The sequence below is a fragment of the Rhipicephalus microplus genome, chromosome X (genome assembly GCF_043290135.1).
Source record: "Rhipicephalus microplus isolate Deutch F79 chromosome X, USDA_Rmic, whole genome shotgun sequence".
Taxonomy (NCBI): Eukaryota; Metazoa; Arthropoda; class Arachnida; order Ixodida; family Ixodidae; genus Rhipicephalus; species Rhipicephalus microplus.
This window is the reverse complement of record NC_134710.1, coordinates 155,501,430-155,573,518: the sequence shown is the minus strand read 5'-3', so window position 1 is coordinate 155,573,518 and position 72,089 is coordinate 155,501,430. Positions and strand designations below refer to the sequence as shown.

Genomic DNA, 72,089 nt, shown 5'->3' with positions numbered 1-72,089 from the left:
AAGTAAACACAGCCCGACACAAATGATAAAGTCATAAATTAACAAAACCGCGCAATGTCTCAATTTGCCACCTCCATTCCCGCAAAGTTACTCTAAATAAGGTGCATAAAGTCCGTCTCACGAAAGGTCCATGTTGACGGGGGCCTCGGAGCTGGTTGTTCAAGTCGGGGTCGAAGGTTGGTTCTTTCCGTCGCGGTCTGATCTGTCTCCTTCCGTCGCCGTCTTCATCGTCTTCGTCATCGTCGCCTACGTCGTCCCTCTTAGTGGTTTCCATCTTAGCTTCTCTACCATTTCGAGCTCATCGCATCATCTCTCTGACTCCCTTCGACTCTTCACATCGTATCTCTCCGACTCCTCACACTCGTCTCGTAGTCCCCTTTTTGTAGTACCCGACTCCGCCCTACCGGGGCACCAAACCAGTCCGCCACTCCACGCGGCATATCTTTTCTTCTCCGTCCGAGTGTATCCTCTTCGGCGGCCGCCCCCGCGGCTTACACCAGTAGAAAACCCTCTCCCAAACAAAGCCGAGCAAGTAATGTGTATAAACTCAAGCTTCAGGGAGAGTGATGGGTGCGCCGTCCGAAGACACTTTAATTACGGGCGAACAATGGTCTCGATGTTTTCGGTACTTGGTGAGCCGATGTCCAGACCAAGTCTCAACGTCTCCACGCAGCTCGGTGTCTCTCGCGAAATTCTCCGTAGCCGCCGCTTCTTTGTCATTCGCCGCCGCGGGCGGCCATCCGCGCGGAACGCAGTAATGAGCCATGGAGCCACGGAGTCTGACGGAGAGACATACTGGACACGGCACAGGCGCTTGCCGCGAAAGTCGCATTCCCCGAACCAACAAAAGGTGTTCCGCTGCTCCCCCCATGCCACAGATCTGAAGGGTGTGTGCCGATTATCTCCATCGTACATTGTCAGACTGTCGGTCGACGACAAGGCGCCACCCGGTCCTCATGTTTGCGCGGGGGAGCCCGCGAGGATAGTAGAAATAATCCTTCTGGTACTTAACTCCGGAATGCCCTTTATGCGTGGGTTTGAGAAACCAGCGCACACATCTTGAAAGGAGCGGGGTTCGGTCCGTACTTGCGGGGACGTCACACTATAGTAATCAGACATGCAGAAATCCCTGAGGTATTGCACGTTCAGACGCAGGCGGGGTTTATATTTCCAGCACAGTTCTTGTATAGACTTGCTACAGACGTTGCTTGCTCTAGGTCATTTTGGGTCGTTTTATTACACCTCTCAGAGTGTTTCTCACAATAATCGTCGACCGCCAATGCTGAATAGTGTGATTTTTGTGTCATTGACTTCTTTGCTAAAAATTGGTGCCAGGACACTGGTTTCTTGAACTTTTTTCCCCGCTCTAAATCTTTGCGCCGCATTTTCAAAACAGGCAGAGCGTTGGGCTTTTGCATTTCAAACCGGACTTTCCTTCTTGTGCGTTCTTCCGGTGTACCTTCTGAGCTTTTGTGGCGTCTGCCATTCAAGAAGCCATCCAGTATAGCACCTCGCTCCCGGAGCATTATAAATGCTCCCAGACATAAGATGAATTGCGTGACTATCTAGCTTTCTGACCTCAAAGGCGGAAAGATCGTTTTTCTTTGCATGCATTCACCATGTGAGACGCGTATTCTTCAAAGCAGTCCATTTTGACACCATTCGAATAAAATAAAAGCTGTATAAAAGAAAACAACTGGCCCAGCACCTTTAACGTTATTCTTTCTTTTTGTTAATTTTCTTGCATGAAAACAACAGAATATCCCACCGACTGGACACTTATGCCATCTCAGAAGCTTCGCGTAGCGCAAGGCAGCCTCGTCGCGTGCTACTCGGGGAGCAGTGGCGGGGGCTACACGGCATTCCTTGGAAGAAGTCGTTCGCATCACAAATTCGTTGCATTTCGGAGCATGACGCGCACTCCTGGCCCAGCGCCTGCTCTAAATCGCGTCCCGTTGACCCACCACGAAGCACCCGTCTCAGTTTTCCCCACCGTTTGTCCGAATGTGGCGAGTAAGGGGAGTGGATTGGGGCTCTTATTTCGTGATTTAGTTCCGAATGCAGGCATCAGGACCTCCTCGCGTGCGTCGATATTTCACGGCTCTCGGACGGTGTCGCATGGCGCCTTTCTCCGGCGACTTTGTTCCCACTTTTCCGCTACGCTACCAGGAAGGCTGGATGCTCGAACAGAGAGTTTCATGCGAGCCGCGCGACCGTCGCGGCTGACTAGAAATGCGAGTATCGCCAAGCATCGAAAGGTTGAAGAGGACTCCAGTTACCAGGCAGGGAGTGTGATTCTCAGGAACAGAGCTGGAGGAGACGACCGTGGAACCGTAGTGTTGACGTTTCGAAGCAACATGCCTCTTATAAGGCACGCCGAAAAGATGGACGTTAATTACGGCGCTAACTGACCACTGCGATCGTGGTGCACAAATGCATCAGATTCTCGGTATCGACGTGAGGCCTGTGTTGAGTAGTGTTGCGAAATATTTAATGCGTATCATTTTTCTTCTATATTTAGGCAGAAGAACCTTCTTTATTTTATTAGCGTCAATATCGCTATAACGATCTCCGGTGCAACCTTGGACATTTTGGCAACCATTAATAAACGAGCACAGTGAGATAAAAAAATGGAGACAAATGAGAATAACACCGGCATCTGCGCGGACATAACAGCAGTTTGGTATTGATGAAAGGAAGAAGTAGGTACCCTACTGCACTCAGATGCGCCATACGATAATGAAAAAAAAGCATGATCTACTTCAGAATATCCTCATTAAAAGCCAGTTATTAGCGACATGTAAAGAATCATTTTGTTACAGCATGACAAGAACTAGAAAAATACTAAGGCACACATACGACAGGACACACATTCGACAGATCCTGCCGTATGCGTGCCTTTTTTATTTTGTTCTCGTTCTTGTCGTGCTGTAACATAATGTATCAGTATTAACTAGCCCCACACATCGCACTACATAGGGTAAAAAATGTTTGCCCTTCACAGTAGATCTAGATATGTAATCTCTTGAGGTGCAAATGCAACAAACTGCGAGCGGACGCATGAGCTGTCAGACTTCGGGATGAAATGTGTTTTTACTATCTCACGTGTTATTTGCGATCTGTGCTCAGCTACAGGCTCACTTCACTACTGAACCTAAATTACCTGAAGAGACAGGTAAGACCCATCGGAAAGCGCTTTACAACCTCTGAAAAAGCTTCCATACAAGTCACTATGAGTGAGTTAAAATGGCACAGCCTGTACTGCATGCACTGCTAAGAACTGCACTAACGACAGGTCTACGCAGGATAGGACGAAGTCCAGGAAAGGTTATTTCTGAAAGTAGTAAACATTAGTTGCGTGCCATTGGTTTTGCTGTTATGTTGCCCATGTGTTGATGGATCATCTTGTTTGTAGTGGCCGTCACTGAGACATCACTTAAAGCCGGCACATCATATCATAGAGCAACATGATCCTTTGAACAGAGACATGGTAACACCAGTCTTGAACGAGACATCGTTTAAAAGAATACAGCTCAATTTTCTACTGTTCCGGTCATTCAGTATTTTCGCTGAGAATGCTTTAAATGAAATTGCTTTCTCTATGAAGAGTTTATTTCTTGTGTACCTTCTGTTTGGCTGCTGTAGCTACAGTCTCATTCCTCTTTATCATCTCTCTCACCCCCCCCCCCCCTTTTTTTCTATTTATGCCTTATGTCTCGCTATTCAGTAGTGGCCTGCTTACAGATCTTGTTATCCTCTTCCCAATATATTAGTATTGGTTAACAAGGTAGCCCCGGAAAGCATCACAAAGCACGCAGCGTTCAATGGAAAGAAAAAAATATGCGGCGGAAAACATTGTATGAGGGAAAAAACAAGGATGAGTGATGATCTAGTTGATATTAAGCAAAAAAATTTGACTTTGTGAGCCGTGTTATGGCTAGGACTAACAAAGGGGGACCAGTAAGAACTAGTGAGTTTCTATATTGCAACAACCCAACTTTTTCTCTGCCGGCCTTTAGTAGGGTGATGGAAGTTCAGTAGGGTGATGAAATGAAAAATTTCACAGAAGTAAAATGAAATCGTCTCGCTCTCCCTACGGTGAATTCGACATCGTTTGGAAAGACCTTCATCCTGTAGGGGGACAGAGATTAGGCTAAAGATGATGACATGGAAGATCTGGCTTTGTAAGGTACCAAATGAGTTCCCATTTTTTTTAAATACAGCAATATTGTTATCTTCGCAACTACCATACCGCTTGTTAGGCATTTATGTTAACCATAATTATTATTCGATTATTTTCGTCTGACAGTGACGATGTTTTCGCTGTATTGATGCTTATTTGTCTATTAGCAAGTGAAAAGCGGGGCCTAGTGTTCTTCTCTGATCGCTGACGTTGTATGTTCCTTCTCAATATTTTCTTTGCTGATCCAAATTTTTTTGGTGGAGCAGTGCAACTTACGCGTATGCTGTGTTGTCACCATACGCTTTTCGGCCAGTGGCCATAGTATTGAGCCCAACTTCTCTTTTTTTCTTGTTTTTTTTTCCTTGTAACAGACTGCGTGCGATGCATGCATGTAATTTCCGAGTCCCAAACTTCATTCAGAAACTACACTTTCGTTTCCCACTACAGAACCTACGTGTGTTAACCATTATTTTGCTGTACCAATGTTGCCAGCGCCTAGAGGCACATAGCCTTAACCGGAATGTTTGTCCAAAACTTTTGAAGCCAGCCGTGGCTTCAAAAGTAGCCGCGACTGGCTAGGCTGGGTCTATTTTATTCTAATCTATAACAAAAGCATGCCATGAACACAAACAGACAGCATAAACACAAATTGACAGCCTGACCTATTAAGCATATCGCCAAGGAACTTGGTTGCTTTTGAATGTGAAAACCTGTATCTCTTCTCTATGGTACTTGTGGTTAAGTAGTGGGAGAATCACGAAAGAGGTTGAGGTTCAGTACACTTAAAGATGTATATTAGCAACGTTGTGGGCGTCATTTTCTTTGACCGATTGAAAGTAAAAACATTGCAAAACACATTGCTTTATTTATTTATTTATTTATTTAATTTTTTATTTAAAATTACTTACAAGCCTGATGACCTTGTGTAAGGGGGGGGGGGCTCTAAAACAACGTCAATGATCAGAAAGATATGAAGAAATCAAGCACCACTAGGAAACGACACAGAAACAAAATTGAACAATTCATGCATAACATGTACATAATGCAAATATATTGGGAATAAATACATGACGTATACATATTAGTGGCACAATACACATATATACATATGTACATATACTATGACGACTCGGTTGTAGCGAGGTTTATTGGCCGTGAACTCGGGAACAAACAAGCGCAACGGACCCGACAAAGAAGCGCTCGTGCCAAGCAGATGATGATTGTCAGCCAGAACATATGATGATGATTGACTGTTGTTCAGATGAGGATGAAGCGTATAATAGATGCCTACACTGATTCCCCCCTCGTGGAAGCGGCCAGCCTGGCCGCTGCGGGCGGGTAGTCAAGGTGACGAGGAACGTCGTGTGAAAAGCTTCATGCGGGAAACGTGTACAATTTCGGTGCTGCGGTAACGACGGTCAGTTGGCACGACAAGAGGCGTCACACGATAGTTGACAGGTGAAGTCTGCTCTAAAACAACATATGGGCCGATGAATCGAGGCTGGAACTTGTCGCAGAGACCAGGTGTGCGCATTGGTGTCAATAGCAGCACCTCGTCACCCGGTCGGAATGATACCACACGATGAGAGGTGTCGTAGACGGCCTTCTTTGCTTGTTGCGTAGCTTCCGTGTTCATACGAGCGCGCTGGCGGCACTGGGCAAGGCGAGAAATATATTCTTCGCAAGAAGATGGTGATGTAGGGCCGTTGCTGGTGAAGAAGGAAACATCGATAAAGAAAGTAGGTGAACGTCCGTAAACGAGATAAAATGGTGAGTAGCCTGTTGTGCGCTGAACAGCGGTGTTGTAGGCGAAAGTGAGGAACGGTAGAAGTTTATCCCAGTTTCTGTAATCCGGTTGAATGTATACGGCTATCATGTCGGCAAGGGTTCGATGAAATCTCTCGGTCAGACCATTTGTTTGAGGATGGTAGCTAGACGCCATCTTGTGTGTGGTACCAGAAACGCGAAGAACTTCACCTAAAAGCTGTGATAAGAACACCTTTCCACGGTCACTCAGAAGTACACGAGGTGCACCATGACGTAGTATTATGGCCTGAAGGACGAAGTCAGCAACTTCCGATGCTGAACCAGTAGCTACTGAAGTTGTCTCGGCGTAGCGTGTCATATGGTCTACGGCGGTGACTATCCATCTATTTCCAGCACCAGTAACAGGAAGGGGTCCATAAAGATCGACACCGACGACCTCGAAAGGTGTTGTAGGGCACGTCATTGGCTGTAACTGACCAGCTGGGGGAGATGTCGGAAGTTTGCGAAGTTGGCATGGAGAGCAGGAACCCACGTACTTTGCTACGCTGGTAGAAATCCCAGGCCAATAAAAGCGGCTTCGAATGCGGTCGTAGGTTTTGTGAAAGCCTAGGTGGCCAGCAGTCAAATCGTCATGAAAGGCGTTAAGTACATGATGTTGAAGAGCGCGTGGCAGAACAGGTACCCAGCGTGTGCCGTCAGGATGATATATGTGACGATACAGCACACCGTCCTGAAACTTGAAGTGCTCGAGTTGTCGACGAAGGCGTGCATTGGGTGGACGCGTAGCTCCTGAAAGGTGGTCTATAATGCGCCGACAATACGGGTCAGCCTGCTGGTGAGAACTGAAGGGTTGTTCATCGTCGATTGGCGGTTGGTACAGCGAGGCGAGCAAGGCAACAGAAGTGGGAGTCACGTCCGCACTGGTGTCGTTGGAGGTTGCAGCTGGAGTGTCGAACGACGCTGTAGGTAGTGGGCAACGAGAAAGAGCGTCGGCGTCTTGATGTTTTTTGCCCGATTTATAAATAATCTCAAACTGATACTCCTGTAGGCGTAAAATCCAACGACCCAAGCGTCCGGACAAGTTCTTCATTGTAGAAAGCCAGCATAAGGCGTGGTGGTCCGTTACGATGGTGAATTGACGGCCGTACAGATAAGGACGGAACTTTTGTATGGACCAAACCACAGCGAGGCACTCCTGCTCAGTGATGGTATAGTTTTTTTCGGTAGAAGTTAGCACTCGGCTAGCATATGCGATGACCCTTTCCCGTCCAGAGTTATCGCGTTGGAGGAGAACAGCACCTATACCGCAGCCGCTGGCGTCGGTATGCAGGAGTGTTGGGGCGGTGTCATCAAAATGGCAGAGTACAGGTTCTGATGTCAAAGCTTTCTTCAATAGGTGAAACGCCGACTGACATTCCTCGGACCACACAAAGGGTGCATTAGATGCAAGTAGTTTGTGAAGTGGCGCAGCTATTGAAGCGAAATTTTGTATGAAGCGACGAAAATATGATGCGAGGCCAAGAAAACTTCGCAAATCCTTAAGTCTTGTGGGGCATGGAAATCGAAGGATGGCAGCGATCTTTTCGGGGTCAGGGCGAATACCGTCCTTGCTGACGACATGACCGAGAACCTTGATGGATTTGGTGGCGAAACGGCACTTCTTGGTGTTGAGCTGCAGACCCGCACCGGCGAGGCATGTTAGGACGTCATCCAAGCGGCTCAGGTGCTGAGAAAACGTTGATGAAAAGATGATAATGTCATCAAGGTAGCAGAGACACGTCTTCCATTTCAGACCACGCAGGACGGTGTCGATCATGCGTTCAAACGTCGCGGGCGCATTGCAGAGCCCGAAGGGCATCACGTTAAATTCGTATAGGCCATCGGGGGTTGCAAATGCCGTTTTTTCTTTGTCGTCATCGTGCATGGGAATTTGCCAATATCCCGAACGCAAATCAAGGCTTGAAAAGTATTCGGCGCCTTGCAGTGAATCAAGGGCGTCGTCGATGCGTGGCATGGGGTATACGTCCTTGCGTGTGATGTTGTTAAGTGCCCGGTAATCAACGCAAAAGCGCACGGAGCCATCTTTTTTCCGTACCAAAACAACAGGGGATGACCAAGGGCTAGTTGATGGACGAATTATTTCTCGTTGGAGCATGTCAGCGACGTTTTCCTCGATGATTTTTCGCTCAGCGAGAGACACGCGGTACGGGCGGCGATGTACAATAGATGTTCCCTCCGTCTGAATGCGATGCGCTGCAGTGGTAGTTCGGCCCAACGTTGAAGAGCAGGTGTCGAAAGAATCGGCGTGTTTTGTTAATAACGCAAGCAACTGCTCCGCCTGCATAGCTGTTAAGTCATCACTGATAAGAGCGGTGAAGGGAGAGGATGAGGCAGGCTTACTCATAGAACGGTCGTTGGTAGAGGCAGGGTTAAGTGGCGTGACGATGACAGGCTCAGCATCCACAACACAGGCTACTGCAGTGCCCTCTGGCAGGAGAACTTTCTCTGGCGTTTCATTCGTAGCAATGACGAGCGCGGAGCCATGGTGAAAGCGTACGACACCTGATGCCAGGGCTATGCCTTTTGCGACGCAAGTCGACGAAGGGGACACCAAGACGTCACCGTGGTCGATGTCTTTAGAGATCAGGGTCACAATTCGTTCTTGGTGTGGCGGTAGTTCGAGATCTTCGCGAGCGAACAGGCGTAGAGGCTTGTAGACGCCTTCGTCGAACATGGAGTCCGTATTAGTTAGGTGCAGAATCCGTTCACCACAACATATAGCGGCTGAAGAAGAAGATAGGAAGTCCCACCCTAGAATTAGCTGGTGAGAGCACCGGGTAAGCACAGTGAACTCGATGTAATGCAAAATGTCATCAATAAACACACGAGCAGTACAAAGAGCAAAAGGGCGGATAGCGTTCCCCTGGGCTTCGACTAGACTGGGTCCATTATAAGGTGTCATTACTTTCTTCAGGCGTTTGCACAAATCATACCTAATCACAGAAACTGTAGCACCGGTGTCCACCAAAGCGTCCACGAGAACTCCTTCCACCGTAAAAGAAACCATGTTGAACGGGCGTGCTGGAGGAATATGAGTCCTACTGTTACATGCAGTTTCTCCTACGAAAACTGCATCATTCAGTTTTCCGACCGGTTATCAGTAGAAAACGAGGCTGGCCGAAGAGCAGAGGAGGAGCGACGGAAGGGCGAAGGTGATCGGCGTCGGCTTGAACGGTAAGTGTTCCGCGTCTCAGTCGACGCGGGCGGAGATGGAGACCGCTGCTGTCCAGATGAATAACGCCGAGCGTAAGAATCCCCTATGGAAAAGTCCCGTTCGCGCATGTCGTACCTGCGACGCTCGTCCTGCTGGCGCTTGCGGCAGAAGCGCGATATATGGCCACGATATCCACAGTAAAAGCATGTTGGGCGATACGGGCGCCAAGGCGGGTAGTAGAGGTCGTTCGGCACACCGGGAGATAGCGCACTCAAGTGGACTGACGGAGGGTCGGGTGGGATTGGCCGGAAGTGGACCGGTGGTGCAGCAGCAACCGGCGTGAATGATGGCAGCGGTGAAGTAGAGTTTACGTTACGAGGAGGCACGGCCGCAACTTGCGCGTACGTTGGAGGGCTAGACGGAGGTGGCTGGACGTAGGCTGGACCGGTGAATGATGTTAGTTCCTCCCTTACGATATCACGGAGGGCCATGCTTGAAGGCTGTGTGACAGATGGAGAAGGTTGTGAAATGCCCATTGATTGAAGTTCTTCTCGTATGATCTCCCGTATCATGTCACGCAGGTCCCGGTCTGCGGTACGGTGTTCACTATTGCCCGACTGAAGGCGAACAGAATCAAGTTCGTCGAGACGCTGACACGTAGAGACGACGTCCGTGACAGTAGAAGGATTCTGGGCAACAAGGGCATTGTAGGCAATGCTTCCGATGCCCTTCAGGATGTGGCGCAGTTTGTCCGACTCAGACATCGAAGAATTGACGCGCCGGCAAAGCGCAAGGACATCCTCGGTATAAGATGTGTATGACTCGCCGGGATGTTGTTGGCGAGTATCTAGGGCCCTCCTCGTTAGAGCGGATCGAACGGCTGGCGTGCCGAATACTTGGCGAAGCTGCTGCTTGAAGGCAGGCCAGTCGGTGAGGTCGATCTCATGGTTCAAGAACCATGTTTTGGCAACGCCCGTGAGATAAAGCGATACTCGGCGGAGCTTGTTAGAGTCGTCCCAGTGATTAGTTGCGCTTACCCGCTCGTAGTTATCGAGCCAGTCCTCCACATCTTCACCGCGGAGACCAGCGAAGATCGGAGGGTCACGCTGGTGGTTTACGATGTAATGAGGAGGGGCTTGCGGCGCAGTGACGGCTTGCGGCGCAGAGACGGGAGCCGAAAGGGCATCCACCCACTCACTCTGAGACATGTTGGCGGACTGAGGGTCCAAGCGGCGGCCTGAACGGAGCTCCAGCGAGTAGGCGTTGTAAGTAGAGGTACTGGGAACGTCAATCCACCTCCACCACGTATGACGACTCGGTTATAGCGAGGTTTATTGGCCGTGAACTCGGGAACAGGCAAGCGCAACGGACCCGACAAAGAAGCGCTCGTGCCAAGCAGATGATGATTGTCAGCCAGAACATATGATGATGATTGACTGTTGTTCAGATGAGGATGAAGCGCATAATAGATGCCTACAATACATACACATGTATACAAAAATTGTGTTTTCAATAATAAACGACTTCAGTGGAAATGAGCAATTATTTGGTGGTGCAATGTGTCAGGGTTGGTCAATGAAACTATGTTGTCTGGCAGATTATTTCATAATGTAATGGCTCCAGGGAGTTCTGATGAGCTCAATGGTAATGTATGACCATATATGCGTGTAAAACTCAAATTATTATGTAATCTTCTGGATGTTCGGGACGGGACATCGAGATGAAGTGAACATGGCCTATCAGAGTCGACATACTTTTGGAATAATGTTAGTAGGGCCATGTCAAGGCGCATTGATAAGGACTGTGGGGGCAAAGATCGGTTTTAATTCGTGTGACACGGCTGTAGTAAATATTTAGTGAAACCTCGCGTTTTTTTTTATTTCGTGTTATTTATATTTGACGGCTTTTAAACCATGCCATAAGCTGCCCTCGAAGCCTTCAAGTTGTGAACAGATGGCAAAGACGTCAATCACGTATGTTCCATTTTTCATATCTACCTGCATATCCACGTATATTCCGTTTAATTTCTCAAAAAGCTTCTTAAATTGCCGTTTAGCTGTCTATACTTCTTCGCAGAAGTCCTCGAGTCACTTACCTCCTTGACCCCTTCATGCTTTTTTTGCTCCGCATCATAATTATCTCGAGTGTAACATGCGAAAGCAAGCCCGACGATTAGCTAACTAATTAACAAAGCTTCATTATTACTGACTTTGCCAACAAAGTATACTGCACCAAGAAGAGTTACATCTTTATCACATTTGCGTTTAGCGATGGAGAGCACACGTTTAGCCAAAATGAGAACAGTGGAATATTGTATTATTTAGAATAACTCTTTAGTATGGTAAATATAAGGTAATGGGTTTGCTGATCTGAGGCTTAGACTTCTCTCTTTCTGTGCTTGCCCAAGTCGGCACTTTGAGTATTCAAGTCACGCGTGTCGAATTTAGTAGGTTGGGCTTCAGGGGTGAAAGTAAAGGAAAGAAGGAACATAATAGAAAGGAAAGGCGGGATGTTGATCACTATAGAAGGACTGGTATGCTACCCTTTACAGGGGAAAGAGGGAACAGAGCTTTAAAGATTGATAAAAAAGGAGGGGAGAGAGCACGCACACACAGTCACACTTGCTAATAGACGTGCTGTAATGTCTCCTTGCTACCATAGTTGACGCAAAAAGGTTTGTCAGCTATTTGGATTCGAAAAGACAATGACTTTGTGAAAGCCACTCTCTGCCATAAACGGCAAATCAGAGTGACATCATTTCGGCGTCGTCCAGTAAGAGTCTGAAGACGTAAAGTGTTCGGGCAGTAGTGGTGCTGGTCACGCAGCCTACCTGCTGGATTCCTAGTGACTTCTTGTGCGACCACTCGAAATTGGTTGATTGATTGATATGTGGGGTTTAACGTCCCAAAACCACCATTTGATTATGAGAGACGCCGTAGTGGAGGGCTCCGGAAATTTCGACCACCTGGGGTTCTTTAACGTGCACCCAAATCTGAGCACATGGGCCTACAACATTTCCGCCTCCATCGGAAATGCAGCCGCTACAGCCGGGATTTGAACCCGTGACCTGCGGATCAGCAGCCGAGTACCTTAGCCACTAGACCACCGCGGCGGGGCTCTCGAAATTGGTTGCAGCATTGGTCTTCGATAGGGGTATTGTCTCGACCATTTCCCCTTGGTGAGCTGATCGAGCAACAATGTAGGCATTTTCATCGCCTATCACGCCGCAGATACTTGGCAGCCACTAAAATGTCACGTGGTGTCCTTCCTGTAATGCAGTGTGGAGGAGATGCCCAACCTCGAAGACCAACTGCTGGCATAGTCCGTAGCGCAGGCCTGACAACATCGGTTGCGAAGCTGTCTCGAATCACTCAAGGCTGACCATCGTTAAGGCTGTTCGCGGTTGAGTGCGTGCAGTGTAGCAGAAAGAGCAGCAAATTTTTTGCAGCTGTCGATCATGTTGGGTAGTCGGTCTTGAAACTGACGGTAATAACCTTCGGTGGCACTGCCACGGCTCCGGACGAAGACTGCAGAGACGTTACCCCATCAGTATAGATATGTAAGTGATCAGCGCCGAAGAATGATAGCTGCAATAGCACTGGTGATGAGAGCTCAGACTTTTTCCTGATTTCCGGTACATTGAAGTTCACATCAGATCGGACGAAGCCCCATAGAGGTATCGCTGGCTTAGTCGTGGGGCTGAAGCCCAACGATTGTGGGCAACACTGTTTGAAATGATTGCACTATAATACGCCCGTGGTCTTTCTTAAAGCAGTGTGGCAAGGTGGTGGTAATGAGCCCACGAAGAATGCCTGACATGAGCTCTCGAGGCTTTCTCTGCATTGTGCATTTGTATAGGTTGTTCCCGTGCAATATAAATAGTCCCGTCAGTCGACGTGCATTTAGCCAAGCCGAAATCTTCTCTCTATCTCCGATTCCATTTTCCTTACTTTTCGGTCTCTCATTATTCCTTTCGCAGTGCATGGCAGCAAACCAGATACTTGCTTTCCGGTAAACCTCCCTGCATTTCTTCATGCCGTCTTTGGCAAGGCAAGACAAACTGTGAGAGCCTGAGCTTTTACAGTCTGTAGAGTCTGTAGAGTCTTACGAGTATCAGTCACTAGGGGCAGACTGTATAACAAAAAAATCGAGAAACAGTGACATGTACAGTTGCAGCATTTCTTCCATCGACATGTCTCAGGTTTTTCCGCACAGAAAGTAAAACAACTGGGGGATGGATGTGAGAACCTGTTTTATGTGACGCACAAGCTGCCTCTAACGGAGGTCTCTGTCTATCAGTATACTCTCTGATTTGTGGCTTTGGGCAAAAGTTATGGTCCACCTTTTAATATAAATGTCTTGGTGCATCATTGGCTTGTGTGAACGCCACTAAAGTACATTTTCCCGCATACTTGCACAGCGCAAGATTACGAGAAGTTACGACACAACTACAGAAGAAGAGACGTGGACAGAAAGAACGCTCTTTCTGTCCTTGTCTTTTCTTCTGTAGTTACGTCTTAACTACTCGTAGTCTTGCACTGTGCAAATATGTTGATTCCCAATCACCAACTAGCCCAAGCATGTCTTAACATTTTTCCGGGGACATTTTTCGTCCTTGTTCGCCGAGGTAGCTCGCTGTCATAGTTAGAGCTTTTTGAAGCCTCGCTCGTATCTGGGGTCGTGTGACCGCTGATGCCCAGACGCATATGCTGTTTACGTATATAGATATCGCGATCTTACAAGGAAAATATTCGAAAAGCTTTAAAGCGCCAGATTGAATAGAGGAGGGCTTAATACTCCGCCCTGAGGAACGCCCTCACATGCTTAGCGCCATGTGGTGGAGAAGTCGTCCGTTGATACAAATAATGATCTTGCTTTCAGGCAGCAAGTAATCCATCATAAAATTCGACCACCCAGGCCAATCATCTCGAGGGAATCGAGAATTCCTGCATGTATCGCGCTTTCTATTAGCCTTTTACGTCTAGAAACAAGGCTGCAGACAAGCGCTTGCGAAATTTCTGCTGTTGGACGTATGTGACGAGATCAATTACGTTATCGATAGATGAGCGATCACGTCGAAAATCAGCCATAGAGTTTGTATAAATCTTTTCATGTTCAAGGTACTACCATTCAAGGCGGTGAAGGATCATCGATTCCATTATCTTTCCCGCGCCGCTGGCCGACGAGGTAGGTCGGTACCAGGCAAGTTCAAGTGCATACTTGTGTGGCTTTGGAAGTGGTACTAGACGACGTGTCTTTCATTCGTCAGAACACTTCCTTCTTGCCGGGATGCACTGTAAAAACGTAACATCTCTACCAGCGCTGCCATGCCCATATTGCTCAGCGCGCGAAATAACGTCTGGACCCTGTGATGAGAAACGCCTATATAAGGCTAGGACCACCTAGGGCTTCTCTCTCTATCGTTAAAGGAAAGCCCATGTGGCTGTCACGAGAAGTGGGGACGTCAATTCTGGCCATAACATGCAGACGAACTCTTGGTCTTTTATCTTTGCACAATAGTGTCTGTGACATCAATGTTTCGCCGCTTTTGAGAAAGCGCCAGGCCGGGAACGGAAAATGCTGTTCAGGAATGCAATGAAGACCGCTCACCGTTCTGCAGATGTGAGTTAGGGGCTTGTGGTGGTTCTGTCGTCTGACAAAATGTCCTCCACCATTCACAGGCTAACTTGTCCATACGAAGCTGATTTTTCTTTTGCATTCTTCTGACTTCTCTAAGATCGTGGACGGACTTTGCGTTCCAATATCTATGTTTAGAATGGCGGCGACGCACTCGCTGTCTTTCAAATTCAGCATAAACATCTATACGCTTGGACGTAATCAGGATCGTACGCGTGGCATCTTGCATTGTGCACTTGATTACTTGCTCTCGCCTAGTGTGAATATAATAACTTGCAAGAATAGCGCTGTGCTTCTGTGTTTTGTTTTTGTGTGCTGTTTTATAGCACTGGTTACCGTGATTATCATGAGTCACATGCAGAAAGTGCAGATTTTAAGCCATTGAAGCCAGTGCACAACACAACATGCCCTTGTGGAATCTCTGATGCTGTCACCACTTTGAAAACAGCTCAACGCAAGATCTGCTGGTATTACTGGCGCATTCAGACTCGTTTATATGAAGCAAATGAGGCATTTTAGAAAAGTAGCTGCTGAATGACAGTGGAGTGTCTACAAAATATTCTTACATAGTTTTTATTGTTTGTTTGTTTGTTCGCTTGTTTGTAAGAAGTAGGCACGTTTTATTGCTCCACTCGGTATAACAACGCGCCAATCCGGACATCAGAGTGCAGGTTCAATTTTTTTTCAGAAGAGCCACTGTATGCGGATAAAGATCCTGGGTGACTGCTACTATTGTGTGTCGGGTCTACCGGTCTCCAGGCCAAGCCACGCCTACAACTGCGTGAAGATGGGCCTACAAATCATCGAGGCCCTACGGTGAGTGACGCTGTGTCTTTTGATTAAAAGTCGGTTTCTTTTTTCACTCTTTTTTATTCGACAGCACTTCTGCCTTACCTACCAATATATCGCGTATGTCAGGAAAGAACGCCAGGCTTCGGCTGAACTGGGGCAAAATGCACAGGCACGGCAACGCAACAGCGTGATTCCGGAATGTCCTGGAAGTATACGAATAATAACGTATGGTATAGTACATTGATCATGTCTAGGAATTGTCTTGGCCCACTCAAAGTTGAATGACCGTGGCTGAATTCAACATTGCTAGAACTTAAGCAACAGCCTATACATCTGTTAACATGACTTAGCAATAGTCAAGCATAAAATTCTAAACTCGGTTGAATGAGACAAGGAAGGAACTGGTGGGAAAGGAGAGTCAAGGATGTTAACCAGTTTTTTTAACGAGGGGTATGCTAAGCTGCACTGGAAACAGGGATGAGGGAGTTTGAAAGATAGAGAAAAAGAGGGAGGAGAGAGCACACACTACAAAAGACAAAGACAAAAACATTAGTTAAGCAATGGCCTAGCACCGCTTAAGGCTTCCCTCCAATGTGCTTTAGCAAAACGTTGCATTGCGGAGTCAAATAATCTCTTATTTTCATCCCCTCTTAATGATGAAAGCTCCACATCTCGACAAATACTTTGATTGATGGTTACACTGTAGAGCCATGTTTACGAGACGAACATGTCTTTTCGGTAACAATGTCTACAATAGTATGAGAACCAGATAGTCGAAAATGGAGGAGGTGCACGCAGTGCACCGGAAGCGTCAAGAGTGAAAGAGACGAAGGAAAAACAGAGAGGAGAGCAGCACGTTGCTTGGAATGCTGCTCTGCAGGATTTATGACCGTGGGTGGCGGCCACGTCGCTACAGATTGCTCCCCCCTTAGAGAGGAAGCTGGTGCGAAGTGTCATCCCAGTGAACGTGGCGCAGAGGTCGTGACGGGAGGAACACTGGCAAGGAGGGGCCCTCGTGTCCAGCGGAGAGAGGCACGGCCAGAAAATTAAGATTGGCATGGCCAGAAAATTAAGATCGGGGGCGCTTCACTGAACGCTGGCTTGAGCCGCTCGAACGCGATTGTAGCACGTGCCCCATTGATGTCGATGACGAAGTTAGCAGGCCAGCACTCTAACAAACGGAAGGGGCCGAGGTAGTGGGGTTGAAGCGGGGCGCACCGAGGGCTGTACCGCACGAACACGTGTGTCTGAGCGATGTACACTGCACGTGGCTGGCTGCGTGTAGGCTGCGGACGAATGTGTCGAAAGACGTCGCGCAGCTGGTCGACGTACTCTGTCGCTGTTAGCTGGGTGACACTGCCGCTTTCTTCAAAGCAATGGGCAAGCAGGTGAAGCGAAGTGCCATAAACAAGCTCGGAAGTGGAGCAGGAGAGTTCCTCCTTGAAACAAGATTGAATTCCCAGTAGCGTGATTGGGAGGCGGTCAACGAACCTGTCGAGGCAGCCGTGTGCTGCGAGTGCTGCTTTGAGGTGCCTGTGGAGTGTCTCGACGAGGCCGTTTGTTTGCGGATAGTATGACGCTGTACGCAGCCGGGAAATACCAAGAAGTTTCAGGAGCTCCGAAAAGAGGGAAGATTTGAACTGGCGACCCTGGTCCGATACAATCGTGGTCGCACAGCCAAATCGGGATATTCAGGTAGAAACGAAAACCGCTGCCACGATAGCTGCAGACAAGTCGGCCATAGGAGTCACTTTGGGCCAGCAGGTGAAACGATCTACACATGTCAGAAGGTAGCGCTAGCCTTGACGGGGGGGTAACGGGCCAATGGTGTCAATATGCACAACATCGAAACGTTCGTCGGGTTGCGAGAAGGGCTTTGATGGGGGAACGGGGTACCGTTGAACTTCGGCGCGCTGACATGATGCACACTCATGAACCCAATCTCTGATGTCGGCGTTCGTGCCGGGTCACACAAAGCGTGACGAAACAAGCTTTTGGGAAGCGCGAACTCCGGGGTAAGAAAAGCTGCGATAGGCATGGAATATTTTCTTATGGAAAGGGTCGGTTAGAAATGGTCTGGGGGTGCCCTTGGAGGTGTCACCAATATTTGGCACATCTTTAAAGGTGACGTATTCGAGCTGAAGTGATGTGAACGCTTCGCGTAGATATTCAAGCTCAGTGTCTTTTGATTGGGCTGCAGCCAGATCCTGGAGTTTGAATGGAAAGAATGTTGAGGTGGAGGTTTTGGAGCGACTGTGGGTGATGGCATCCGCGCGACTAAGAGCGTCAGCTGGAGCGTTGTCAACATTGCTGATGTGGCGTATATCAGTTTAAAACTCCGAGATGAAGGCGAGCTGGCACTCCTCGCGCGGTGTGTATAGTGAGTCAGATCGGCCGATTGAATAAATGAGAAATTTGTGATCAGTGAAAATTGTAAAAGAGCGGCCTTCAAGTAGGTGTCGAAAATGGCGCACGGCGAGAAATCTGGCGAGCAACTCACGGCCGAAAACACTGTAGTTTTTTTAGGCAGAGGTAATACGCTTGGAGAAAAAGGCAAGAGGCGGCCAATGATCGTTCACTTTTTGCTAGAGTACGGCCCCAAGTGCAGAAAAGGATGCATTCGTCTTGAGCGAAAAGGGGTAACTAGGATTGTAGTGCGTCAGCAGTGTGGCTTCAGCCGAAACGTTCTTGATGGAGTGGAAAGCTTCTTTCGCAGCGGTGTTCCATGGTAGTGCAGTTTCCGAGGGTTCACCACAGAGCAAATTGTCAAGGGGCTCCAACAGCGTAGCACAGTTCCTAATAAATCGGTGGCAGAAATTTACAAGCCTTAGAAATCGGTGCAGCTTGGTTATTGATGTAGGCTTGGGGAACTCGACGAGTGCTTGCACTTTGTCAGGAAAGGGGCTCATTACGCTGCTGTCCAAGCGATGAACCAGAAAATCAAGAAATGACACTCCGAACTCAATTTTCGCAGTGTTCATAACGATTCTGTTGGCTGACAGGTGCTCGAAAAGTTGACGGAGATGTTGCAAGTGCTCCTCGTGGGATGAGCTTGCCACCAGCAGGTCGTCAACGTAGGCGAACACAAACAGCAGACCACGTATGATCGTGTCAATGAACCACTGGTACGTTTGTGCAGCATTGCGGAGGTCAAATGGCATTCTCGGGAACTCAAACAGGCCAAATTGGGTGGTAATTGCGGTCTTTTGAACATCTTCTGCAGCAACAGGAATTTGGTGAAAGGTTTTGACTGAGTCGATTTTAGAGAACACTGTTGTGCCAGTGGAACCGATGTGAAAGCCTGAATGTTAGGCAGAGGATACAGGTCGGGAATAGTTTTTGCGTTCAGGAAACGGTAGTTTCCGCAGGGTCTCCAGTCACCTGACTTTTTGTTGACGATGTGGAGAGGAGACGCCCAGATGCTCGATGATGGTTGTATTATTTCGAGTTCCAACATATGTTCAAAATCTGCCCTGGCTACTTTGAGCTTATCTCGAGCAAGTCGCCATGGGCGAGCGAAAACAGGTGGACCAGTGGTGATGATATGGGGGCGGACATCATGTTCACGTGTTTTGTCCAGTCAGGTGGTTACGTGTTGTTTGTGAATTCTTGAAGAAGTCCTGCGAAATGGTCATCGGCCAATGTTGTATTTGGGGTGATTATGTTCGAGTCGTGCGAAACAACACCATAGACAGGGAGTAGTGTAGTAGTGTCTAGCAGGCGTTGCCGTTTCACGTCGACTAACAGTCCACGGTGGTTTAAGAAGTCGGCACCAATGAGGGCATGGTACACGTCAGCGAGAAGGAAAACTTAACGAAACACGTGGCGCAAGCCTAGGTTCAGAGTGAGCGACTGCAATTTGTATACGCGAATCTTGCTACCGTTGAGAGCTTGCAGGTAGAAGACTGGGGGGTATTGTTCGGTCGGATTTTTGAGCCGGAATAATGCTGGCCTCTGCATAAGTGCCCACCAGATACATCTGGCCTGTGATTTTGTCCATAATGTGAAACACGCGACTTTTGGGTTGGGCTTGACCAGTCGTCGCCGTGAATAGTCGGCCTGCCTGTTAGCTTGCCACGAGCAAGGTTGAAGGCAGTGACAAGCATTCTGTCAAAACGGCGATGGTAATATTATATCCCAGGTGGTGTGGGGGACCGAGAGCGTTGTGCGCGTTCATAACGCGGAGAGCTTCGGCTGCGGTTTCGGTGAAGAGGAGTGGTGTAATGGTCCGCGGCACAAACCAGTTGTTCTAGGCGATCACAAAGCGCGTCGATGGGAGAAACAGGCTCAGATGATGTTTGTGGAGATGCACTCACGTTGCTGAATGACGGCGTTTCATTGCACACAAACGGCGTAACCAGCTCCAAGACCTTCTCCGCCGGGCTGCCCAAATCGTTGACATCCAACGTGGACGCAGTGACTAGTACCATTTGCACATTGCCAGGAAGGCGCTCCAGAAACAGTTCTCGCCACAAGCTCTCGTCAGTAGTGGTGGTGAAGCCGCACATGAGTTGGCACATATGACGAAGAAGCTGGCTTGGTGGGCGGTCGCCTAATTTTTCCGCGGACAGCAACTGCTGTATGCGGGAACCCTGTGATTCCTTCGTTCACTCCAGCAGAGCAGCCTTGAGAGTGCTGTACGATGTGGTGGAGTGGAGTCCAGAAAACAGGTCAGATACTTCTTCGGCAGCAGCAGGTGACAGTGCCGAAACAACGATATGGTACTTGCATTGTTCCGTGCGCATGCCAGAAAGCACGAATTGTGACTCAGCTTGGGTGCACCAGATCGAAGACTTGCGCTCCCAGTAAGCTGGTAGTCGGAGAGAGATCGCAGAGACGTCATGATTGGTCGTGCCAGTAGCTTCCGTGTTTAGGTGCGACTCGTTGCTCTGCATGACTCTGCAATAATTCGGCAGTGCCGCGAAAGACTACGGGTCACCACTTTGTTGTAGAGCCAGGTTGTACGAGACGGACACGTCCTTTCGGTAACAACGTCTACTTTATTCGGACAACCAGAGAGTCGAAAATAGAGCAGGTGCACGCAGTGCACCGAAAGTGGCAAGAGTGAAAGAGGCAAAGGGAAAACACAGATGAGAGCAGCACGTTGCTTGAAGTGCTCCTCCAAAGGTTTTTATGACCGCGGGGTGCGCGGTGGCGGTCACGTCGCTATAATATTGTTACGTCTACGAGGGGTTTATTCGAAGCAGACGTAACGGTCGACTCGACGGTATACCGCAGTGAACGGGCTGCAGCGAGCTTTTGCCACCAACTGAACGTCCTCCTCTTCTGCTACCACCATGTTCCCCGCTACACAGGTGCACATACCTAAATTACACATGTGGTAACATTTCCCTCCGCGCAGACGAGGCCCACTGGGCGAGTCAAACAGTCTCTCGAGGAATAAAGCGCTTCAAACGTGCAACATGGACAAGTTCAGTTTTTGCAGACCGTCGGCCGTTTGAATGGAGACGCGCTATGCGGTAAACTAAATCACTGATACGGTCTACAACTAGATAAGGTCCCGCATAGTGCGCTAGCAGTTTCTCGCTCAAACCACGTTTTCTAGTTGGTGTCCAGAGCAACACTAGGTCGCCGCAATTGTACGTCACGTGTCGGCGTCGGCGGTCAAAATGTGCCTTCGAGCGGTCTTGCGAAGCAAGAGTGCGCAAATAAGCAAGGCGTCTAGCTTCTTCTGCCCGACAGATGATCTCGGATATGCAGGGATCATGGCGGTCCAAACACGGGAAGATTGTATTCAGGGTATGACGAGGTGGTCGAGCATATAGAAGAAAGAAAGAACTGTAGCCGGTAGTTTCATGCTGAGTGGTGTTGAATGCATATGTGATAAATGGTAGAATGCTGTCCCAGTCCTTGTGATCGGATGCAACATACATAGACAGCATGTTCGAGAGAGTTCTGTTCGTTCGTTCAGTTAGACCGTTCGTTTGGGGATGGTATGGCGTAGAGTGCCGAAACCTTGAAGCACAGACACGAAGCATCTCTTCCATCACGTCTGCTGTGAATTGTCGGCCACGGTCACTGATTACGATTTTGGGAGGTCCATGTCGAAGAATGACAAAACGTAGCATGAAGGAAGACACATCAGCTGCAGTTGCCAATGGTATGGCAGCGGTCTCGCAGTACCGTGTTAAATGGTCGGTGCAAACGACTATCCAGCGATTTCCATTAGAAGACCGGGGAAAGGGTCCAAGGAAGTCAATCCCGACTTGCTCGAATGGAGTTCTAGGGGGCGGCACCGGATGTAATCGCCCTAAAGGAGCACTTGTTGGGCGCTTATGACGTTGACACTCGTTGCAGCTAGACACGTATTGTTCCGTCGTGTGGCGCATTTTGGGCCAGTAGAATCCTTCTTGAAGACGGCAAAGAGTTTTTGCTGTGCCTAGATGACCGGATGTTGGGTCATCATGCATAGCCTGCAAGACATAAACGCGAAGACTCTTCGGAACCACCAGAAGATATCGTGAGCCGGTGTTGGTGTAGTTCTTTTTGCAAACTAGCCCGTCTCGGATGCAGAAGCGCGTAGGCGATGATTTTGGTTTGGTAGCAAGAAGCTGTTGTATGGTGCTGTCCCTTTGTTGCTCATCCTTAAAGGTCTTGTTATCAGGAAATGGTTGGTCGAGTGATGCAATGTAGGTATCGAAGGTGTCCGCGTCACATTCCATTGTTGGAAGCGGTAGTCGCGAAAGACAATCTGCGTCAGCGTGACGTCGGCCGCTTTTATACGAAACCGTGAAGTCATATTCTTGTAGACGAAGTGCCCAGCGCGCCAGCCGACCAGATGGGTCACGCAGATTAACCAACCAGCAGAGAGAATGATGGTCTGTCACGACGGTAAAGGGGCGTCCGTACAGGTAGGACCGGAAGCGCTGCACTGCGAAGACTACTGCGAGGCATTCTTGCTCTGTGACAGTGTAGTTACGCTCGGACTTGCTGAGCGAGCGACTTGCATACGCTACGACGTGTTCTTGATTATCCAAGCGTTGAACCAGGACAGCACCTACACCAATACCGCTGGCGTCTGTGTGAATCTCAGTGGGAGCGAGAGGATTGAAGTGTTGAAGAATCGGATGGGACGTCAAAAGAAACTTCAACTCCGAAAAAGCAGACTCGCATTCCGGGGTCCAGTCAAACTGCGCACCTTTCTGAAGCAGACACGTGAGCGGGTATGCAATATTGGCAAAGCCAGGAATGAATCGGCGAAAGTATGAACAAAGCCCCAAAAAGCTGCGCAGTTCTTTCACCGAGTTTGGCTGCTTAAATGCCTCCACTGCGGCCGTCTTGGCGGGATCCGGTCGTATGCCTTCTTTGTTTACTAAGTGTCCAAGGACGAGTGTTTGGCGCTCTCCAAAACGACATTTTTTTGAGTTGAGCACCAAGCGTGCTTTGCTAAGGCAGTCCAGTACGAGGTCAAGGCGTGTGTTGTGCTCACAAAAGCTGCGCCCAAAAATTACAACGTCGTCCAAGTAACACATACACACTTCCCACTTCAATACACGCAGAATGTTGTCCATAAATCGCTCAAAAGTTGCGGGCGCGTTACAGAGTCCGAACGGCATCACATTGAATTCAAATAGTCCATCTGTTGTAACAAATGCCGTTTTCTCCTTGTCTTCCTCGTGCATTGGAATCTGCCAGTAGCCTGACCTCAGATCCACAGACGAAAAGTAAGAGGCCGATAATAGACAGTCGATAGCATCATCAATCCGTGGGAGTGGGTATACGTCTTTTTTAGTGATGGCGTTGAGACGGCGGTAGTCAACACAAAATCGCCATGTCCCATCCTTCTTCTTCACTAGAATTACTGGAGCGGCCCACGGACTACATGATTCCTGAATTACATTTTGCTTGAGCATCTCGCAAACCTGTTCATTGATCACTGCACGTTCTGACGGCGATACACGATATGGTTTCTGTCGGAGAGGTCTGTGAGATGTCGTGTCGATTCGGTGCTTTATACGAGAAGCAGGGAATGACGGTGAATCATGCTGAGCGAAATCAAAAATACCGGCATGTTTGCGCAGAATACTCGCCAGTTCATTACGTTCCTTGGTGCTGAGTGACTTATCAATCATAGCCATAATGGTGGTGTCCCTGGCGTGCAGATTATTGCAACGGGTCTTATCCGGGGAATCATTGCTTTCTGCGAGGGTGGCAAGCGAGAATACTTGGTGTTCACGAATTTCTGCAAGTTTCAGATCCTTCGGCAGCACTGTAGGTTCACTAGAGCAGTTAATCACCCACAAACCAGTATGCCCTTGCGCAACTGATAGTGTACAGTACGGTATTAAAACTGTCTTCTTTATGCAACTGAGATGCACGGGCTCCACAGTTGCGTCAAATGTTTTCTCGCTTGCGGGTGAACAGACAACAGTGACGCATTTTGCAGACAACGGCGGCACAGTTGTGTCCACAGACACGCAAAGAGCACTTTCTTGAGAGGGCGAGTTTTCCATAAACGAAACTGGGATATCAGAATCTACTGTAATTTGTCCTGTGCGGCAATCGACAGTAGCACCACATAGCTTCAAGAAATCGAGTCCCAGAATGACGTCATGCGTAGTATGAGGAAGAACAGCAAACTCTGCGACAAAGTTCTGGCACGCCAAACTAACAGTCACAGTGCAGACACCAACAGGTTGTAACACCTCTCCGCTCACTCCACGAAACGTATCAGGACGGTCCCAATGAAACATAACCTTTCGTCCAAGAAGGCGGGTGAAAACTAAACTCATCACTGACACGCTTGCACCTGTGTCCACCAACGCCATCGTCGGTACACCATCGATAAGCACTCGAACCTTATTTCTAAACATGGAAGCTAACGGAGGTATATCTGTTGAAATTGAAGACTGTCCGGCGACCTCACCTCCAACGGCCGCGCCGGCTAGTTTTCCGTAAGAGGCGAGGAGTGGCGGCGCCGAGGAGACGGTGATCGGTTGGCACGAGGGGCAGGTGGTGGTGTCACACTGCGGTCAGAGGCCGGAGATTGGTTTCGTAGCGGTCCTGGGATCTCGCAAGACGTGCTTCCCGGAAATGTCGGTGCTCGGGTAACGCCAGAACGGTTAAATCTCGGTGATCGGTCATACCTTGGCGGCTGCCGGTAATTGCAATACCTGGCAATGTGTCCTTCGAAGCCACAGTTGTAACAGACTGGTAGAGAACGCTCACCGAACCAATGCTGGGACCGCTCACCTGTGAAGGGTCGGTGACGAGCTTGTTGAGCGGGGGCTGCCCACCTCTGTGTGGCGGGGCCGTGCCGAAGGCGTTGGCCATATCGCTGGTCGGCCACGAATGAGTCACGACGTGGACGCGGATTTCCAGTTTCACTGATGTCTGCCACACATACCGATGATGGCAAAGAAGCTGATGGTGCCGCCGTGTAGTAGGGTGGATTGGTAGGTGGATGAGGAATGGTTTCGTCAACCCTACTACCTTGTCGTTGCAGCTCTTCACGCACAATTGCCCGAATAGTAGCGGCAAGGTCGGTGGGCGGGCTCACGTCGACGCTGGCAACCGTTGTCACATTTGCCAGCCTACCAAATTTCGGGGCGATGCGACGAGTCTTCAATTTTTCAAACGTGCGGCAGTGATATTGGACGTCGGAGGCAGAGGTGAGGTCATCCCTGCCTATCAGAAAATTGTAAACGTCTTCCGCTATGCCTTTCAATAGGTGTCCGACCCTGTCTTCTTCAGACATCTGCGGGTTTATAATCTTGCAAAGCTTAAGAACGTCCTCTATATAGGCAGTGCAGGTTTCTCCAGGAGTCTGGGCTCTTCCAGCAAGAGTGCGCTCCGTGCTTTTCTTTCTTGAGTAGGAGTCACCAAAACACTTCTTGAGTTCTTGAGCAAAAAAAGCCCATGTTGTCAAGGACTCTTCGTGGTTTTCATACCACATCAGGGCAGTGTCCGTGAGAAACAACGCGATGTTTTCCAGCTGATCGATAGAGTTCCAGTGGTTGTACCGGCTCACCCTTTTGTAGTGCGTTAGCCACGCGTCCACATCTTCTCCTGCCATTCCCGCGAACGGGCGGGGTTCCATGTAGTGATGCCTTGGTGTAGCCAGTGTAGATTGGCGCGAAGTCGAGGCGGTTGATTCCTGACCTTCGCTCTGGGTCATGACGACCGTTGTCGGCGGCAGACCGGCAAGACGACGGCTCCGGCGAACTTCGAACAGCTGTAGCTCCGTGGTACGTCGATGTGTCGTACCCAGCACCTCCACCACTCTGTTACGTCTACGAGGGGTTTATTCGAAGCAGACGTAACGGTCGACTCGACGGTATACTGCAGTGAACGGGCAGCAGCGAGCTTTTGCCACCAACTGAACGTCCTCCTCTTCTGCTACCACCATGTTCCCCGCTACACAGGTGCACATACCTAAATTACACATGTGGTAACAATATGAATAACTTCAGAGAAGTGCAATAATAATCACGTATAGGCGAGCAAATTTAGATAATTTATAAGGTTTAGCATTCATGATAGAGAGAGAGTGAAGGAATATAAGAAATGTATGAAGGTTAGTTGACTACGTCCAGTTTGCTACCCTACACGAGAGAAACGAAGAATAAAGGAGCAAAAGAGAAAGAGAGAAGGACATGCACATTCCTCACCACACACACAGTGCAGGGTTTCGCAGGTCGTCACTCAGAGACGTTGCCTTCAAGTATTGTAAAAGGGCTGGCGTAGCTTTCTAAGGTGTTTTGCTGTGAGACTGTGCTCTTTTCCTGAGTAAAAGAACTATCATTCAGTCTCCTCAAGGCACACTGTGGGGTACGGTAGTCTTATTCAAAGTCGGGGCACTGGCACGGAACGTAGTAAAGAGTTTCTACGCAGTTGTACTTATCGCAGTTGGGTCAGTCAGCCATACCAATGCTACAGCTGAGTGAGTTGGTAGAGGCATCACCGACCCACAACCGACGCAGTACTGTAGCGTCACGTCGCGAAGTCTTTGTAGCAGGTTTAGCTGGAATAATTATTCTAGGTTCTGTGGGCGACAAATGAGGTTCCATGAAAAATTCTAATGCGTAAACTTGGGCATTATACACGGTGTGTCCAAGTTCTCTTGCGGCGTTGACTATTGACAGGAATATAAGCAGTGTGGGCGCTCCGTCATGAACACATCGAGCAGCGTTGTGAGCGACGTTTTTACCTCAATAACCCAACAGCCATTTAAAGACTATGTCGTGTCCTTGATTAGTCGTGCGATGGCTGGTTTTATTGGTTTTTAGACTAACTGATAATACATTCCACGTCGTAAACTTCGCACTCATTGAAGGGACGCCTTGGAGCCGAATATATGGCCCACTTACCAGGGAAGTTTTGCATAACAAATTTCATTGCGGCTAGAAGGCCGCCGAGCTCGTAGCTTGTAGATTTATAAACTGCAGTATGATTATGACATGAACCTTAGTGGGGAGATCGGAAATAATTTTAACCACTTGGGCTTTTTGAAAGGGTGCCGTAACCTAATGCTATTTTTCTACGTTTTTCAACTATTTAAATGCGGTCAGCGTAAATGGAAACCCACCTTCTCACCGAGTCATCACCATGCCCAGAGGGAACGCAGTGGTGCTACGCATAGTGCTACGCAGATGGAACGCAGTGGTACAGGGGAACTCATATGAAATAAATTAGAAATCAGTTTCTTCTGTTCACTACCAATAAGATAAGATCCGACCATGGTGTTTTTAAAGACCATACACATCATACTTTAACATGCAAAACAACAAAGCTTCTGCCACTTCCTGATTTGTTTTAACTGTTTAGCACAGCTTTGATTCTGTATCTCAAAACGCCAATGGTGGAGGCTTCTTTTTTTTTCGTTGAACGTCGTTGAATGTCTTTGTTCTTCCTCACTTAGCCTCGCTGAAATTATGTGCTTTTTTTCTCTTTGTTTACCAGTAGGGCAGAAACTAAGAGGTGCTGCGAACTTTTAGGCAGCGTTGACGCTTCCCTTGACAGCGCGCGGGGGTGACGGCGCGCGTTATTATACGTAATGAGTGCCTCTTGGGCAGCCCATTTCTCGAGCTCTCAGCTTTAACGTACTTACCGGCGTGAATAATTTATGAGGTGCACCAGGCGTCACGCACAACTTTGCTATACTGACCTTATCGCCGGGCATAAACGTGTTGCTCCCGCGCAGTGAGTCCGTACGAAGAAGGCGCAAAAGTTGCTTATTCTGTTTTTTTGCCTGCTTCATCGTTCGCGCATTCAGGCGCCCATCCCGAAAGCGTGTGACTTTCCAGGGCCGCCGTATCTCTGTATCCCCCACGCACGCAGCTGCTCCTGTTTAGTAATAAAGGCGCCATAAATGCCGGAGCCACGCGTTATGCGTGCGCGCGAAACTAATAGAGTTATGGCTCACGTTTAGCAGGCATCGTTAGCCGCGCTTGCCTTCCGGTGCTTATGAATTACAAGCGCTGCTCTAGGACATCTTGCGAATCAGTACCATAAAACAGAAATTATCCTTTAAAAACTGTAGCTATCGCAACTGATTTCAATTGAAGAAATGGTCGGCTAGAATATTCTGCTTCTAAGCTTAAGAAGTCGGGTTCGATTACCTGTCGGCTGCTGCCGAGTTTCCAAGACAGTGAAATGCAAAAACACCCACATACTCAAGTTTAGGTGCACGTGAAGGGAGAAAAAAATGAATTGAGGATTGAATTCTGAATACAGCGTATTTCAAGATTGCGTCAATATTACGCGCGTAAAACTACGTAATTAAACGTTACGAGCATTGGTGGCTGTTTCTAAAACAAAATTGGCAGATCCCACGTAAAGAGGGAGTCAATGATATGCGAAGCACGAATGAGTAAGGTTGATATGTCACTTTCAATTCAGCACAACGTTACGAGGCGGACGTAAACTATGCTGCACATGACTTTCATGTCATGATTATCATGTTTGAACGTGCCAATTACCTTTGTCGTCTACTCACGTCACGTGTTACCAAAATTGGTATATGTTGAGCTAGCGAAACGGCCGCGAGTACGCTATGAGCGTAGCATGTAGTCATGTTTTACTTGACACGTATATCATGATTATCATATCTGAACTTGTCATGTACCATCGTGGTCTATTCACATGACGCGATTCAAAATTTGTTATATATGGAGCTAGCTAAACGGCTGCGAGAAAAAAAACGTGTCGATCTTCAGGTCTCTTTGCTATATAAGCCGGCCTCCTTCGCCATTCACGTGTGCAGCACCAGGATTGGCTGAAATATCCTTGCTAACCATTTTATAGCGTAGAGTTATATTGTGAACAAGTACATAGCTTAGTTGTCATGACAGCATGACACGGACACCTCTACACTAACAGTGTTGATAAATTATATAATATGACAGTAGATTAAATGCAGTGAACGATGGAACTCGTGATTCAAAAACTCGGGCGTGTGCAGCATCTTAATGAACGAGGCAATATTGCAAAGTGTTCGTGCTTCACCTTTTGACAGACGGCTCCCAGGGCGCCGGCATAGTCGTCTCTGGGATGCGCCAAACAAGCGTAGACCCCCCAAAATGCACTGCCGAGGCAGTAGCGTCCGTCTTGGTTTTCTCATGGACAGCCCAGCATTACGGTGTTTTTTTCTCTCCAGTGAAAATGTCTATAGCACCCGATATGGCTGTTCAGTCGCCACAACCAGTTTAGACACACTGTTTGAAAGCAGTCACAGCTTGCGAGAGTACGTGTCGCCAGCCACTAGTGATGGTGATTAATATGGGAGGAAAGACGGCGTTGTAAACTGTTTTGTAAAATTAAAGCCTGCATTCACAAAAGAGTGCTTGCTCTGTTAGGTGTTTCTTCAGTAAACAGCGCTAACCATTCACGGCCGCGAGTTTATTTGTCGTATATGTAAAGTGGGAGGGTAACGCATAGGCAGACTGTTCTTAGCAAAGGAAACACTTCAGAGTTTGCTACATACGCGTGAAATTAGGAATATTTGTATGTTCAAACAGTGGGCACTTTAAATGCACCTAAATTTTTTTCTTCTTTCATCCTTTGATGTGTGGTATAATACCGCACGCTGCAGTGAATTCAGTGCCTCTTTTTCTTTCTTCTTCGTCTTTTTTCACATCTTTCTACCTCTCTCTCGCAAGTGCTCATTTCATTTCTATTCCCATTTCCCAATCCTGAAGTGTAGGGTAGCCCAACTAAAGCTTCTTGGCTAACCTTCCTACCTTCTCGCTGTCCGTTTTCCCCCTTTCCATGCCTAACATGCACACACAAGCTTCAGCGAAGGACGACATTGAAAACACAAATATCAAATTCAAATCAGCAATCGCAATTCACTTCAAAGTTTATTACATAGCTTTTTCCAGAAAGAAGTGTCCGTACCTTTGATGTTCGTATGGTTCGAGAGTAATTGATTGTGGGAGTGAATGTAATCTATCAGGTGCAGTTTTCTGATGAAAAAATGACTTGTACAAAAATGAAACTAAAATGTTTTACTCAGCCTTGGTACCATTGTGCAAGACCTATTTGCGATGAATACCCGACGCATCGTTGCTGAAAAAGAAATGTACATGGTGGAACGTGATATGGTTTTTAAGAACCTCTTCACTGCCTTAAGATCAAACACATGCTGGTCTTTATGGTTACCCAGTCCCTGTGGCCCAAGAAAATGAGGCGAGCGCACTTCTTTCTTATGTAAAAAAAGAATAAAAGAACGATGAAAGGCGGGCTGGTTGGTACACGTTTTTAAAGCCGCGCAGATACGGGACATTCGCAGAACGAATGAGCCGCGCAGATACGGGACAAGACAATGTAAATGTAAAAAAAAACACAGCTCCTGTCTCCATGTATTTCACGTGCTTTTTTTTATATACCTGCACTTTTTATTCCTTCAAGAAGGACGCAAGCACACAGACAAAGCCGTGGAAAATGAGCTCACAAAGAGATTACTCAGCTCCGCAGCTCTTGATAGTTTATACAATCCTTAGATATGTAACTTATCTCTAAAAGTTATCTGGGATTATCTACGAGATTGTCATGGGTCATGATGCGTTATTCATCGCGAGCCTATCCTTATAATTACGCGTACATGAGCCTCGGAGCTGAGTTAGAATGCTTCATTATTGCAGCATAGAGATACAGAACATCGATCTGATGCTGATGTGTGTCTGTCACACAGAAGATCAAGGCCCGTATCCACACACAAAATCTTAATCTGTGGATTTCTTTGAATGTGCAGAAATAAAATAATTCTGCCGCCGCAACACCATTAATAATGGCGTGGCCGACCAGCTGTGAAAAACACGGATGAAGAAAATGCTTTGCGGATTTGACCTCTGTAGCACACTGAAACGCTCTTCGGATTCGCCAAAGAAAGCAGTTCAGCACAATTGTAAATGCATGTTCTCTACAGCGGCTTCTATAAGGTTATAGTAAGTGGATCTCGAAAATTAAGCGGTGCTATTCTCTGTCTTTTGTGTGAGCACGTTTCAGCGCGAATAAGCTTATAAAAAAGTATGCTGGCAAGTTCTTTCAATATTTTGGAGAATGGTGTCGTTACTTTTATTGAACTTCATTTCAACTGCACGTAGAAACTACTTAAAAAAAGCTGTTTCCGTCTGCAAGCACTATTTGTTTCTATTTTCATGTCTACGTCATGGCAGTTCTTGTTGAATAAGCTGCTCCTAAAGTTCACGAGCGAAAATGGTACTGTACGGTGGACTTGAGCAGTGTCCTTGCTGAAGGATTACGTCAGAGTGGAGATATATAGCGTAATGTTCAACAGTAGCGAAACCGCGGGAACGGCAAAAACCTTGTTAAACTAGAGCTGCTAAAGCCGTAGGTTTGCAGCTTGCTTAAGAAATTCTGAAAATAAGAATTTTTGATTCTGCTGGCATAGTTCTTGATTCCATTGCAGAGTGAGATATCGCGTTCTCGTTCGACAATTACATTCTGCGTGTTGTGGTATACCACGTTTTGCGATATGGATAAGCAGTCAGATTATTCTTTATTTATAAGCGACTTAATTTTACATCCTAGATTATACTGAGTTTTCATTCTATGCGTGAAGAGTGCGTGTTTTTGCATGTTTCCTTCCCTGTGTAATTCAAATACTTTGTTGAAATTTTACAATACTTTCCGGATGAAGTACTTGCATCAGAGGAACTCAGGCTGGGCAATGGAGTGATTTTTACACACCGCTTTTGTAATCGTTAAATTGCCCTTATCTGCGAGCAAACTTGCCCGCGGACTAGGGTCGAGTGTTAAGCTAGTAAATAGCAGTTTTTTTTCGGGTTTATTTTTATAGCGTGCTTGTATGCATACGTCTGCGTCAAATGGTAGAATTCTACCTTTGGTGTCGAACCCTACTAAGTGCGGCCTCTGAAATCAGATTTTGAACCTGCGTTATCTGGTGCATGAGAGGGTTTGCTTTGAAGCATAATATACGTGTATTGAGAGTTCCTTTTTTTATTCTATAAATGTATTCTATTCTATTCGATAAACCACCAAAACCATATGGTTGTTTTGAGACGTTAAACCCCACACATCAATGAATCATCAACCAATTTTTATTCTGCTGTTTTATTATAATATTTCATTTTCTAAGCTATAGGTGCCGCTGTATCCGTACTTCCCCTTGTTCACTAGTAGCCAGCTAATAAGTTTACCTTGTGCTCTCCCTTTCTGTTCGCGTCGCCTCGTATGTTTGCCTTGTACGGAGCTTCTCAATGACACTCCGAACAACGTATTTCTACAGCTTCGAGGTCGTTTACACTTTATTGAAAGGCTACGCTGCGGCGTAGCAATCGTCGACAAGCGCCACGTGGCTAGATCGTCCTGCAGTGAGCAGCGACCTCCTCTTAGCAATAATACCCAGCTGATATTTAGCTATAGGAAGCTTTGTCCTCACTTTGAGACTCTCAATATTGGCAACCCGACATTCTACGAGGAGTAATCCCGAACTTCTGAGGAGCATTAGGGGCAACGTTTTCACTGCGGCGTGCTTTTCCAGTCCCATAAAACGTTTTTCATGCGTCTAACTACAAACAGAGCACCCGGTTATGAATCAGCTAGCTGCTATAATTCAGCTTGATTCAGTAGCCGAATTTATGGAGCTTTTAAACTAATGGTAATTATGATTTGATTTTTATGTGAGGTTTAACGTCCCAAACCCTCCTTATGATTATGAGAGAAGTAAGACGGTAAGTTGGGCCAGTTGGTTAGGATCTGTCGTGAACTTACAGCGCAACACCAGAAAAATACAGGACAGGGACGGAGCAAAAAAGAAAGAAGAGACGGCGCTGTCTTTTCTTTCTCTTTTGCTCCTTCCCTGTCCTGTATTTTTTTCTCGTGTTGCACTGTAAGTAAGTTCACGATGGATTATGAGAGATGCTGTATTGGAGCGCTAAAAAAATTTCGACCACCTGGGGTTCATTAACGTGCACCCAACTCTGAGCACAAGGGCTTATAGCATTTTCGCCTCCATCGAAAATGCAGCCGCCAAAGCCGGGATTCGATCTCGCGGCCTGTGGGTCAGCGGCCTATACCTTAGCCACTGTTGTGTTCATATCGCGATAGGCTACACCTGTCGTAGTTGTCAAGTTGCGGTGATAAGTGAATGATCGCCACTGCGCATGTGTAACCTGGAGCCACTTGTATATAGGGGCGTGTGCCCTACGTTACGGAGTTCGTTGTGCTGTTGTGAGGCTGCCCTTTGGCATGCCTGAATAAAGGATTCGAAAAGCATGCCCTGGTTCTGAAGTTACAACATGTTTGGCGACGAGGATGGGATCCAGACAGCAGGAAAAACAGCAGCTGTTCGGGGTGGTGCCATGCTCGGAAAGCTTCCAGAGTTCGATCCGGACGGGGACAACTGCGATGTTTTCTTCGAGCGATTTGAGTGTTTTGCAGCTGCTAACGACATCGCAGAGGATAAGAAGTTGCAAGTGCTATTGACGTCCATCGGGGAGAAGGCATACGTCACGCTGAGGAGCCTTCTTCTGCCGAAAACGCCTACCCAGGAGACGTATGACGTGGTCATCGCAACGCTGAAAAAGCACTATACCCCAAAGTGCTCCGTGGTTACGGAAAGATACCGTTTTAACCAACGCAATCAAGAACCGCACGAAAGCATCAGCGACTTCATAGTAGGACTCAAGAAACTGGCTGCAACATGTGAGTTCGGCACATTTCTTGAGCAAGCCCTGCGAGATCGTCTCATCGCGGGATTGTGTTCCGACAGCATACGGTGCAGGCTTCTGGCGACACCTGATGCAGAATTAACCTGGGAGCGCACCTGCAGCATTGTAGCAGCCATGGAATCTGCTACTAGAGGCACTCGGGAAATGGTGGCGACCCTCGCAACAGGGACCCCCGTCTACAGCGACGTTCACTGGAACAAGGAGACGGCAGCTGGACAACGGCAAGCACCTGCTGGGGACTACGCACGGAGTTTCATGCCGAAAACCACTTCAGCTGCAGGTACACAAGAGACTAAGGGGCGTCATCGTTGCGGTGGGCGGCACTCTCCTGTAAGTTGTCCGTTCATGAACAGCCGTTGTTTTAAATGTAACAAGAAAGGCCATGTAGCCAAAATGTGTAAAACTAGGGCGCCTATTCATTGCCTGGCTAATGATGCAACGCGTGATGAGTTGTTGACACTGTGTCACACAGACCGTAGGTCGGGCACGCCTGCCATTGTGGTGCCGTTGCTGATAAACGGAAAAAAGATTTCGATGGAGCTAGATACAGGCGCAGCCGTATCGGTAATGTGTGAAACAGAATGTTTAAAACATTTTCCCGATGCAAGTTTCAGGGAAACAGATGTTAGGCTAGTCACCTACAATGGCACGCCTGTCACGGTCAAAGGTATTATGGATGTTGATGTAGAGTACCAGAGCCAACACGTTCGCTTGCCACTAGTGATTGCTAAGGATAGCACAGGGGCTAGAATGCCAACATTATTAGGGCGGGAGTGGCTAACGAAAATAAAACTCGACTGGCTGAATGTGGTACGGGTGCAGAACGTACGGGAAGAAGCACAGATAACTGATAAGTACCGCGAGGTATTTCAACCAGGATACGGGGCCATTAAAGGGTTTCACGCTAGTATTGTGCTTAAGAAAGGCGCTACTCCTGTTTTTTGTAAAGCGAGACCAGTGCCATACGCGTTACGCGAGCAGGTAGAACAAGAGCTGCTTAATATGGAGAAGGCAGGCATTGTGTACCGCGTGAGGCACAGTGCTTGGGCCACCCCACTGGTGGTTGTGCCGAAAAAGAATAATGGCATGCGACTGTGCGGGGATTACCGGGTCACCGTCAATCCTTTCGTGGTAGTTGACCATTACCCTCTACCGCTGCCTGAAGATATATTCACCACGTTGCAAGGTGGAGCTGTGTTTTCAGTTCTTGACCTGAGTAAGGCGTATCTGCAACTGGAATTAGATGAGCACGCTCAGGAACTGCTCACCATTAACACGCATATGGGCCTTTTCCGGTACAGGCGCCTACCCTATGGTGTAGCCTGTGCACCAGCCGCATTTCAGGCGGTAATGGACCAAGTCCTGAGGGGCTTGCAAGGCACGGCTTGCTATCTTGACGATGTCATCATAGCGGGAGGTAGCTACGAGCAGTGTCGTGAAAGAGTGGAACAAGTACTCATGCGCCTAAGCGAATACGGTATCAAGGTCAACGCGGAAAAGTGCAGCTTGTTTAAAAAAAGAGTAACCTACTTGGGGCACGAAGTTGATGGCAATGGGTTGCACCCTACCAGTGACAAAGTAAGGGCGATAAAGAATGCACCCAAGCCAGACAATGTCACGCAACTAAAGGCATTTTTGGGACTGGTCAATTTTTACGCAAAATTTTTACCAAATGTAGCTACAGTCCTGGAGCCTCTTCATGGCTTGCTGCGCAAGGAAACCAAGTGGCACTGGTCCCGACTATGTGACGACGCGTTCAACAAATGTAAAACGTTGTTGACGGATGAAAGTGTGTTGGAAATATATGATGTGGCAAAAGAAATTCAGCTCACGTGTGACGCTTCAGAGTATGGCCTAGGAGCCGTACTATCGCATGTCGTGAACGGCCAAGAGAAGCCTATCGCTTTCGCCTCAAGATCGCTGTCAGTGTCCGAGCGGAACTACGGACAAATAGAGAAAGAGGCACTGAGCATAGTATTTGGAGTAAGAAAATTCCACAAGTATCTATATGGCAGGGCATTCAACGTTTTAACGGATCACCAACCACTGACGGCTCTTTTCGACCCACACCGACATTGCGGTGCCGTGGCAATTGCCAGGGTACACAGATGGCTGACATTTCTAGCAGACTATCGGTACAAAATTACGCATAAGCCGGGCTCCGCCATATCGCATGCTGATGCTTTGTCACGGCTACCGTTGTCGGAGGGGGGGCATGACGAGGACACAATTTGCTACTTTTCCACGTTGTCAGATTTGCCGCTGACCGCGAAAGACATTGAGCGTGCAACAGGGTGTGACAGTTTGCTGCGAGTTGTGCGAAATAGGATATGGCAAGGTTGGCCAAAGACTGTCAGTGCGGAACTGCAACCGTTTTGGGTTCGCCGATTTGAGCTCACGGTGGACGAGGGCTGTATTGTGTGGAATAACAGGGTTGTTGTTCCTGAAAGCTTGAAGACTGTAGTACTAGCACTCTTGCACGAACAGCATCTCGGGATCTCAAAAATGAAGGCTGTTGCACGGTCAATGGTCTGGTGGCCGGGTATCGACGATGCCCTTGAACAGGCGGTGCGCAAATGTAGTATCTGTCAGGCAGTACTTCCTGCAGCGCAGCCAGTTCCTTTGTTTCCATGGAAAGTTTGTGAACACCCGTGGCAACGAGTCCACTTGGATTTTGCGGAAAAAGAATCGCAAATCTTTCTTATTGCAGTAGATGCTTTTTCCAAATGGATAGAGGTTAAGTGTATGCAGTCGACCACGGCTGCGAAAACAGTCGAGGCTGTGCGTTCCTGGTTTGCGTCGCACGGGTTACCTGTGGAAGTGGTTACTGATAACGGGCCTCAGTTCCGCGCAGCGGAATTTCTAACTTTCCTGAAAGCGAATGGCGTGAAACATACGCTCACCCCACCGTATCATCCGCAATCTAATGGAGCGGCCGAGCGAGCGGTGCAAACAACTAAGAAGGCTCTCCTGAAGCAGTTAATGGATGACGAAAGGACAGGTACAAACAGGTCACTACAACATCGCCTAGATAATTTCTTGTTCTCGTACCGCGCAACCCCGCACACTTTCACTGGGAAATCACCAGCAGAATTGTTTCTGCGACGGAAACTGAGGACCCGCTTATCATTGCTACGACCAGATGTGAACGGTGTGTTGACTGACCAAGCAGAGGAAGTGAAAACATCCGCTGACAAGCGGCGCGCAGTGTTTCGTTCTTTTGCGATGAATGAGTGCGTACTGGTACGATCAGTGCGTGGAGAGACTGTGAAGTGGTTACCGGGTAGAGTGTTGCAGGTAAAATCAATATGCACATACTTAGTGTTGGTGGGAAATCGTGTGCGATATGTGCATGCCGATCATTTGCGCCACTCCTGTCTGGAACGGGAGAAAGAGCCAGCTGTGGACGACGAGTTCGAGCTGCCGCATGTGCCCGAAGAACGGGACCCTACTACTTCGACGACGACGCTGCCACCGATTACCCAACACCAGTCGAGCACGGAGCGTATGCCGCAGCCGGACATGACTACGCTCCGGAGAAGCACCCGACAACGCCGGGCGCCTGATCGCTGGGGCTATAGTAGCCGTACTTAAAGTTGTCAGAAAGGGAGTGTTGTGTTCATATCGCGATAGGCTACACCTGTCGTAGTTGTCAAGTTGCGGTGATAAGTGAATGATCGCCACTGCGCATGTGTAACCTGGAGCCACTTGTATATAGGGGCGTGTGCCCTACGTTACGGAGTTCGTTGTGCTGTTGTGAGGCTGCCCTTTGGCATGCCTGAATAAAGGATTCGAAAAGCATGCCCTGGTTCTGAAGTTACAACAGCCACTAGACCACAGCGGCCGGGCAGCTCAGAAACTAAAGATGGTATTATCGATGAGCTGCAGTGTAACATTATTGGCGCAAATTTTGCAGAGCATTTTTGTATGATACCTCAAACTGCCATTCTGGAGCGCGGCAAAATAAACAACGTGAAATCAAAGCGAAAATGAACTAATGCGCGCATATCAATACACAAAGATATTTTCAACGAAAGAAATGGCCACGTGTGAGATTCGCATCTCGTTTTTTTGTCTTATCAGAAATTATGGCACAGACTTTAAATACTGTCAATAATGCATTGACAGATTTACGTGCAAAGAGGGGTTGGGTCAGCATTCGAGCACTGACTGACTGGCCTATCAAATAGGCTATAGCCCCACCGCTCCTTTTTTTTTGGCACGCCTACGTTTTCCTTCGCTTTCTTTCTTTTTTTTACTTCCCCCTCCCTGTAGTGCAGGGTAGCAAATCGGATTCTACAATTCTGGCTGACCCCGTTGCCTTTGTTCCATTTATCAGTTTTTATTCTCCCTTTTTTGTTAGCATACTGTCGATAGTTCCGCGGGAACTGCATGCCAAAGACAATGTTATATCGCTCTGCAAGAAGCTGAAACTTAATTAACACAGTCTGACAGGAGGTAGTGAGAAAAATACTCGTCTACATGGATTATTGCGCATGCTAAATAACCCGTAGTGGTCTAAAATCTTGTGGCGTGCTCTGTTAGGACGCAGCATTTCCAAAACATTGCTTTTAGAATGCGGTGAATATCATCAATGGATTACATACTATTACAAATATTACTGAAAGTTATGTCTCAAATATTCTGCTACTGCTGTAGCTCCAAGAAAGAGTAGTTTGTCTGCACATTCTCGGCTTGTGGTTGCTATTCGCTAGTGTTTCGAAAATGGGGGGGGAGGGGGACTGAATTCTGAGCGCATATTCGAAAGGACCATTCACGCAAATTTGTTAGTAAGCAGGCATTCTAGTTCTTCACTACAGTTTTTCTTTTGAGCCAGTCCTATTGCCAGACAAAGAAATACTGAAGGAAGTGGTCCACATATAGGATAAAATCACTTAGAAGCGAAAAAGCTATTCACATTGGATCAAATTTGGGAAGCTTTTTCATCGTAAGTGATTTTTCATTGCATGGCCATCTTCGTTATTGATACATCCAGCACCCCATGACTGTATGATATTTTCTGTTACGTACAATCTTAGCGGAATATTTTGTGTCTACGGCCATTGAAATCCTCCCACTTCATTTCACACTATACTAAAAATTTTGTTATAGGAATTTGGAATCAATTATGAAGCCGCGTATATTAATAGCAACGCCGGTTGTAACCAAAGGCAAGGACATCTTACCAACTCTGAGCATTGCGGGTTCACCTTTTGAACGTTTGTTTCGCAGCTGACAAAGTACTCTGCTTTTCCAAATGTTGAGTTTGAGTTTCAAGAAAATTATCACAACTTCAATTTTCTCGGTGTCATCATTTGAATTTAATGTAAAGTCTCAATGAAATAGCAGAAGAAGAGCTATTTCGGCTATTTGAGCTAGGAGAAACTATATGAATCCAGCTGTGGGCCCGACTAGGCGAGCTGTTTTAGGCGCGTATCTATTAGCGCTTAAAAAGGTACATCGGTTAAACAATGTGAAACATCGCAGTTCATTTTGTTCTTGTGCTTGGGGCCTTGTTTTTACGCTGTTTGCACAACATACCTTAAGACGTTCAATGCTGTATACTTAACATGCACTGGTGCAATTGCCGACGTTAAGTGTCATAACACTTTTGTCAGGCTGCCGGCCTTGGAACATTAGCTGAGATCATTTTCGGCACAGAAGGGTTCGAAAGCGCTGTTGTGTTTTCTGCAAGTGAATGGTTTTAGACAGAAACTCTAAGCAATGCGGTTTTCTCTTTATATTTGTTTTCTGTTTTATTTTTTAGGCGCTAGCCTTGACCGGCGTCCAGCGAAGTACGTGCGTCCGCACTCGTATCACAACACCTGCTGCATAGCTGTGAAAAAACCACCGGCGTCCTCAATCCGTCCGTCCGCCCATTCGTTCATCTGTCCATCTTTTATACTAGTGGGTGACTTTAACGTAGACATTGTGAACCTTAGTACCTCACTTCGTGGAGTTGCATGGACTTTTTGCTCTTCTTTCATTCTTTTTTCATCTTTTTCAATTATATTTCACTACCCTTGCCTGAATCTGCCGTCTGGTTTGCGAGAGTCTAATGGACTTACCAAAGAGCTCACGCAGACCTGACTGTGTATTATCGGAACAAGTTTAAGTACACCAGTCAAGTTACAGTAACCTTGACTCTTTTCACAGCACACTGTAGCCAGCCGGTCTAGAAACTGGCTAACCTCTTGTCTTTTCGTCTGCTCCTTCCTCCTTCTTGTTGGTTCTGTTAAGACGTTTATTGGCGGACACTCGGCGTTGATTCACAACAGCGACAGTCAATGCGGGAACCGACTCTCTGCACGAGCTGCTCTTCTTCTTATGAAAAGGGCGACCCACTAGATGGCGCTGGAGTGGACGACCCACTGTTCAAATGTTTTGCCACAACTACCCCGGGTACGAAAAGGGAGCTGCCTGGCGACCTAACAGCTGGTTACATTGAGCGGGTCATGGTAGGCCTTGAGGCGCTCCACGTTAACATGTCGCGCCCTCGACGGCGCATGTGCGACGATGGTTCGGCGGGTTCAATCAAGTAGTTGACAGGCTAAGTGCGTTCGACGACATGGTAGAGGCCTTCGTATTTGGGCAATAGTGTTGAAGGTAGGCCAGTTGCAGTGGTACGAATCGAGAGCCAGACGAGCGCTCCAGGGAGGAACGTGGGCGCACTAGTGCTGGCGTCAGCACGAATGCTTTTTTGCCGCTCTTGATCATGCGCAGTAAAGGTCTTTCAAGCTCTCGACACTCTTCGGCGAGCTTGGCTGTAGCAGAAATAGGCTCCCACTCGTACGGATCTGCCCTGTACGGAAGTATCGTGTCGATGGGGTGCGACGGATGTCCATACAATAAAAAGAAAGGTGAAAAGCCAGTAGTTCTTTGAGGGGTGGTAATACATGCGTAGGTGACAAATGGTAGAATGGCATCCCAAATTGTGTCATCGGTGGTGACGTACTTGGATAGCATGTCGCCGAGCGTACGGTTGAAGCGTTCGGTAAGGCCATTCGTCTGCGGGCGGTAAGCAGCAGTTTTGCGGTGAACAACATTGCACTCTTAGAGAATGGTTTCAACGACTTCAGACAAGAAGACGCGGCCTCAATCACTGAGCAGTTCCTGGGGTGGACCATGTCGCAGAATGAATCGTTGGAGCAGAAAGGAGGCCACATCGCTCGCTTTAGCCGCGGGGAGAGCAGCCGTTTCGGCTTATCGCATGAGGTGGTCCGCAGCGACAATGGCCCAGTGGTTACCAGCCGACGTTTGCGGAAGTGGCCTATACGAATCGATGTTAACGCGCCCAAAGGGCCTGGCAGGGCAAGGTAGACGTTGCAGACCTACCGGCGACAGGTGAGTTGAAGCTTTGCGGCGCTGACAATCTATGCAGGAGCGAACGAATTTCTGCACGTAGCGGTACATGCCGGGCCAAAAGTACCGTCTACGAATGCGGTGGTAAGTCTTCGATACCCCGGAGTGGGCACATTGTCGATCAGAATGAAAGAATTCGCATATGTCAGAGCGCAGACTGCGCAGTATGACTAGTAGCCACTGGCGGCCGTCACCGTTGTAATTGCGTCAGTGGAGGAGGTCATCGCGAACGGCGAAATGGTGGGCTAGAAGACGCAACGAGCGAGTGGATGGATTGGATGGATCAGTCAGCAAGCCTATCAGTGAGGCAATCCATTGATTCTTGCGCTGTTCAGTAGCAATGGTATGAATGCTAATCGAAGAAATAGCAAGGTGAGACGCTGAGCTGTGGGCATTGTCTTCAGGCAAGGGAGAGCGCGACAGGGCGTCGGCGTCAGCATGTTGCCTTCCGTTGCGGTACAGCATGCGGATGTCGTAGTCTTGCAGGTGAAGTGCCCACCGGGCGAGACGGCCTGAGGGATCTTTCAATGACGACAACCAGCATAGTGCGTGATGGTCGGTGACGACATCGAATGGGCGACCATACAAATAAGGTCGGAACTTTGTAAGGGCCCAGACGATTGCCAAACATTCTTTCTCAGTGATGGTGTAATTAGTATCGGCTTTAGTAAGCGTACAGCTTGCTTACGCCACGACATAATCTGGGAACCCTGGTTTGCGCTGCGCAAGGACAGTGCCGAGGCCGACACCACTGGCATCCGTGTGTACCTCTGTAGGGGCCGGAGGGTCGTAGTGGCGGAGTATGGGAGGCGACGTCAAGAAACGACGGAGCGTTTTCAAAGCGTCGTCGCACTGTGATGACTACGAATGGAGAGACCCGTTACTTCCGAGGAGATTTGTCAGCGGCGATGTCATAGTCGCGAAGTTTCGAATGAAGCGCCGAAAGTAGGAACACAGTCCTACGAAACTGCGCAGTTCCTTGACGGTTGTCGGCTTGGGGAACTCGGTCACGACCCGAAGCTAGGCTGGATAAGGGAGAATTCCGTCCTCAGACACGACGTAGCCGAGTATTGCCCACTGCCGAGCTGCAAATCAGCACTTCTCTGGTTCAGTAGCAGATTGACGTCACTCAGACGCGTTAAAGCATCCCGCAGGTATTGAAGATGCGTGGAGAAGTCCCGAGTGAAAACGACGACGTCATCGAGGTAGCACAGACACGTGTGCCATTTCAGGTCACGCAGAACAGTATCCATCCTGCGCTCAAAGGTGGCGGGCGATTGCACAGCCCAAACGGCATGACGTTGAATTCAAACAAGCCGTCGAGGGTGACAAAATTGGTTTTCGGTCGAGCGTCCTCAGCCATAGGTACTTGCGAGAGGTACTGGGATCGATACCCAGCACCTCCACCAAATTGTTAAGACGTTTACTGGCGGACACTCGGCGATGATTTACAACAGCGACAGTCAATGTGGGGACCGACTCTCTGCACGAGCTGCTCTACTTCTTATGAAATGGGCAACCCACTAGAAGGCACTAGAGAGGATGACCCACTGTTCAAAGGCTTTGTCACAGTTCGTGTATCGCATAGATGACTGCTATTGGGATTTGCAGTGTTGTTCATAACAATTTTTGTCTGAAAAAAAAAGTTAGAAGTTTGTCGTACACTCGGAATGCTATATCAGAAATACTAGCCAATTGATGTGAAACCACGAAGTTGGATGGGCAATGGTCCACGGGACGAACGACATGGTTTCCTGCAATTTGGGTTTTTTTTTTTTGCAAACACACTTATAAGGCGAACCTGTCTGCACTTTTCTTTTGTCAAGCACTGGCTGTGTGGTTTTCTGCAGTTATCGTTGTTTCGAAAAAAACTATAACGCTAGACTATTGCTTCGTTGTTTAGTAAAAGACTGTTATGTTCAAATACTTCGTAAGATCTCACAGCCAATCATGATTATCGGTTGCTCAAATCAGTTTTACTGAGGGCGAAAGCTGTACGAGCAATTTCTGATGGCGTTCGGGGTCTGGAGGTGGCTGGTTGAAGTGCCTTATGCAAGTGATGGTTATCGATTTTCAGTGAACCGTCTAGGAAACGAGGTCTTGAGGATCGTAAGCTAGATTCTAGTTTTGACTGGGTGTTCGTCATTCTTTGGGCACTGTATATTAGGTGGACATCACAACAGCGCTGGCTGAATGCATATGCCCTCTAATAGAGGTAACACCAGAGTATGCATCCCTCACTGCAACAGACATTATCCTAGGGTTGCTTGGGTTGCCATTTGTGGCACTAAAACTAGAGTTTTCATTCACCCAGATTTCTGCCCAACGTGAGCTCTGTACTCAGAAGCCCGCTTCAAGTGCAGTTGTCGGCATATTTTTATCGATTATTACGAATTTGTATTGATTTCAAGCTAACACACGGATACAATCCTGCATGAGTTCGGTAAAAATTTGTGAGCTTCCGGCGAGTTGGAAACCATTGCATGCAAATTCCTTCAAAACTTCATGGGTGTTCCTTTTTTAGGCTGTTAAATCTATACAGCTATATTATCTCTTAGTGGGGCTGTGGGGCTCCCCCGGATTGAGGTAGAGAGAGAGAAAAAAACGTTTATTCGCAGAGGGGAGAGAGATTGGCGTGAGCGATAGCATGCCTGCTACTCAACACTGGCGGCGGGGTACGGGGAAGAAAAAGAGTAATGGGTGACGATGGGGAGGTAAGCAGATGAGTATGTACAGTCCCGCCAGGTTCAAACACTGCTATAGACGCGCATCCAGTTCAGTGGCAAAAGCTGTGACCGCTCTCATGGCCACTGTTGCAATGTTGGCATCATGCTAGGAACCCAACACAACAGTTATGGTGTCTCTCATAATCATATGGTGGTTCCGGACTTTAGACCCCACATATCAATCAACTTCGTCAGTTAGTGGCATAATATGCAACCCCTCAGAAGAGGATATCAATTGCTGTTGTTCACGTGCACATGCTATGCAAGTAGAAAATATATACTCTTGAGTTTCTGGCACTTTACTGTGTTCGCAATTAAGACCGGTGACACTACAGCGCATACCGTCTTGTGAAGGCTGCACCGAAACGAATGCGGTGAATCAGACTTGCGATGTGTCGTTTTGATTTACGAGGCATGCGGAATCTCATTTCCGGGTCCCATTTGTGTAATCTCTAGTGTCGTAGCTCAGGTATAGTCCCATGCTCAGGCGGGAAGTTGCGCAGTGTGCACCGAAGCAGGGCGTTCGTGTCTGGCCGTGAAAACAATATGCGCACTTCAGGCCCACTGGTTGTTATGGCTACGCAGGCTTATTTTCCTTAAAACGACCGAATATATTTTTTCCACACCACATCAAAAACAATTTTCTGTGCACTTATCTGTTTCATACCAAGAGACAAAAGAGCGTAAAGGATATCCCTTGACGGTAAATATTTATCTTCGAGTTCTCTTGAAGTGATTGAAGTGTATCCATGAAGCGTAAAGTACCCTTCACCACAGTTAAGTTTAAGCTCTAGGCATCGATGGAATATTGGAGAGGTATACATCAGTTATACAGGGACAATAATGCCCATTTATTTATAAGGTACACAGAATAACGCAAAAGTGTCACCGTGTCAGGCCTTCTGCGTCAATACCGTGAGCTCTGCATGTGAAGGTTCGTTTTTCCGTGAAAACGCATTTTGTACAAAGGCCATCTGCTTAGGGCGCGACCCATGCGAGGTAAGTGCGGTAAGCCGTCTGAAAACTGGCCTTACGCTTCTTCATGCGTGCATTTTTATGTGATTTCTCATTTTAATAATTGCAATCCTATATTCACGGCTGAAGATAGACGATGATAACTGCGCAAGAAAGAGAAAAGGGGGGAGGAAGGATGACATCCCTTTTCCGTTGTTTTTCCACGATATATACCCCTTAAAGGTCGAGCAGTGAAAGCATCCATTTTCAGATGCCTTTAGTGCTGGACCTTGCGACAACCTAGTGTTAAATGCTTGCAACACAGCTATGATGATGTACACCTTTGATGAAGCTCTTCAAAGTCTAGCCTGGGTATAATATATCTCATTGCACTTCATTTATAGTCTTCCGTTTTCGTGACTGCGATGGGTACGCGTGTTTGGAAGTGGGAACGGTCATGTATGCAACTGTTCTTTTAATATTATTATTTATACTTCCCGCGTTTTTTTCATCGTGGTTATTCCTACGTCTAGTATTATATTTAGAATGTCATCATTTCGTATGGGGCACAGCACCGCAGCGAAAACGGCGCACTTAAATATGCTGCTTTTCCAGGCGATGCTCTCCTGTGTCCTGCCCTGCTTCAACTTGGCTTTGACTTCAAATGCTTGGATTAATAGCCGAATGGATCTACTGGCACCTGCAGCATCGCATCTACCCGTGCAGCCAAGTTCATTCGACAACACGAGCCTCGCCAAGCAACCCTGGTCGTACAGTGACGCGTCCTTTGGGATGTGCACCGCAGCGAACACATATATACGCCCACCGAGACCAACCTTCCTTGGGCACGGCACCGCAGCGAAAACGGCGCACTTAAATATGCTGCTTTTCCAGGCGATGCTCTCCTGTGTCCTGCCCTGCTTCAACTTGGCTTCGACTTCAAATGCTTGGATTAATAGCCGAATAGATTTACTGGCGCCTGCAGCATCGGATCTACCCGTGCAGCCAAGTTCATTCGACAACACGAGCCTCGCCAAGCAACCCTAATCGTACAGTGACGCGTCCATTGGGATGTGCACCGCAGCGAACACGTATATACGCCCACCGAGACCAACCTTCCTTGGGCACGGCACCGCAGCGAAAACGGCGCAATAAAATATGCTGCTTTTCCAGGTTAGATATTTCGCAAATGCTTTATGTTGCAAAAGCAATGACTACTGTCTTGTTGCGTTGTCGTGCCCACCTGAACTTTGCAGTGCTATGAAACGAGTGTTATCTTGCCTGTCAAATGTGCACTCAGCGTACTTAGGGTTGTTGCTTGTGTTGTCGGGTGACGTCGAGTTAAATCCCGGGCCTGGAGCCAAAATGGAAAATATGTTGAGTAGTGTTTTGTCGACTGTGCAGCGCATAGAAGCTGATTTGAGAAGCATATTGGAGAGAGTGTCAATACTCGAAGCTAATACCGGTTCTCCTACATTTGAGCCCAAATCGGATAGTGCGGTACTCGAAACAGTGCGTCGAATTGAAGCTACTCAAACTGCTTTACTTGAGGAGGTCAGGGGAATAAAACAATGCCATATAAACACGAACGCTGAGGTAAAGCTTCTTTCAGAGAGGGTGTCGAAGCTGGAAGGCAGTTTACACTCCTCATATACCACAGATGCCACTTCGAGTTCCGCTATGTCCTCCATCTCTAAGAAACTCGTGGAAATCACATCCAGATGTGATGACACGGAAAACAGACTCAGGCGCTGTAACTTGCTATTTTTTGGAATAGAAGATGATGAAAACAAGGACTGGAGTGCATCTGAGCAGAAGAAGATTAAATTCTGGTCGGAGAAACTACAGAAGAATACAAGTACCGCGCAATTTGAAAGAGTTCACAGACTTGGTCACTTCGCTGTTGGCAAAAACCGGCCTATAATAGTAAAATTTGCTTTTTTCAAAGTTAAGCAGAGCGTTCTTGCTTCAGCTCATAAACTAAAGGGATCGACATTTTCAGTACGTGAAGATTTCTCTTTACCCACGCTACAAGTCAGAAGAAAGCTAATCGAATTTGCCAAAAATGAAAACCAGCCCTACAAGCTCGTCGTTGATCGTCTGCGCATGGGTGATAAAACGTACATATATGATAGTGCTACTCACGCAGTCAAGCTGTCTGCTAGATAGCTGAAGCATAGACGTGCGCATGTCTCTAGAGAAATTCGGAGTAAATCTGCACTGGCTGTATGTGTTTCCTTTACTAACATTCGCAGTTTACTGCACAAGCGTGATCTCATTTGTTCATTCTTAGAAGATAGCCTAACTGATGTCCTCCTGCTCACTGAAACGTGGCTTACTCAGGATGTTGATGACAGTGAAATTCTTCACGGGAATGCCGATTATAACATAACATGTTACATAACATCTAACATAACATGTTATAACATGTTTGCTTTGACGTGATCGTGAAAGCAAACATGGGGGAGGTGTCCTTATTGCTATAAAAAAATCTAATTACTTTTGTCATCGATACATGTTACATAACATGTTACATAACATGTTATAACATGTTTGCTTTGACGTGATCGTCAAAGCAAACATGGGGGAGGTGTCCTTATTGCTATAAAAAAATCTATACCTACTTTTGTCATCGATACAAACTCAAACTTTGAAATTGTCTGGGTCGCGTGCTCAAGTTGTGCCACTAAAATACTAGTAGGCGTATGTTACCGTCCTCTCTATTCTGAACCATCATTTATAGATCACCTTCGCAGCAGCACCACATTAGCTATTGAAAAATGGCGCACTAATAATGTCTCTCTGTTTGGTGACTTCAATTTACCACAAATTGACTGGATCAATTGTTCATCCACCTCAAAAATGTCTCTTGACTTTGTGAATTTTGCCCTTGATTTTAATTTCGCTCAAATAATCAACCAGCCAACACGGGGCAATAATAATTTGGATTTATTACTTACCTCAGATCCTGATAATGTAGGTGAAATCTCTTGCTTTGAAGGGTTTAGTGACCATAAGCTCGTTCAATTATCAATAAACATTCCTCTCAAAATTGCGGGTAAAACTACAAAAGTGATTAGAGACTAAAGTAAGGCCAATTATAGTTGTATGAATTCTGACTTGGAATAATTCTATCACAGCACAATTTTGCCCTCATTGTCAAGTCGTACCGTCGATGAAAATTCGTCATTGTTTAGAGAGGAGATTACTTTATTAGTCGACAAATACGTCCCTGAAATTGCCATATCTAATGATAAGGGAAACCCATGGTTTAACAAATATTTGCGAACTTTGAGAAATCGAAAAAAAAGGCTGTATAGGACCGCGATGCACGCTTGTAGTGCCTCTGCTTGGAATTCATATAAGGAATGTCTTAAAAGTTATACTTCTGCGTTATTCACTGCTAAAGACAAGTACTTTAAACATGACTTACCATCATTATTAAAATGCAATCCCAGAAAATTTTGGCAACAATTATCACCTGCTTCTGCTGTGACAGATATTACTTTGAAAGGCAAAAATCAATTACCTCTCCCAAGAGACCAGTGTGCAATTGCATTTAACACATTTTTTTCTTCTGTTTTCACACGGGAAGATCATTCTAGCATTCCTGAGTTTCCGGAACTTGATTACCCTTTCATGGCACCCGTAGATATTAACATTGAGGGCATCACTAAACTAATCAACAACCTCAAAGTTTCTACTTCTAGTGGTCTAGATAATATCAATTCAAAGATACTAAAAAGTACAATTCACTCGTCCTCTCAAATATTATTTCACATTTTTAGACAGTCTTTGTGTACCGGTCAGCTTCCTAGGGACTGGAAAGTCGCAAAAGTTACTCCCATATTTAAAGCAGGATGTAAAGATCAGGTTGAAAATTATCGTTCCATCTCGTTAACCTCTATCAGCTGTAAATTACTTGAACATATCATTGCTTCTCACATTTACAGTCATCTTGAATCAAACAATTTTTTTAGTTCCACCCAACATGGCTTTAGGAAAGGTTTTTCTTGCGATACACAACTACTTGAATTCACGACAGATCTACAGACTAACTTGGACATGAACACACACAGATTGCGCTTTCCTCGATTTTTCGAAGGCCTTTGACCGTGTCGCCCATTGTCGTCTGATTTCCAAACTGTCTTCTCTTAAATTGGACTCCTTAACGCTATCATGGCTTCGAAATTATCTTTCATTTTGTGAACAGCTCACATTTGCAAATGATTCTCATTCAGATATCCCAGAAGTCCCTACAGGAGTGCCGCAGGGTAGCGTCCTTGGCCCTTTACTCTTTTTAATCTTCATCAACGATCTGCCGACTAACATTTCATCCCGTATACGCCTGTTTGCAGACGACTGTGTCATTTATCGAACCATAAAATCTCCCTCTGATCATGAGGCCCTTCAAGGTGACCTAGACCTCGTTTGCAGTTGGTGTAATAAGTGGTTAATGAGCTTGAACACTTCAAAATGTAAAATAATGTCAGTTTCCCGAAAAACCTCGATTTCCACTTTTTCATACAAAATTAAAAATAGTGAAGTATCTCGAACCACATCATACAAATATCTAGGGGTTATTATTGACTCTAAACTTTCATGGTCTTCCCACATAACTTCCATTTGTTCCAAGGCATCCAAAACACTAGGTTATTTACGTCGAAATCTCAATTACTCCTCATCGAGCGTCCGCAAAATAGCCTATTTAACATTCGTACGTCCACAGTTAGAATATGCCTCACCAGTTTGGTCACCTTATCAAAACTATTCAATGCAGATGATCGAAGCCATTCGAAACAGAGCAGCCCGCTTCATCACTCAGAACTACCAATGTCACAGCAGTGCATCTCAAATTAAACGCGAGATCGGTTTACAACCATTGGATATCCGCCGCAAGATAGCCCTCCTTGTGTTGTTTCACGAGTACATTACTAGCAGAAATTCATGCGCTTTCCCTCTACACACACCGGATCGCATGTCTGCACGCATGCGAAATCAGCGCAGCTTTAAGCGTATTTTTGGCAGAACACGCGCGTTCAACTTATCTACTTTGCGACAGGCAATCTCACTGTGGAATGATCTTCCCGACGAGATAGTTTCAGTCACTAACAACAACGCGTTCCGCGAGAAACTACTCTCTCACTACATCTAGCATCATTTCCTAGACATTTGTATGGAGGTGCATATACTTGGTGACTGTATTTTCCTTGTTCTATTACTGTTATTAGTGTCGCTGTTATGTTGCATTTATTTGTATATTTGAACTGTATACGTTCTCATTTTTCTTTCTTTTTTTCTGTAAGCCCCCCTTACCTTATGCTCTAACGAGCATGTAAGGTACGTTAAATAAATAAATAGTAATATATTTAGAATGTCATCATTTCGAATAACGTAAAGAAGGCCAAGTTTGCATTAGCTTCGAAAATGAGGGCTTTACAAAAATGTCCCGGCAATAACATTCTCCTCTGAACCTTTGTTAAGCAGACTGGCAGCAGAGTCCGGTAGTCTGAGTAGTTTGTGTATCATTAGCGAACTGAGCAGTGCGTCCATGCGCATCAAAAGTAGCACGGCTCTTTATTAGGACGGTAAGCCGAGGTAGACGGCTAGTGATCTTGATGGAATTTCTTGCAGCGCTCACGAGCACGACGGAGAACGGAAGAAACAACTGTTCCGCTGCATCCTATCTTCCGCTGCATCGTATTCGCCTCGAAATCTCTGTGAACCGTCACTGTATCATGCAATTGGTAACGTTGCACAAGTAATACTCAAGGTCACCACACGCCGAATAAAGTACTGTCACATTAGAAATCTCAAGCTATTTCCAAACATGCCCTTCGTGAAAGTCCTGCATTTCAGTATAGGATGGCTAAGCCCTGTAATGCAGTGCAAACAGCCACTCTGTGTTCTAATTCATAAAAGAGATGATGGTATTTATTTTTCTTAAAATAGCGCGGTGAGTTCTTCAAGCTGAACCCCTGTGCGATGTGACGGCCCATAAACATATTACACGTGTGAAAGGGAATAAATTACTCGTGTTATCGCGTAATGGAAAACATACCGCACGGCCATCCGAGGACGGCTAACGACTTTTATTTGCTGTTTTATACGCCTTCAATTCACTGCACAATATTAACAGCGCTAAGTCTAAGAATAATACTGGCAATCTGTAAGTCTAAGAAAGGCCGCCGCTGCCCAATTCATTCAATTAAGTGGATGACTTTGCCAAGCCAGGTGTCCGCACAATAATTTTTGTCGACAACGTAGGCTGCTTTTGTTAACACAAGCGATTATATTACCTCTCGTTTTCGCCTTTCACGTCCAAAAATGAAGTAATCGACGTCTGCGCCGAGCGGGCGTGTGCGGCCGAGTTAATGAACCCGCAAAAGTGTTCCCGAACAGCGTCGAGAGGCTGTGTTTGCACCCACGGCAAATTTGCTTGTTCGCGTAAGTCACCAGGGTGCCATGAGATTCCCGGATATTGTGCAGAGACGGCAAGCTTTAGGCTACCCGTGTCAATTACCATCGGGTGTGAATAGCCTGCCAAGGCTGGCAATAAACCATGAGATGTCGGGCATGAGGGTGCCGCGGTTGCCTCTTGAGGTCAGTAAAGTTTTACCAAGTCAGTGTTTCTGTTACAAGAAACTTTCCGTAATATCTGATGTACTCCGCAAACACGCCGAAACTTTATAAAGTATCAAGAGTCCTTATATTCCCTATTAGAGAAAAATTGACAAAAAATGTGTGGTATGAACGTTACAAGAAGACCATAATTACCGAGCATTCAAAATTGAATGTTCCATGCGTGCTGTACTTCGGAATATTTGTCTATTAATTGGCAGCAGTTAAGCAGCTTCGTGAAACCGGTGAAAATTACAGCCGCTGCAAAAAGGTCAGTTATAGTAAATCATTGTTGAACTTGAAAACAAGATTTACAACGCGCAAGTGATGTGGTCACTATTTCTAACGCCGCTCTATTTTAATTATACGTAAAGGTTTGGCCTGTCACATTTGCGCACATCGTCTGTCTAAGATGCTGTTCTTGTGTGTGGTAAAATGATATTCAGCCGCTGCCCCGCCGCGGTGGTCTAGTGGCTAAGGTACACGGCTGCTGACCCGCAGGGCGCGGGTTCGAATCCCGACTGCGGCGGCTGCATTTCCGATGGAGGCGGAAATGTTGTAGGCCCGTGTGCTCAGATTTGGGTGCAAGTTAAAGAACCCCAGGTGGTCTAAATTTCCGGAGCCCTCCAATACGGCGTCTCTCATAATCATATAGTGGTTTTGGGACGTTAAACCCCATATATCAATCAATCAATATTCAGCCGCTACATTTGTTATGATATCAAATGGTCTACAGTAGCCACTGCGCCACGGCCTTCATTTGTTTGTTTGTTTTTCTAGTAATAACGATATAATTTTTGGTTAGTATCTGGTATATCGCAAAACCCAGTGTGCACTGCTATATTAATATAAAACTAAAATTTCAATAAACACACACACATACACACACTCAAAAGTGCGAAACAGCAGTGTGGGTATAAACGTATTCTTTATTCGTGGTATAGACCAGATGCCTCAGCATGCGACCCCATTTATGAACGAGCCGAAAATTTTTTAAATGCACAGCATTTCTTAGTGAGCGTCAGGCACCTTAAGTTTCAAGTTTCAAGTTTCAAGTTTTATTATTTCCAAAAACAAGGTACAAAATCTAAGATATACAGACGAGGGTCCCAGAGCCAGAGACTTTAGTGGGACCCTCCGTTTGTCGATACAAATCGACGGTAAAATTTATACAAAGCAACAGAAAATTCTTACAATATACGGACATCAAAATGCACTTTTATATCACAAATCAAGCCAAAACCTGCAACATGGTATAAAAAAACGAAGAACAAACGAGTCAAACAGGTAAACTATCACAAGTGAGGTTATTCAAGAAAATGATTTGTGACGAGTTTTTGAACAAAGGAATTGAAGCGCAACGCTTAAGGCTAGAAAGTAACGCATTCCAAAAGGATATCGCACTGAAAGCGGAAATTTTTTGACCATAATTAGTATGAGCGGGGGGTAACAGGATATTTTTATCAGCCGCAAACCTGGTCACATTATTATTCTGCAAAAGATCAGATGTATTAAATGGGAATGCGAGTTGATTATACAGCAGTTTGTGGAATAAGGTCACAAGATTTAACCGGAACAAAAGATTCACTGGCAATATATTGTAAGAGCGTAGTAATGTGTAGGCGTTGGATTGCGAAGAACTAGAAGTGACAATGCGGATTGACTGATTTTGAATGTGCTGTATTGATGATAAATGACAAGCATAAGTGCTGCCCCATCAGACTACACCGCAAGTAATATGACTATGAATGAATGCAAAATTCAGCGCCAGTAGAGCTTCGCGGAAAAGAAAGGGCGAGCATTGATTAATGCGCGGATACCAAACGCCGTCTTCTGCTTAAGATGGTTAAAGTGACTGCGAAAGGTAAGGCATGGGTCAAAATGTATGCCAAGAAAGACATCAGAACAAGCAGAAATGGAGTGAATACCAAGTTGTATTAAGGGAATAGCCGATAATGACCTCTGAGCACTTTTAAACACCATAAATTTAGTTTTTGTGGGGTTGATAACTAAGTGATTACTGCTGCACCAATTCATAAGGGCACTTAATGCAAGATTTAGCTTTGAAACAAGAGCATCATTGTTTTTATCAGAGGAAGTTATTGTTGTGTCATCAGCCATTAGAACACAGTGACCACAGTCAAAAGAGCTAAGAACTCGGGAAGATCATTCATATATAAAATAAATAGCAAAGTACCCAATACTGAGCCCTGCGGTACTCCTTAGTTAACATATTTTGTTGTAGAGAAGGTATTTGCGGCGTGTACTGTGTACTGTCGGTCAAGTAGGTAATTTCTTAAGAATGAATCTATCTATCTATCTCTCTATCTATCTATGTATCTATCTATCTATCTATCTATCTATCTATCTATCTATCTATCTGTCTGTCTAACAGCCTACGTCTCGGCGCTATCATGGTCGCCCCCTCAACTTGGCGTATACTGGAATTAGTATGGAAAGGTTTGACGAATATGTCTGGCTGGTTATGACATGAATAAGAAAACCTGTTCCTTCAGACATTCGTGTTAAATGCCCGTGTACCACAGGTTCCGGTATACGTGTATGTGCCACCGGTGATCGACAGTTTATATCTGTCCAGGAACGGCGAAAGCATAAATTGCTAATGTAATTGCGAGAGCGTTAAGGCAAACTATGAATGGCTGCGTTCAGCCGATGAATTCTGAAAATAAATATCAGGGTGCCCGCATGACTCGAACCCAAGCATCCTACCACAGAACCAAACCAGGCCTAGGAAATGCTTTGGAAAAAGACCCCATGGAGGCGTGATGTTGTTGAAGCGTGAGTTGTGGTCGCAGTGCTGGCTACCTAGCATTATGTGGGTACTCCTAGGATACAGGCGTCACATTGGGCTATCGTCGCTTGTTTACTTAAGCGCCATCATCTGAAGTTGGTCTGCGTTGCACAATGCAAGGTCACTATTCTTGCGAGCACAAACGCCACGTATGGGCTTACCATTTTGGATGATGTAATACCCGTGTTGACGTTGGCACCGTAACCAAACTGCCAACAACTGGTTATTTGCAAAAAATTTGTGACTTGTAAACGTATGTCAGGGCGTACAGCAATTGTGCATATATTTGACGTCTATACGGAAAGTGTCGCTCAATAAATAAAAAAAACTTACACCGTTGTCACCTCCATATGCTTCGCATAACATATAGATTCCCGTTGTACGTAGGATTTGACGCATTTTCTTTTCCCCGAATTTCTGTGGCTGTGACAAGACCCAGTCCTTCACAGCGTCCTTGCCTTCGTCGTCCAAGTTAAAACGCTTCCCATACATATATTTTCCAGTGCTTTTTTTGAGGGCGTCAGCCCACGCTTGCCGACGTCATTTGTTTAGACTGCCCACGTTTTTAGCAGTGGTAGGATTTTTATCTTAGCTCTGATTTCGTGCGGTATTTTAAGCCTCAGTGCGGGTCGAGTTAGTGATTTTAAGTTTAGGAGCTTCAAGACGTCATGTCCTTGTCGAGTGGAGGATAGTCTCTACCATTGCGATGCTCGTTGTGCTTCAATTATTTCGTTTATGGTGTTATGTAGACCCAATTCCAAGAGTTGGTCGTTGCTGACCCTAGTGGGTAATCCTAAGGCCGCTCTGTAGAATGACCGAATTAATATGTAGATTTCATTCTTTGCATCACTCCAGGGGTACAAGAAGGGGCATGTGTACGCAATTCTACAAATGAAGAAAGCCTGCGCTAACTTGCAGGCTTCTTTTTCTCGCATCCCATGCTTCCGTGCGCTTATTCTTCTCAGGAGCCCAATGACTTGTCGCGAAGTGGTTTTCAGCCTTTTAGGAGTTTCTCGAACGAGCCATTTTTTTTTTCTAAAAATTGGCCGAATATCCTTATGGTGCTTACTTTTCGTACGGTTTTTTTTTTATTTACCGTGATGGTAAACGTGTCTCTGATAGCTGACGGTAGTTTAGTCGCTATGAAGAGCTCTGATTTGGCTTGAAAACATTTAAGTCCGTTCAGTGCCCTGAATGTTTGCACTGTGTCGGCCGCTTCTTGCAAAGCTTTCTTGACATCAGCTGGGCTTCCTGTCCTCGTTCAAATCGTCACGTCGTCTGCAAATAATGCGTGGCAAATATGCGGAATCTTTTCCGACTTTTCTGGCAGTTTCCTTGTCGTGCAGTTAAACAATAAGGGTGACAACACTGTGCCCCGTGGTGTACCTCGTGCTCCGAGTTTTAGTACTGGACTTTGTATTCCACCAAATTGCAGAATGGCTGTCCTGTCTTTGAGAAAGGCCGAAATGTAGGTATATTTTCGTACTCCTACATTCATCTCGGCGAGATTAGATGAGACTGGCTTGTGGGGTACCTAATCAAAAGATTTTTGAACATCTATTCCTAGTATTTTCCTGGTGTAACCGAGAATGCCTGGGTCTACGATGTCTTTTTTATCATCCGCATAATGTCTTGAGTGGACATACTTTGCCTAAAGCCAAATCGGGTTGGCGGAAAGAGTTGAAAATCTTCTGCGTGTTCATGAAGTCTGGCTAAGACAACGTGTTCGAGTGCCTTTCCCAGACATCAAGTCAGAGATATTGGCCTTAAATTTTCCAGCTCTAATTTCTTCCCCGGTTTAGGAATAAAAATGACTTTGGCTTTTCTTTCCAAGTACTGGAGATGTTTCCAGTATGCCATATGTCGTTGTAGAGTTTAGTTAAACTTTTGATAGACTCATCATACAAGTTTCTCAGCATCTTGTTTGTGACAAAATTTTGCCCCGCGGCCGAGGTTGTCTTGAGATTTGCTATAGTGCTACCCTGACTTCAGCTTCGGTGATGCCTGCATCTAGTTTTTTGTTGTTGGTTCTCTCGTACAGGAGATAGGCGGCTTCGTCCTCTTCCGAGTTGAGGTACTTTTTCATTAGTATATTTAGGATGTCGTCATTCATGCCTTTGAATTTCTGCGCCAGCATTTGCATGCGTCTTTTTGCAGCCCCTTTAGTATTTTCTGGCTCCATTAAGTGCTTTGAGAGCCACCTTGGGTTTTTGGAGCCGAGCTGTTCATTAATCCTGTCAAAGGTTTGCATTCATTACATTGAACTTAGTTCGCCCAAGTATATGTGTATTTCTTTTTGTACTTCTACCAACTGTAGTTTGAGGTTTTGGTTAAGCTTACTTTTAAGTCATTCTGCTTGCAGTGTTCGTTGTTTCTCCCACAAGTTCACCAGCCTTGAATCTTGCTTGGGACAATGTTCTTCTGCCGGGACCTCTGTAGTGGCTTTTTCGAAATCTTTAAGCAGTTCTTGTACCCACTCATCAATATTTTCGATTTTGTCCACTGCTTGCCGGTTCCGTTTGTACCTAAAAAGATCCCATTTAGTACGCTAGACCAGAAATTTTTTCCTGCCACAACCTGTTGCTGGAATTCGAATATCGAGTAGATTGCTGTCACTGCCCAGATTCAGCCCTGTGTTTGCCCAGGTTGCTTTTTCGGCATGCCTGACAAAGCACAAGTCCGGGGTGGTATTTCTTGTGACACTGTTACCTATCTTTGTCGGCTGTGACGGATCAGTGAGCAGCATCAGTCCGCTGTCATGGGTACCGTTAAGAATAGCAACGCCTTTTTTCGTGCTTTGCTTATAGCCCCACATTGGTGATGGGCATTAAAGTCTCCGACGACATTAGTTGTTCATTCGCAGCTTCCTTAACTGCGTTTCTGATTATTCATGTATAGGGTAATATTTTACTTTGCGGCGAGCTGTATATGTTGAGTATGTACAGCCATTTATTTTTCTGCGTTTAGGCATGAGTTGTACGAATGTATAATAAATGTTTTCCAATTCTAAGTCTATTTCTATCGACGCACTGTTACGTTGCATGGCTATTGCTGTTCTTGTTTTTTTTCTTGTGAAAATCTCTTGTTACGTGGCATATCCAGCTATTTTTGTTTCTGTTTCATTGCATGGCTATTACATCGATCTCGGGATCGAAGTTGGAAAGGGCGAATCGCAGTGCCGCCCGCTTTTTAGCGAATGACTTGCAATTCTACTGAATAATTTTAACTTGTCCCGCCATTCTTTTTGGTGTAGGGTTCAGTCCTGACGTTGACTGTGTTCGTTATCTTGCCGCTTCGCGCGTTACTTCGTTTAGTTTGACTTGGTCTCAAAGCGGGTAGGTGGAATGTCGCTTGAGAGTAGTCTCTGCTGGTTACGTTTGAAAGCATTCTTGTTATTTCACTGCTAAGCGTTTCGTGAAACATTTTCAGGGTTTCTTGAACGGAGGTATGGATAGCTCTCATCTTTTCATCTCTTTCTTTTGACATCGTCGCGATGGCGTCTTCTACGACGTCGACTCTTCGAGCAATGTCAATAGGGTCCTCGTGCTTTTACTTATCCTCCTCGACAAGCTTTTGTTTAGGATTGCGTGCTCCCTCCGTTTCCATAAGTTGTGCGCTGTCTCTGAACTCGCTTGAGTCTATTTCTCTGGCAGCGTTTGCAAGGGTAGCTGATTTTGCATTTTCTAAGGCTTGAGTTTTTCTAATCGCGGCTTCTAGCTGTTTCCTGAGCTCTCTAACTTCAGCAGCCAACTCCCTTACCGTGTCGCAGTCTCGTCCTTCCGTATTTGTCTCGTCTCTGGGGCTCACGGGTCTGGCGTCTCTCTGCTCCGGTTGATTTCTGGCCCTGGACAGCGACCGGTTGGTGAGCCGTCCTCTGTTGTTGCACCGGCCTCGGCTCAACGAGCGTGCTCGCTTGATGCTGCCAGCTTGATTGGGTTGGTTGTTTCGCACCGCTTCCCGATAGCACGTGCTCAGCGTGCTGAGTTGGGTCGCTCTGCCACCTGACCGAGATTGCCCTTGCCTGTCATTGCTGTCTTTGAGTATCGACGACATGTCGTTAGTTGCATTGGTGCCTCTTTTTTGAGGAACCTGTAAGTAATACTTATATTTACAGTCTCGTTCTTCGGCGAGGTGTTCCCCTTTGCAGACAATGCATCGGGCTCTGCAGTATGGGTTGGTACCCCATGCTGGCGTCTCGTGCGTTTCTTCACCGCAGCGCTTGCATCTCTTCTTTCTTTCTTGAGAGCAAATGTCCGCCCGATGTCTGGTGCGTCGGCAGTTAAAACATACCTCTATTCGTTCTTTGAAGGGGTGGGCTACATACGTAGCCCCCCAAAACCTGACCTACTCCGGGCGCTCCGTTCCTGCGAAAACGGCAACGATGTGTTTTCTTCCCAGTTTTTGGCATCAACCAGTTTGATGCTTGGATTTTTTGCATGCAGTTTCTTGAAGATAGCTTCGTCGGTTTCGTCGGAGCATGCGTAGTAGATTACTCCTTTCGTTGAATTTTCTGGGGCTGGAGCGTATGCTACCACTTAAATTTCTTCCTGTCCAATTTTGAGAATCTTGATGTTATTATAAGCTTCGACCCTCGCCCGAGATGGGGAGCTGATTAGGGCCGTGTTACTATTTGGGGGAGGGGGGGGGCGTACTTGATCTTCAGAGATGGCATCCTCTATTGGCACTTGAGTGGCGGCGCAGACGGCCTTGAATAGCTTTGCCGCGGAATCACTTTATAGTCTTTCGGCGGGAGTTTCGGCAACGGCTTAAGTTAGGGTAAAAATGGCGGGCGGCCTCGGTATTTGGGCGCCTTTTTCCCATTGTCTTGTGTGGTGTCTGTCTCGCCAGTCTCGGTATGCTCGGCAGCAGTGGTGGTGGGGAACGATTAGCGTGCTCAAAGTCGTTGTGCCTGCAACGTGGTCCAGCTCCAATTGTTGTATTCTAATTTCGATATCTCTTCTCCTTCAGCTACCACCTCCATTTTGGAAGGCTGCGCGGCTCTCAGGCAGCGGGAGTTGCCGTGCGAAGCGAGGGGGCGTATCAGACCACGCCAGCGCTGTAAGGGCTAGCGCGGCGGATCGGCGTGGCCCGGTGTTCGCAGCTTGATAAGCAGGAGCGGGTTTTGGTCTTGCCTTATTAGATAACGATGAAACATGCCGGACGGCTTCTCGTAGCACTCGGTGAATTTTCCAGGCTCGATGCTGTGATTCTGAGGTAGAATAACTATCACTTGGCTGAGCGTGTGGCGCACGTCCGCACCCTCCGACCTGCTTGGAAGAAGCTTTACGTGGTTTACGTGCTCCAACTGGAATGGTGATGCCATCTATCTGAAGGTCACGTTAAACAACAGTTAAAAGAAAAAGAAAACGAGAATACTCGCTGTTTCACCACGCGAAAAATTGTTACAAGTTTATTTTAGTGATCATAAAAGTAAATAAGTATGAACCACCCACTAAATGCGAAAACATTTCTGTTGCCGATTTGCTCTAGTTAGACCTAGAGACGTTCGAAATGGGCAGCTATCTGAAAAATTCTATCTGATATTTCTATCGACGCACTGTTACGTTGCATGGCTATTGCTGTTCTTGTTTTTTTTCTTGTGAAAATCTCTTGTTACGTGGCATATCCAGCTATTTTTGTTTCTGTTTCATTGCATGGCTATTACATCGATCTCGGGATCGAAGTTGGAAAGGGCGAATCGCAGTGCCGCCCGCTTTTTAGCGAATGACTTGCAATTCTACTGAATAATTTTAACTTGTCCCGCCATTCTTTTTGGTGTAGGGTTCAGTCCTGACGTTGACTGTGTTCGTTATCTTGCCGCTTCGCGCGTTACTTCGTTTAGTTTGACTTGGTCTCAAAGCGGGTAGGTGGAATGTCGCTTGAGAGTAGTCTCTGCTGGTTACGTTTGAAAGCATTCTTGTTATTTCACTGCTAAGCGTTTCGTGAAACATTTTCAGGGTTTCTTGAACGGAGGTATGGATAGCTCTCATCTTTTCATCTCTTTCTTTTGACATCGTCGCGATGGCGTCTTCTACGACGTCGACTCTTCGAGCAATGTCAATAGGGTCCTCGTGCTTTTACTTATCCTCCTCGACAAGCTTTTGTTTAGGATTGCGTGCTCCCTCCGTTTCCATAAGTTGTGCGCTGTCTCTGAACTCGCTTGAGTCTATTTCTCTGGCAGCGTTTGCAAGGGTAGCTGATTTTGCATTTTCTAAGGCTTGAGTTTTTCTAATCGCGGCTTCTAGCTGTTTCCTGAGCTCTCTAACTTCAGCAGCCAACTCCCTTACCGTGTCGCAGTCTCGTCCTTCCGTATTTGTCTCGTCTCTGGGGCTCACGGGTCTGGCGTCTCTCTGCTCCGGTTGATTTCTGGCCCTGGACAGCGACCGGTTGGTGAGCCGTCCTCTGTTGTTGCACCGGCCTCGGCTCAACGAGCGTGCTCGCTTGATGCTGCCAGCTTGATTGGGTTGGTTGTTTCGCACCGCTTCCCGATAGCACGTGCTCAGCGTGCTGAGTTGGGTCGCTCTGCCACCTGACCGAGATTGCCCTTGCCTGTCATTGCTGTCTTTGAGTATCGACGACATGTCGTTAGTTGCATTGGTGCCTCTTTTTTGAGGAACCTGTAAGTAATACTTATATTTACAGTCTCGTTCTTCGGCGAGGTGTTCCCCTTTGCAGACAATGCATCGGGCTCTGCAGTATGGGTTGGTACCCCATGCTGGCGTCTCGTGCGTTTCTTCACCGCAGCGCTTGCATCTCTTCTTTCTTTCTTGAGAGCAAATGTCCGCCCGATGTCTGGTGCGTCGGCAGTTAAAACATACCTCTATTCGTTCTTTGAAGGGGTGGGCTACATACGTAGCCCCCCAAAACCTGACCTACTCCGGGCGCTCCGTTCCTGCGAAAACGGCAACGATGTGTTTTCTTCCCAGTTTTTGGCATCAACCAGTTTGATGCTTGGATTTTTTGCATGCAGTTTCTTGAAGATAGCTTCGTCGGTTTCGTCGGAGCATGCGTAGTAGATTACTCCTTTCGTTGAATTTTCTGGGGCTGGAGCGTATGCTACCACTTAAATTTCTTCCTGTCCAATTTTGAGAATCTTGATGTTATTATAAGCTTCGACCCTCGCCCGAGATGGGGAGCTGATTAGGGCCGTGTTACTATTTGGGGGAGGGGGGGGGCGTACTTGATCTTCAGAGATGGCATCCTCTATTGGCACTTGAGTGGCGGCGCAGACGGCCTTGAATAGCTTTGCCGCGGAATCACTTTATAGTCTTTCGGCGGGAGTTTCGGCAACGGCTTAAGTTAGGGTAAAAATGGCGGGCGGCCTCGGTATTTGGGCGCCTTTTTCCCATTGTCTTGTGTGGTGTCTGTCTCGCCAGTCTCGGTATGCTCGGCAGCAGTGGTGGTGGGGAACGATTAGCGTGCTCAAAGTCGTTGTGCCTGCAACGTGGTCCAGCTCCAATTGTTGTATTCTAATTTCGATATCTCTTCTCCTTCAGCTACCACCTCCATTTTGGAAGGCTGCGCGGCTCTCAGGCAGCGGGAGTTGCCGTGCGAAGCGAGGGGGCGTATCAGACCACGCCAGCGCTGTAAGGGCTAGCGCGGCGGATCGGCGTGGCCCGGTGTTCGCAGCTTGATAAGCAGGAGCGGGTTTTGGTCTTGCCTTATTAGATAACGATGAAACATGCCGGACGGCTTCTCGTAGCACTCGGTGAATTTTCCAGGCTCGATGCTGTGATTCTGAGGTAGAATAACTATCACTTGGCTGAGCGTGTGGCGCACGTCCGCACCCTCCGACCTGCTTGGAAGAAGCTTTACGTGGTTTACGTGCTCCAACTGGAATGGTGATGCCATCTATCTGAAGGTCACGTTAAACAACAGTTAAAAGAAAAAGAAAACGAGAATACTCGCTGTTTCACCACGCGAAAAATTGTTACAAGTTTATTTTAGTGATCATAAAAGTAAATAAGTATGAACCACCCACTAAATGCGAAAACATTTCTGTTGCCGATTTGCTCTAGTTAGACCTAGAGACGTTCGAAATGGGCAGCTATCTGAAAAATTACGCTTGCTTATTCGTAATACGCGGTCATTGAAGCTAACTGAAGACAAGCGAAGCCATTGTAAACAGTCGTTTGCTGCGAACGATGTGAATATTTCAACAACTACGCAAAAATCACTACAAAGCGGGCATGCGAGAGCGCCACCATGCTTACGTACACTACGTACACCACACTAACACGGTAATGGTAAATCTGAAAAATAGCACGCGAATGGTAAGCGGTATGGGTAACGTACGTATCTGTGCATGCACACTTCGAACCCGCTATAACGGTAAGCCCGCTATCCCGCTAAGCCCGGTAAACTATAACCGTCTAATATACAGATGACATATCTGTGTATAACAAACAATAGTTTGATAATGAGCGTGAAATGTCATATTTATTAATCAACAAATAAGCTATAAAGCATTACTGTCGTAGTAGTGTATTAGAATGGGAACTTTTCTTTCTCCTTTAAGATGAAAAATTTTACCCCTGTTTCAAATATTTCAGCTAGACTATCGTACAGTAGGAAGGCTGATTGTGAGCTATCGACAGACACGGAAATTTTCATTCAGTTCTGACAATACTTGTGCCATAACGCCCATAGCTCTGAGTCAGTACGTATATGGTGCAGACACTCGGGTTGATTTGCTGTTGTTTTTGTGGTGGTAAATGTCTTACTCATTCGAAAATGGAAGGATGCTATATAGAGACTAAATGAAAGACTATAAGCTTTTTTTCAAGGCAGTTGTCTACTTGTTGGAGTGTTGGCTTCAATGACATTCCTCCTTCGAGGTTTATTATTCTATTCAATTGAGTCTCCACCTTCCAATCAACTTCTGTCTTGCTTGGAATATTTTTCTGCAAAAAAAGTCACGTACGTCTTCGCCTGCTGCTCCTGGTTACGACAGTATTTCTAGGCATAAATGGCAGAGCATTTCGTTCTTGGGTTTTTTATTTGATTTTACGGCCGCTACAACTCAATGCAGTCACCAGGGGCCGATAGAACAGGCGCCATTGTTCGACTGTCCCATTCCCGCGATACATACATGGTAACCCTTAATAACTAAAACAAAATTGTGAGTTGTCTTTGAAGGTGCTGGAAGATTCTCAAACTTCTTTTTTGTCTCTGCAATGGCGCTAAAATGAAGCAGTAGCCGAAACTCTTAGGGCACTTTTTATTTTTCATTTCTTCACAGTTCTGTCGAGATTCGCAACTTCTTCCCTCTGTTACTGCAACCATTTTCTGCAGGGCAAGCGCACATTTATATCGGTCGAAGGCAATTCGCTCGTCAATTTGTTCTCATCCAGTAGGAACGAGCTAGAGCCTACAGGTAATACTTCATTTTCACCACGCCCTTTTGGTTTACAATAGCCAAATCATATCTTTAACATTGACTACACGCTGATCCCTATCATGTTCTGAGTGTCTAACATTTAGGTTCTAAGTGGTTGGGCCGTAAGATTTCGTGAATTATTAGCCGCAGTGCCACCTGCTATGGGGTGTGCACGGAGGGCCGCCATGCGAACTTCAGCAAATACTCTGTAGTTTTCATACAGCTCCGTTTAACACTCCGCGGGATTCGGACCGTGTGTTATAGTTCTGACAGCCACGTGAACAGTTCTTAAACTGCTGCTGAACATTGCAACAACCCCATGTTTAATATTCGCTTTGTGCGGAGTTGTTTTGTAACGCACTCTTTCTCTCTCCCTCTTTATATATATTGCCACCCACACGTAGTGGGTCGACTGCAAGAGCGGCTCTACCATCTGGAGGAAAGGAAGAAGATTTGCGTGTCTCTTCTCGGCTCGAGAGCCAGCCACGACTGACGCATCGTCCTAGAGCTAGCTACCCGGTTGTTCAATATATCTCCCAGTACTTGTGACTCATCGTGACAAACTGGTGGAAGGTGCTGGGTAGTCTCACGGATGCTGCAGACCCCCCCAGGAAGCCGTAATACGAGTCCAGTGCCAGTCAATACTCCCGTGCATCGGACGAGCCGCCGAATCAGGGGATTGCCTCCGGAAGTCAACGATACTGCTACCACCACGTCAACAAACATGACCAGCACTTCGGTACAAACCTTGCCAACCGGCACGGGAAGCATGTCGTCGAACCGATATACGTTGGAAAGCCCACGGGCACCGACGACGTTCCATGGTACGGAGAGCGAAGACGTTGAGGACTGGTTGGCGGACTTCGAGCGCGTAGCCAACTTGAATCAGTGGGACAACGCGGCGAAACTGGGTCGTGTCTACTTCTATCTCGAAGACGGGGCTCGCACGTGGTATCAAAATCGAGAGGAGCAGCTGACGACGTGGCCAGAATTCTCTCGTAGACTTCTGCAGACATATGCCAGTGCTGACCGCCAAGAAAGAGCTGAACGAGCTATTCTTGCCCGCGTCCAGTCGCCAAACGAAACTGTGACCGCGTACGTCGAAGACATGACGCGTCTCTTCCGACGGGCAGATTCAAGAATGACGGGGGACAAGAAGTTGCGTCACTTGATGCGTGGTGTCAAGGACCAGCTTTTCGCCGGCCTCGTGCGAAGCCCTCCGAAGACGGTCGCGGAGTTCTTGTCTGAAGCCGTGACAATGGAAAAAATGCTACAGCAGCGATCAAACCAATACGACAGGCAAGTCAGAGGCATGTCCTCTGCTGACATTTTCGCCGCCGCTGGGACCAGCAATGACTCCTTACGTGAACTCATCCGTAATATCGTACGTGAGGAGTTGCAAAAGGCTGGTGTAACACCTAATCCTACGGTTAGCTCTATTGCAACCGTCATCAAAGATGAGCTGCACCAGGCCCTCCGGGACACCTTGCCTCCTGACACAGCTGCGCCAGCTCCTGCTGAATACCACCGTAAGACAACCTACGCGGAAGCCCTGAAACGCCCTGCTGCATCGCCGCCCTTGTTCGTTCATCCTGTCCCTGCAGTTTCACTCGAGTCAGCGCAGCACATGCCATACTACGAAGGCACGTACACGCCACCGCCCCTGCCCTTTGGCCGTGGTGCTTCTGTTGCCCATCGTTCGGTACAACCGGTCCAGTACATCGACGATCGGCACTCGTATCCTCGGAAGTCTGATGTCTGGCGCACACCCGATCACCGGCCTCTATGCTTTCATTGCGGAGAAGCTGATCACTTGTACCGCCAGTGTCCTTATCGCCGTCTTGGGCTTCGCGGCTTCTCTGCGTACTCGCCGCCCCCCCGTTACGGTCAGAGACCACGCGACATCCAAAACTACCTCTCCCAGCAGCATGAACCACCGTCTGCCGGGCGCCAGTCGCGCTCGCCATCACCGAGGCGATTTTCATCAATGCCCCAGCGGTATTCTACCGCACGATCTCCCAGCCCCCGCCGGGAAAACTAGCCGAAGCGACCTCTGGGGGCGGGGTCGCTGAACGTCGAAGCGCTGAAGACCTCCTATTGACGCAGAACCGTACAGAAACTGGTCCGACATCACCTGCTGCTGCAAAGGATAGCCGTCTTTCACTCGACATAGCAGTAACAATTGATGGTTGTGTAGTTAATGCGTTAGTGGACACCGGCGCAGACTATTCCATACTGAGCGGGAAACTGACAACGCAGCTGAAGAAAGTAATCACGCCGTGGCATAACTCGCAGATTCGGACAGCTGGTGGCCATGTCGTAACTCCACTGGGTGCCTGCACATTTAGAGTACAGATTCAAGGGTACACATTCGTAGCAAGCTGCCTTGTTCTACGTGAATGCTCCCGTGACGTCATTCTGGGAGTTGATTTTCTACAGGAAAATGGAGCTATCATTGATCTGCAAGAGCGCCGCGTCACGTTCTCAGCCCAGCGAGCAATCAACGTGCAGGATGACGGAATGCGTGTCGACATACTCCGTATTTCTGAACAGAGCGTGACGCTTCCTCCCCGAGCCAGTGTTCTAGTCGACGTAAGATGCTGTGGTTTGAGCGATGGCGATGTGGTGGCCGAGACAAATTTAGAACACCTCCTGCAGCAAGGCATATGTGTAGCGAGAAGTGTAATTCACGTTCGCGACGGCCGATCTGAATTGCTCGTTACCAACTTTAGCAACGAGCATCGACAGCTTTTCCGTGGCACTTCGATAGCGTTTGCCCACGAAGTAGCAAACGTAACCAACTGTCCCACGTCAGAAATAGTGGATAACGCAGACACATCAATGAGCAACATTGACATCAATCCTGATCTGTCCACCGATAACCAGACTGCGCTGCGAGCGCTCTTGTTCGAGTACAGGTCTTGCTTCGCAAGTTGCTCAAAGATCCGCCAGACGTCCATCACTCAGCACAGGATCATCACGTACGAGGACGCACGCCCAATACACCAGCACCCCTACCGCGTGTCGGCTAAAGAACGTGAAGCGATACGTACGCAAGTTCGCGAGATGCTTGACGATGGCGTTATCGAACCATCCAACAGCCCGTGGTCATCTCCAGTCGTGCTTGTTAAAAAGAAAGACGGATCGCTACGATTCTGCGTCGATTACCGAAAGCTCAACAACGTGACCAAAAAGGATGTGTACCCGCTACCGCGTATCGACGATTCGCTGGATAGACTTCGTCGTGCCCATTATTTCACTTCTCTCGACCTCAAAAGCGGGTACTGGCAAATCGAGGTAGATCAGCGAGACCGCGAAAAGACAGCCTTCGTGACTCCAGACGGCCTATACCAATTTCGAGTACTCCCTTTCGGCTTGTGTTCAGCGCCGGCAACTTTCCAGCGAATGATGGACACTGTCCTCACAGGGCTCAAGTGGCAGACTTGTCTTGTCTACCTTGATGATGTGGTGGTCTTCTCTGCCACGTTCGAGCAGCACCTACAGCGCCTGCGCAGCGTGCTGGAGGCTATCCGATCGGCGGACCTCACTCTAAAGCCACAGAAGTGCCACTTCGGCTATGAAGAACTGAAATTTCTTGGACATGTAGTTAGCGCTGAAGGAGTCCGGCCCGATCCAGACAAGCTTGCCGCTGTTGCCGAATTACCAGCTCCTGTCGATAAGAAAGCCGTCCAGCGCTTCCTTGGTTTGTGCGCCTACTATCGCCGGTTCATTCATGGCTTTTCACAGATAGCAGAACCTCTGACTCGTCTCACAAGGGACGACACGCCGTTTGTCTGGGAAAACGAGCAACAAGCAGCTTTTGATGAACTGCGACAGCGCATGCAATCAGCACCCGTTCTCGCTCATTTCGACGATGATGCTGACACGGAGGTCCATACTGACGCTAGTAACGTTGGGCTTGGTGCAGTGCTCGTTCAGCGTCAAGACGACATCGAAAGGGTGATAGCCTACGCCAGCCGCTCTCTATCCCGTGCCGAGGCGAATTATTCCACTACGGAGAAAGAGTGCCTCGCAGTCGTGTGGGCAATCACCAAGTTTCGCCCGTACCTTTATGGTCGTCCCTTCAAGGTAGTGACGGACCACCATGCCCTCTGCTGGTTGGCAAGCCTGCGCGACCCTTCAGGACGGCTAGCACGGTGGAGCTTGCGGCTGCAGGAATTTGACGTCACCATCGTCCATAAGTCCGGCCGTAAGCATGAAGACGCTGACACACTGTCACGCGCACCCCTTCATGTAGTCAGTCAGGAAGCAGAGGAAGACGAAGGCTTCCTGGGCGCCATTAGCTCATCAGACTTGAGTAAACTGCAGCGGGATGACGCAGAGATTCGTCCGATCATCGATCATTTAGAGGGCCAGGACACAATCATACCACGTCATTTATCCCGCTCGTTGCCGTCATTCTGCCTTCGAGAGGGTGTGCTGTACAAGAAGAACGCTCGTTCGAACAACCGTACCTACCTCCTGGTGGTTCCTCGAGACATGCGAGACGACGTCCTTTTCGCTTGCCATGACGAACCCACATCCGGTCATCTGGGCTACTCACGGACACTTGCCAGAGTGAGTGAGAGGTACTATTGGCCAGGACTTTCGGCAAGCGTCAAGAAGTACGTCAAGAGCTGTCGGGAATGTCAGCGTCGAAAGCAACCATCTGTTAAGCCAGCTGGTTTGCTTCAGCCCATTGAAGCACCCTGCACGCCGTTCGACCAAGTCGGCATGGACATTCTCGGGCCATTCCCCCTATCTGCGGACAGCAACAAATGGGTGATCGTCGCGACCGACTATCTGACACGCTACGCTGAGACGCAGGCGATCCCACGAGCCACGGCTTCTGAGGTAGCACAATTTTTCATGCGCCACATCGTGTTACGACACGGTGCTCCTTCCACTATAATAACGGACAGAGGGACGGCATTCACGGCGCAGCTTATGGACGAGGTTTTCAAACTGAGCAACACCAGACACCGAAAGACAACTGCGTACCACCCGCAAACCAACGGACTTACCGAGCGACTGAATAAGACCATTGCAGACATGATCTCAATGTACATCGACGTACAGCACAAAACATGGGACCGGATCTTACCTTACGTGACCTTCGCGTATAATACCGCCGTGCAAGAGACCACGCGATTCACGCCATTTCGGCTTCTCTACGGCCGCGAAGTGCAGACCATGCTGGACTCTATGCTACCGTGTCAAGACGAAGACGAGTTGACAACTGACGCCGATGAATTCGCAGAGCGTGCTGAGGAAGCCCGGCAGCTCGCGCGACTACACATCGGCCAGCAACAGCAGGCAGACGCACGGCGCTATAACATCCGCCACAGTGAAGTATTTTACAACCCCGGAGACCAAGTTTGGGTGTGGACGCCCGTCCGCCGCCGTGGCCTTAGTGAAAAGTTACTGAGCCGGTACTTTGGCCCTTATAAAGTGTTACGTCGCGTCAGTGACGTGAACTATGAAGTGGTTCCGGACTCAACATCGCAGGCACGGAGTAGGACACGACCGAGGTCGGATGTCGTTCATGTGTTGCGCATGAAACCAATTATTGCGCGTTGTTCATAACTTTTTTCTTGCCGTACAGCGTTCTTTGTGTTATTTATTTATTTTTGTGAACTTGCTTCTTCGTTCACTGATTTTTCCTATATTGGCACGCTCGTTCATTTCTATTTTTACTTTATCCGAATTTCCAATTTCTTTTTTTCCACGTGCCTATGTCGTAACATCGTGGTGGTGCTATGTACTTTTCTTTCCCCCTTTTGGGACTTTTTTTTTCTTTTCGAAAGGGGGGATAATGCCACCCACACGTAGTGGGTCGACTGCAAGAGCGGCTCTACCATCTGGAGGAAAGGAAGAAGATTTGCGTGTCTCTTCTCGGCTCGAGAGCCAGCCACGACTGACGCATCGTCCTAGAGCTAGCTACCCGGTTGTTCAATATATCTCCCAGTACTTGTGACTCATCGTGACAATATATATATATATATATATATATATATTGGCTTGAGCGGACAAACGTACGAAAATTTTTATTACTAGTACGGAGTAATAAAGGTTTTCATACGTTTGTCTGCTCAACCAAATTTCTATTTATCACTGGATTCACAGAAGACACCCACCCGATATATATATATATATATATATATATATAAAGTCAAGTATATTCTTCGTGAGCAGTCACAACGTGGTTTATTTCGATGTTTCAGCCAGAGTCTGGCCTTCATCAGGATTGAGGATACAGTTTGTTGGTGTTCAGCTTTATACAATCTTAAATCAGAGGGGGGGGGAAGAGAAAAAGAGGAAAAAAAAGAACAACGAGAAAAAGAAGAAAAAGGGGGAAAGAAGGAAAGAAAGAAAAAGAGAATATAAGGCGGACGGGGGCCCCCTTTCTTCCCCTTCCCCCTCAATCTCTCTCCCCTTTCTCCTTTTCACCTTTAGGATGTCTGCGGTCTGTGTATCCTTCCTTTCACTAACGCATTGTTCCCGACCAGGCAGCGCCACCTGGCTCTGGTGGTTCGGTGTGGGGAAAAAGAGCTTCTTCAAGAAGTTTAATACCCTTGTCACACGGCACCCGCGAACACCGTTTAGCCCCTTCGTCCTTACGTAAAGGGAGATGTGGTTCGTGTCACACGGCAACCCTCACGCGAACGAAGGTAAACGGAGCATTTTGCCAAGGACGTGCGACGATCTCCCTTTGCAGCAAACGAGGTACTCCCATTCCTAGTATCAGCAAGTCAAAAAAAAATCGAGCCCTAAATTGCCACAGTGACAACAATAAATACATTTCGCACTATGAAACGTTCTTTTGTTGCAGTACTCATTCATAACGTGTTTCTTTGGCGCGGTGTGGAGAGCATCGTCCATGTGTGCGGTTCTTGTCGTCGCCGTGTTTGCGTGGGCCTGGGAGAGAAATGACTGACAGCGCTGCATCATTGTCACCTGCTTCGACGACTGCAGGAATGGGTGAAGGGACCAGACCTAATTTAATAGTGACTTGGGATGCACTCAGGAGGGAAGGAAACACAAGAACTTTGGTACACGGGCTACAAAACTAACTATTCGCCGAGCACAGCGCAATGGTAAACAAACATAGCGTTTGGCACAAGCTGATCAGCGTCGCTGCCAGCAGTGCTTCGATTAGCGAATGTGTTTCTATTTGAAATAATTTTTAATGCTTTGTTGCCTTCAGACGTACTTAATATTGTATTTTCGTAAAAACCGCATAACGAAGATTCGCAAAAAAGCACCTAGAGATGAAATAGGGATACTTTTGTGAAACTCAAACAGTGCCAGCTGAGCCCCCTCGCGGCAACTATTCCAACCTTGCCATTGCCGTGTGACACTGATACAACTTCATCTCCGTCGAACTACCTAGCGGAGCTTTACGTTGGCGGAGTTCAACAGAGATCGGTGGTGGCCGTGTGACAGGGGTATAAGCATTTAACTACTCAGCGCCTCGTCGACATTTCGTCGTTGAAAGAGGGGCGCCGCGTATTGCCGCAGAGGCTGGCAAGCGGATGCAATGCCAATATTTGCCCGCTTCTGGATTGCGCGTGCAGTAGGGGCCTCCCAATTGTGCACAAGGTTGCTGTTGGGCATGTCATGCTTGGCACAATTGATTGGATGGTAAGGTATAAACAGAAAGAGACGACAGCTGTACTTAGGAAGAGTAGTTACACTTGGAAATATTTCGAGTTGTCCAGTGCCCTTCACAGCTGCAGTGCCGTGAACTCAGCTATTATTTTCAATATTGCCGTCATATATTCGGCTTATTGCCGTCATTATTGCCGTCAGTAAGCCGAATATTTTAATATTCTTACGGTGCGTTCACATTATGTGTAGAATTTTCTTACCAAATCGTACTTGGGGGCATCGGCCGACGGCGAGTTCGGCTCATCGTAGCGCTCACTGTGTCAACAATGCTGCAAGAAAGAGATCGAGCAACACACTTATATCTCTTCAGCGCCGCCAGTAGTCTGCTCAGAGGCACTTATGTCGTTTTATTTGCGCCATTTGGGTGGTTCAGTTATACTGATTCCTTAAACAGTTCTGAAAATGGAAAAGAAAGTACACGACGTAAGTACACGAGGTAAGTACACGAGGCGCTGCTTCTCAGCGCCTCGTGTACTTACGTCGCTGAGAAGCAGCCTGCTTCTGCAGTCGTTTTTTTACCTTATAAGAAGGCTGAAAGTACATCGATCTTACTTAACTGTGCCACAGGAATGACTACGAACAACTGCCGTTCTTTGCCTCGTAGGTCTAACATATCAGCATGGTTGGAATCGTTAGTTGACTCTAGGGCGAAAGTGACCTAATGTCCCCCTGCAAGGAGTGCAATGGACGATGTCGTAAAATGTTCAACGTGTAGCCTAATAATCCACATCTACACAGCATTTTATACTGAGACTGCGTAACCTGTTTTTTCATTTCGTAAGACGCCTGCCTATT

The 72,089-nt window shown here is 47.2% G+C and overlaps 1 protein-coding gene across 1 annotated transcript; it reads left to right on the top strand.

The window, feature by feature from the left end:
• The first annotated feature begins 33,337 nt into the window (after window positions 1-33,337).
• LOC142775122 (uncharacterized) lies at window positions 33,338-59,306 on the top strand. The gene is made up of 2 exons (XM_075876469.1): window positions 33,338-33,990; window positions 59,213-59,306. The coding sequence occupies exons 1-2, from the start codon at window positions 33,338-33,340 to the stop codon at window positions 59,304-59,306; spliced, it is 747 nt and encodes a 248-aa protein (XP_075732584.1).
• Window positions 59,307-72,089: the final 12,783 nt, after the last annotated feature.

What these genes read in the sequence shown, in the direction of transcription:
- LOC142775122 (XM_075876469.1), top strand. Translation starts at nt 33,338, where the DNA reads ATGTTTGGCGACGAGGATGGGATCCAGACAGCAGGAAAAACAGCAGCT. An exon ending in GAGACGGCAGCTGGACAACG is followed by an intron (nt 33,991 to 59,212) that starts GCAAGCACCTGC and finishes CTTCTCCTTCAG; the next exon opens with CTACCACCTCCATTTTGGAA.